At 45.8% G+C, this 72089-nt stretch overlaps 2 protein-coding genes across 2 annotated transcripts; both read left to right on the top strand.

Annotated features, from left to right (window-relative positions):
• The first annotated feature begins 36171 nt into the window (after positions 1-36171).
• LOC115639978 (olfactory receptor 14A16-like) lies at positions 36172-37092 on the top strand. Its single transcript, XM_030542871.1, has one exon. The coding sequence runs from the start codon at positions 36172-36174 to the stop codon at positions 37090-37092; it is 921 nt and encodes a 306-aa protein (XP_030398731.1).
• An 18775-nt stretch (positions 37093-55867) lies between these two features.
• Positions 55868-56435, top strand: LOC115639976 (olfactory receptor 14A2-like; the record flags this gene model as incomplete). The annotated part of the gene is made up of 1 exon (XM_030542869.1): positions 55868-56435. A coding segment is annotated over exon 1 (568 nt), but the record flags the coding sequence as incomplete, so codon positions are not given.
• Positions 56436-72089: the final 15654 nt, after the last annotated feature.

The raw sequence follows: 72089 nt of genomic DNA, 5'->3' as shown, positions 1-72089 counted from the left end.
AACAATGCCCCTCTGCCATGTACGTTGGCCAAACCTGACAGTCTATGCAACGAATAAATGGACACAAATCTGACATCAGGAATCATAACATTCAAAGACCAGTAGGAGAACATTTCAATCTCTTTGGTCACTCACTAACAGACTTAAAGGTGGCAATTTTGCAACAGAAAAGCTTCAAAAACAAACTCCGACAAGAAACTGCTGAACTTGAATTAATATTCAAACTAGATACCATCATGTTAGGTTTAAACAGAGACTGGGAATGGCTGAGCCATTAAACACATTGAATCTATTTCCCTATGTTAAGTATCCTCACACCTTCTTGTCAAACTGTCTCACGTGGGCTCTTGATTATCACTACAATTTTTTTTTCTCCTGTTGATAACAGCTCACCTTAATTAATTAACCTTTAGGGTGGGTAGGGCAACTGCCACCTTTTCCTGTTCTCTGTATGTATCTAGTTAGTCTCTAAGGCCTGGGCTATACTAGCAAAGAGGTTCGAACTAAGATACACAACTTTAGCTACGCTATTCATGTAGCTGAAGTCAAAGTATCTTAATTCGACTTACCTGGCCATTCTCACACCGGTAAGTCGACTCTTGTGGCTCCCCTGCTTACTCTGCTTACTCCTCCCACCAAGGTGGAGTACAGGCATTGATTCAGGGATCAATTTATCATGTCCAGACTAGATGTGAAAAATCGATCCCCAGTACATCAAACACTACCTACCAATCTTGCATTAACAGGTGTGTTGTAAACAAGACACGAGAAGTCATTCTTCCGCTTTACTCTGCGCTGGTTAGGCCTCAACTGGAGTATTGTGTCCAGTTCTGGGCACCGCATTTCAAGAAAGATGTGGAGAAATTGGAGAGGGTCCAGAGAAGAGCAACAAGAATGATTAAAGGTCTTGAGAACATGACCTATGAAGGAAGGCTGAAGGAATTGGGTTTGTTTAGTTTGGAAAAGAGAAGACTGAGAGGGGACCTGATAGCAGTTTTCAGGTATCTAAAAGGGTGTCATCAGGAGGAGGGAGAAAACTTGTTCACCTTGGCCTCCAATGGTAGAACAAGAAGCAATGGACTTAAACTGCAGCAAGGGAGATTTAGGTTGGACATTAGGAAAAAGTTCCTAACTGTCAGGGTAGTTAAACACTGGAATAGATTGCCTAGGGAAGTTGTGGAATCTCCATCGCTGGAGATATTTAAGAGTAGGTTAGATAAATGTCTATAAGGGATGGTCTAGACAGTATTTGGTCCTGCCATGAGGGCAGGGGACTGGACTCGATGACCTCTCGAGGTCCCTTCCAGTCCTAGAGTCTATGAGTCTATAATCTGGCAGGTAGTATAGACATACTCTAAGGTGCCACATGTACTCCTGGTATTTTTGCAGATACAGACTAACACAGCAGCTACTATGAAACTAATCATTTTTGTTGACCTCTGCTGTGCTCTTTCCAAATCCTTCTTGTAGTGTGGGGCCCAAAACTGGGCACAGTACTCCAGATGAGGCCTCATCAATGCAGAATAGAGGGGAATGATAACGTCTCTGAATCTGCTGACTGTGCTCCTACTTATATGAAAGGAATGTGTTATAAGTGAGATTTGAACCCAGGTCTCCATAGAAAGACCAAAACAGATGATTGGTGGAAGGACAAAGTCTTAGACCACTTAGCCAGCCTGACATTAACCATGTTAGGCAGGTTCCTTAAAAAGGAAAGGACAAATCCTCAGCTGGTGTAAATTGTTATATCTCCATTGAAGTCAACAGAGCTCTGAGAATTTAAACAACCTGAGGATCTATTCAGAACACTCATAGTTGTGAATTCGAAACTCCCCTCCATTGAATATTCTGCACTTAAGACCTTGATCCAGCAAACCACTTCAGGGCATGCTTAACTTTAAATACATGTGCAGTCCCATTGACAACTGGAAGTTAATCTCATGCTTGTGTTTTGTTGGATTAAGGATAGGGCCAACTGGTGTCAGACTTGCCACTGCCTCAGTTTCTCCCCTTTCCCAATTAAACAAACTGCTACAATTGGTGCATGTAAATTTATCTCTGCTTCTGGGATCTGGTCATTGACATAAAATAAATGTTTATCACAAAGCCAGTCTCTCCAGGCTGCTTTCTCCAGGCTCACCAAGCCATTACACTCCTCCTGTGCTCCTAAGTCCCTCTGCTGATTCTGTTCCTGCCCTGCAGTACAGGTCACTCCAGCCAATCTTCCCCTCTGGAGAGCTTCTTCCCAAGTCCTTTCTGACCCTGGATCCCCCCTGGGTCCCCTTCAAGAGACTCCCTGTGCCCTGAAATTTTTCTAGTCTTTAACCTTGGATTAGAGCATCAGGTCCAGCTCTTTCTGCTCCTCAGGCCCATTCCAGACTCTGGGCTTCTCCAGAGAGACATCTGCTGAGTCTGTCCTACCCACCAGTCCCCTTTGCTCTGAAAGATCAGGCTCCCTCCTGTGATTCCTGGTCACCCGACCCAGCCACAGCCACAAACTCAAACCTGTCACCTGGGATTGAATAACAGGGCAAAAGTGTGGATGAGCAGAGAGAGAAAAACACTGACAAGGGCTTCCACTGAGAAAGGATGTAGTGACACTCTCCACATCATCAGTGCTATGCGGTATTATCAGGAAAAGCTCCTTGTCAATAAATTACTACAGAGTCATTGGAGCAGGGGACTGGACCATGGGTTTGCCAACTCCCAGAGGATTCTGCTAATCACCAGGCTAGGGACTCACTCTGGTGCTTGCTTTCTTTCTGTCCCAATGACATCTTTATCCAAGATGGATCAGATCAAATTGAGGGCACTCATCTCAGAATATCCTACAGTGCAGTCAACTCACTTGAGAGATAGCAGATCCCTCTTCAAGTCCCTTTTCCTCATCAGGCAGAGGAGGGATTTGAACAAGGGCTCTCCCACAGACCAGCTGAGTATCCTAGCCACGAGTCTGACAGCTATGAGCTAGAGGCTCAGCCACATTGCAAAAACATACCATACGTGCCCAACTCTTGGATCACAAGCCAAGATGGATGCCTTCCACCAACCTGGACTGAGGCACCTAGTACTGCAACAGGGGTAAGGCTTAGCACAAACCCTGAGGGGAGGAATAGCTCAGTGATTAGAGTGTTTTTCCTGCTAAACTCAGGGTTCAATCCTTGAGGGGGCCATTTACAGAGATCTGGGGCAAAAATTGGGGATTGCTCCTGCTTTAAGTAGGAGGTTGAACTAGATGAATAGGAGTTTGGGGGTCTGAAAGTGTAGGGCTGCTCCCATCTCATCTGAGACAGGGACCTTCTCACCTCTAGCTCACACAGATCAATTTGCTCCCAGCTGGGTATCAGTTAAAGGTTATTCCATTTGCTAGATATCTGACAGTCCATAGTAGCTGGGCACCTTTGAAAATTAAGCCTCTTTGAAAATGCCAGCTGAAGGCTTTGGGAAGCGGAAATTTACCCAGCCTCATATTTACAGTTGGCCTATCCTCTATCTTTGGCCAAACAAAAACACCAGAAAGAATCAGGCCTGAGCTTTGGAGTGTTCAACACCCACCTTGCATTCATCACTGGGCACACAGGGACCATTCACCCCTCAAGTTTACTAGAGGCAATGTTATCACAAGCATTTAAGATGTATGAACTGGATTGGTGATCTGTGTACAGTTCATAAGAATGGTCAGGGCCGGCTTTAGACAGTGCGGGGCCCGATTCATGGGGCATGTACTCTCCCTGCGGCACTTCGGATTTCTGCACTCCAGCTGCGGAAGCAGGGCTGCAGGGCTCCGGCCACGGGAGCAGGGCAGACGCACTTGCCATTCTCGGGCCGGGGAACCAGGGCCAAGGGATTGCAGGGCTCTGGCTGGGGTAGGGGGGGATGCTGGGATGCGAGTCTCTGGACTGGAAAGCAGGGCCACGGGGATGCGGGGCTCTGGCAGGGGGAGTGGGGCTGCGGGGTTGAAGGTCTCCTGCCAGGGTAGCGAAGTCCTGGGACTTGCTGCGCTGTGGCCGAGGGAGTGGGACCAAGGGGTTGCGGGGCTCTGGCCGGGGTACCGGGGCAGCGGGACCTGCCGTGCTGCAACTGGGGTGGTGGGACTGCTGGGTTGCGGGGCTCTGGCTGGGGTAGTGGGGCTGCGGGATTGCAGGGCTCCAGCCGGGGAAGCGATACCGCAGGGTTGCGGGGCTCTGGCCGGGAGAGTGAGGCCACGGGTTTGCGGGGCTCCAGCAGGGGAGCAGGGCCAAAAGGCAAAAGGTGACATTAACATTGTTTCAGTCTGTGTTAGGGGCGGCTCCAGGCCTCAGCACGCCAAGCCCGTGCTTGGGGTGGCAAGCCGAGGGTGGCGCTCTGTCGGTCATTGAGATGGCAGCAGGCAGGCCTTCTTCTGTGGCTTGCCTGTGGAGGGTCCGCTGTTCCCGCGGCTATGGTGGACCTCTTGCAGGCGTGCCTGCAGAGGGTCCACTGGTCCCGCAGCTTAGTGGAGCCATAGGACCAGCGGACCCTCCGCAGGCACACCTGAAATGGCCTTGTCTTCCTTGTGTGCTCCTTTAGCACTTCAGTCATCCATTTGGTCATCCATTTGGTCCACTCACTGTTTGATAGGCTTCCTGCTTCCTGCTTCTGTTATTATTATTATTAATATTATTATTTATTATTATTTTGCTGTTAATTTTTGTTTCTTTTGCAAGTTCTTCAAAATCTCAACTTAGGCAAAGCAACAGAGCTCCTTAGCTCTATGCCAATTTACACAAACTGGGGATCAGGTCCCACTGACTTCAATAAAATTACGGCAGATATATACTAATGTCATGAATCATTGCACCTGCTGCTTAATGAGCTGTTGTCTGAGGTAAGAAAAAAATAGGAATTGCTGAGAAAGAAAGAAAGAAAGAAAGAAAGAAAGAAAGAAAGAAAGAAAGAAAACAAAGTTGGGTCATTCGTTCCAATAGAATAGGAAGACTAGATACAGAAAATCTTAGTAACACTGAATTCCTCCAAGTTCTATCCTGAGGACTGAATGAATCAATCCTTAACCATTAAAAGTTACACTTCTAAATAATCTCAAAGGCAATAAATTAAGGACGTGCAGAAGAGTTAGGAACTTGTGACTTGTCTTCAGTTCAGATTCACAGGCACAGAATATGGATTTGAAACTGTAATGGGACAGATCCCCAGCCGATGTAAATTGATATAGCTCCATTGGAGAGAGTGGGCCAGATCCCAGCCTGTGTAAATCAGCATAACTCAACTGAACACATGGAAACGACTGTGGGCTAATACATTGATGGGTGCATGACAGGTAGATAGACTAAACAATACTGATGGTTGAGAACTGAAGGAATCACAAGCTGATACAAACTCCACAAAGACCAGTACAGTAAATTTTCTATCTCAGTTAAATATATTTTGGGGGATTAATATGCAGGGGAAATTTAAGAACATAAATGTGAAATTACAATCTGATCTGTTTTTGACTTTTGGTATCAATGCAATGAAATATCTACTGCTGGTCAGAATTTTTATTCCCGTCTGCAAAATTCTGAATTTTCACTGAAACCCCAAAATATGAGTTTTATTTATGTATTTATTTTTTATTTTTTGTCTGTCAAAAAATTAGCTGAAAAATGTACATTTTAAGATTAAAACCATTTTTTTTAGTTTTCAGTTTTCAAAGAATAATCAATATCTCCAAGAAAATATTCTGAGAAAAAATTGTTTAGCTGAAAACTGAATTTTCCATAAAACAAACAAACAAACAAACAAACAAACAAACAAACAAACAAAATATATCAACACATAGCTTAACAAAGAGAAGGTTCACAGCACCTACCTAGAGAAAAAAAATTGTGGGTCAGACCGAAATTAAGGAATCACTATAAGTCCCATGTTAGGCCTGGAGACAGTGAGGCACAAAGAATTGAGCTAACCTAGTGTCTTGATCACCTTTCTAGCCACTGTTACCTGGCTGTACTTGTTATCATAGGCTGGGATGTTAAAAGGAGTCTAAGGGAGTTCATGTCTTACTCCCTTAGACTCCTTTGCAAAACTCAGGCTTAATGTTTCTGAAATTCAAGAGAAGCCCAGGCCTTGGAAGTTAATGAGATAGACACAGGACCAGGATTGCAAGGGGTTTAGGCACCTAAGAATGGAGATACAGACCTATTGGGATTTACAATAGCACCTAAGCACATTAGGCTCCTAAATCCCATTGAATGTCAATAAGACTTAGCCACCTCGCTCACTTAGGAGCTTTGATAGATCCCGCTAGGCATCTGTCTCCATCTTTAGGTGCCTAAATGCCTTTGTAATCCTGACCCACAGATAACATAGAAGTGGGCTGGAGTTGGGGAACTTTGGAGGAAATCCTAGGGCCTGTGCTATGCAGAGGGACAAACTATAGGATCATAATGGCTTCTTTTGGCTGTCTCTATGACTCTTTAAACTTTTGCCTCTGGGCCTCTGCTTTTGAGCTGTGCAGAGCTCCGGGGAGTGACTCCCATAAGCCTGAAAATAGACATGGATAAGTCACCTTCCACAGCATCAGTTCTTTAATAGCAGTGAAGCTCAAAGCCAGCTGCACACAGCCAGGGCAACAGGTCTGTGCCTAGCTCTGTCAGATCAGTCTAAGAGTGAGAGGAGAAATTACTCGTACATGGCTTAGCTTTTGACTTCTAGATACTCCAGTGGTGTTAACAATGGAGTTAGATAGCTAATGACCAAAGAATCCTGGCACTGGAGGATCGAATGCATCACAAGTTTGGGAAAAATCCACAATGACCTGCACAGTAAGTTCATTATTTCAATTTAAAATATTTGGGGATTAATATACAGAGTATACATAAGACCCAACATATAAATTACATTTTGAACTCTGTAAGGCTTTTGCTTTCTATTTAGCTGAAACCTTGAAAACTAAAAATTTTAATTTGAAAACTAAAGAAAACTGAGGTTTCCAATTTTTTTAAAAAATAATATCACAGACACTTTCCCTGATCATTTTTGTTTAGTTTAAAATCCTGTTTTTGAAAACAATAATTGGAACGAAAATTTCTGACTGCCCCTTATTGGAAATGGAGTTGTTAGCAAAAGTGGGAAACATCAATAGTTGTGAATAATACCATGATTTCCAACCCATTTGTGCTATTGCAACTGTGTTTATTTCAGTTTCAAAGGAATAGCGAGTAGACGATAAAAACTGAGTAACAAGCAAAGCTGTTAGCCACAGAATGTGTTTTACAACCACTATTACCTTTAACCTAGAGTAGGAGTTGAACTGGCCAGCTAAGGTCTGGCTATTATGATACAACCTAAGAAGAGAAAGGAGGTCAACAGAAAGAGAACCCAGCTCTTCTATTCTAGCATCAGAGCCTCTGCCCCACACTGGTGCCAGCCAAACACCAATGCTCTTGATAAGGGTACAGAAGATAGACATAGTAAGACAGACACTCCCCACGGGAGCTCACAGTGCAACTAGACAAGGCCAGGGCTGACGAGAGGGGGGGAAGCCGGTATAAATTACTGGGACCCGGTGGTCTGGAAGGGGGCCCGACTATGCTGCATATGTGATTTTAATGTACATTTTTTTAAAATGTTTAATTTTTTTAATACGTTCCTTAAGAATAAATGTTTTCTTTTCCTATTCTGTATTTCATTTGTATACCAGAGAGGGCATTTTTTTTCTGCACATCAATACAAATCCTGGGCAAAGATTTTTAGCTAGTCCACCCTTGCTGGGGGCAGTTGACCTTGGTTTTCTCACCATCATGGCATACGACCGCTACGTCGCCATCTGCAAACCATTACACTATGAGTCTCTGATGAACAGGAGAGCTTGTATTGAAATGGCAGCCAGTGCTTGGATCAGTGGTATTTTCTGCTCTGCACTGCACACTGGGAACACATTTGCATTAATCTTCTGTGGAGGCAACATGGTGGATCTATTCTTCTGTGAAATCCCACAGCTACTCAAGCTCACTTGCTTTGATTCATGTCTCAATGAAGTTGGGGTTATTGCATTTTTTGCATGTTTGACTATAAGCTGCTTTGTTTTAATAATTGTGTCATATGTTCAGATCTTCACCACGGTGCTGAGAATCTCCTCAGAGCAGCGCCGGCATAAAGCCACCTCCACCTGCCTCCCTCACCTCATTGTGGTCTCCTTGTTTATTTGCACTGGGATCTTTGCCTATGTGAAACCACCCTCCATCTGTCTATCAGGTCTGGATCTTGTGGTGGGTGTGCTCTATTCCGTGGTGCCACCGATCATGAATCCAATCATCTACAGCATGAGGAACAAGAAAATTAAAAGTGCTCTGAGGAAACTAACTCGGTGAACATTATTAACCATGAATAAAATTTCCAGATTTCTTCCAAGACCATGACTTCATTCTGTCTGACTTTTCATATAGAATTATTGTCTCCACAGGAATGTGATGTGCAATCTCCTTATGTAAAATGAGTTGTAATGATCAAAACTCAGTTAACTAAAGTGAATAGAGTTACTTTAGGCTTACACCGGTGTAAATTAGATAAGATCGAACTATCTATCTATTTCTCTCTCTCTATTGCAACAAACCAAAACAAAACTTTAGTTAACACTGTAGTTTAGTTAAGGTTGTCCCCCGGAGCTGGCAATAGCTAGTGGTAATCATCTGCTTGCACACTAGCATCATTGACTGTGTCCACTGCAGCTCTATTGAATGGTAAAGGCAGATATTGGCACACACACAGGAGGGAAATAGGGGCTGTCAGCCATACCTGTTCTGCATCTATTTTCCCCCAGTCCTCTGTCACTCACTATCACGTCCCCCTTTGCAGTGCCCCACCCTCCCCTCCACTCCACCTAGCTCCCATTCCTCTCCAACTGACCCACCACCCCATTTATCCTCCACTTTAATCACTCCTCTGTTGCTATCCCCAAACCCCTTCTTTGGTGAGCTTTTGACAACTAGCAAAATGCCTTGGCCACTGCCTGTAGCTGGAATCCTGATTATCTTGATCATTGCTAAAAGCAGCTCAGGGGTTGAGCGAACACAAGACGTGAGCATGAGCATGCATCCTTCCTGGTAAGCTCTCTTTTGAAATTGCTGAATTTTGCATCTTAGAAAAACAGGAAGTCTGGCTATAGTTTTGACTGCTGGTATGTGGAAATACAGCTGCAAGGCTAACAGCTCAAAATTGCTTGCTAATGTTTTTTTTTAAGTGACATGTTTTTTAACACCTGCTTCTTGCTTAATGGTTGGTTTTGATTGCCAAGCTATGTAACACTTGTAAGGATAAGAAGGGGACAAGACCTGGGTTAAGTGAACTCTGCTGTGAACCCATCTCAAGTTCCCCAGCAGCAGACAGAAGGCTGGCCACTGGAAATCTGTCACTGGACACTTGAGGACCACTCCAGATCTTGGGGTAACTACAGTTTGGGGTGCTACAACATAACCTGTTGCTTGTGTGTGTACTTGCTGGAGACTAAATAAAGTAAAAGCTTTAAGTGAAAGCACTCTTGTTTGCACTGTTTATATCAACCACTTATGATATGGGTGTGCTGTGTCCCCACTGAATTATTTCCTGACACTGCCTCATAAGGAGTAAAGTTAGTGAGAGCTTTGGGTTCAGAAAACTGGTGGGTAACACCCTCTCCCGTTGTTCCCTCCCATCCTCTCTACCCAGCAGTAATGTGTACGTGTAACCTATTTTCATTCCAAAAATAGTTTCAGCACCTTCCAAATTTTCTGCTGTGCTCAGGTGACATTTCCAAAAATTAAAAATCCTTGGACAGAGGCAGATGCCACCTTCTTTTAGTTTCAGACTTTGGCCCACTATTAGAGTCAAACTCACTGCCGGAGTAGGGCTCAGGTTTGATGGCCAGATCATTCCTCCTTCAGAAGCTTAGGTCTGTGATCCAGAGGTAGCATTCAACCAGGTCACGCTCTCTTCATGCACATACACTGTGTAATCTATTTAGCGCCACATCAACCACTTCAAAGGCTGATGTGCCTAACTGGAGAGCTACACACTATGGCTAATAGCATTGTAACTTGATTTCCCCCAAAGGGCTGGTACTGGCCTGCACTCTGGTGCAGTAACCATCAAGCACTGGAGAACCTGCTTCTGTGAGGATCTGAGCCCCAGTTTGATCTCTCTGTGTGTGAAAAAAAATCAGCACCAAAATACCCTAACTTTAAGAAAAGTTAAAAGTAACTCCATTGCAGCCAATGGGGCTGACACGACCCACATTTAGTCAGGAGTAATTCAATGGGGCTGACTCCCCTCTCACCTCAGGGTAACTTAATGGAGTTATGATGCAGTACAACTGGTCTAAGGAAGAGGAGATTCAGGCTTTTTTACTCCAGCCCCCACCATATCCTCCATCCACTGAACCCCTCTTACCCTAGTCCCTGACTATGTCCCTCCCTCTCTCTCACATAGCCCAGACACCCTAAACAAACACCCACAGCCCCTAATCCCCTCAATACCCACTCATAACCCTTCACCCCACAGACACTTCCAGCTCTTGTCTGTTGAGATTTCCCCCTCCCACTGGCCAGAGCCAATTTCCCCACCCAGAATTTGTGACTCAGCTTCCCCAGAGATCCCTACTTAACCCCTCTGCCCATCAGTCCCCTCCTCTGCTCAGCCCCATTGCCCTGATGTGGCCCCAGTCCCAGGGAATAGCCCTCAACCCCTGCTTCCTTTCACCTCCCTCCAAACACCAGTCCATTCTCTCCTCCATCTCCCCATTGGCAAACCCAGGCCACCACTTTCTTCCTTCCCCACTCTCCTCCTTCTTCTGCCTGGACCAGCTCCGCTTTTCTGAACAGTGGCTCCAGGGTGGGCTCCGCCCAGCCCTGCCCAATACACAGTTAAGCTGGGGAACAAGGTATCACTCAGACAAAGAGCCCAGCAAGGTGAATCATTGACAAGGATAACAAGATCCTCCACATTTACATCAGATCAGAGAATGAATTAAACCGCTATGATGCAAGTCTCCAGCCAGCCACTAACTCACAGGGAACCTCCCTGACATAGAGGTCAGTGAAGAATTGTTCATTGGGGGCACTGCCCCTCCCTCTACAGCAGCTGGTGCTGATACCTCCAGGAGTCACTGCTCTGAGCGGGGCTGTTCCCAAGAGAATGTGGAAAGAGGCACTTTTAGTCCCATAAAGCTCTGCTGACTCTCAGGGCTGGATTTATACACTTCAGGGCAATTCATGGGGCTCTGCCCCCTTGACCCTGAACCCCACATTGAGTGGCAGTGGTGGGGGCCCCTCAAAGAGAGGCTGAGACAGTGGCATGGGACCCTCTGCTCCCTCCCAGAAGATCATTAGGTCAGCCAGGGTCTGCAGCATTTGGGTTTGCTGCTCGAGACAGGGCCGGCCCTATGGCTTTTGCCACCCCAAGTGGCAAAAAAACTAAATAAATACAAAAATCTGTGATCACAATCACCAGCAGCTCCACTGCACCACTTTCTTCTTCAGTGGCAATTTGGTGGCTGGTCCTTTCCTCTGAGAGGGACCGAGGGACCCGCCGCCGAATTGCTGCCCAAGAGCCCAACATGCCGCCCCTTCCCCTCGGCCAACCCAAGCACTTGCTTGTTCAGCTGGGGCCTGGAGCCGTCCCTGGCCTGAGAAGGCCCATTGTGTCCTGGGGCATCTCCCTCTCCTTTTCCTGCTAGGATTCCAGGGCCATTTTCCTGTTCACTCTGCCTTTCTTCATGCCACCTGCCATGCTGGCACTCCAGGCCGTCTGTTTGTGCTCCAGTGCAGCACTGGCTTGCAGGATCTCACTGAACATGTCCTCCCTTGTCCTCTTCTTTCACCTCCTCATCAGGGTCAGGCCTTCTGTGGGTGCAGAGGGGGCACACCTCAAAGGCCACCATGCTAGAAGCTGCTGATAAAAGAGACAGATTTATCATTTACAGTCACTGTGGAAAGGGAAAGGAAAGTTTCAAAACTACCTTCCTTTATTCCCATCAACACTTTTAAGATGACCTGCTTCATGACTCTGGCAGCTTTGGAGCACTTTGGTACCACACCGCTCTCCAGCTCCAGCCATGTGGAGGAGTATGGCCTACTGGGGTGGTGGGAAGGAGGGAGGATTTTCCATTGCCTGAAGCTATAATATTTCAGGCCCCATTCCAAGGATATGATTCTAGGGCAATGGCACTGATTATTGGCATTATTTGCCACAGGCAGTAGTAGTGATCACCTTCTCAAAAGGCAAAAGTGGGACACATACATGAGCCCAGCCCCCTCCTTGGCCCCACACCTTCTTTTCCCCCTAGCCCCCATCCCTTGCTCCTCCTCTTCCTCGGAGGCCCGCAGCTGCACACAAGAAGGCAGAGCTCCTAGGTGGGCAATCAGGAAAAGGCATTTCAAAAATATGCAGGGATTTTAAAAGGGTGTATGACTTCTGGTCTCCACGAGCCCGAGGCAGTTGAGTTCAACATTGTAACTAGCAGAGTCATTGTTGCATGGAATGGGGCATTGTGGGACAACTGCTGGAGGACTGTTAAGGTTGACACAGGTCATGAACTATCTACACTCATGCAGCATCAACCTCTGTAGGTCGACCATGTCTCAATGCCACTCAGGGAGGTGGTTTTACTGCATCACCTTAACGAGATGCTTACATCAGCCAGAGTCAAAAGTGTAGATGCAGGCACAAATAGATTGATTCAAATTGACTTATGTTGACCTAACTTTCTAGTGTAGACCAGGCCTTAGACACACCCATGGTCTACAGAACCCTCCACTCAGGAGCGGCTCTGTCTATTTTGCTGCCCAAAGCATGCAATCAGGCTGACTTCGGTTGCATGCCTGCGGGAGGTCCGTTGGTAAGGCAGATTTGGATTACCCACTGCTGAATTGCCACTGAAGCCATGGGACCAGCACACCTCCCGCAGGCATGCTGCCGAAGGCAGCCTGACTGCCACCCTCACAGCGACCGGCAGGCCGTCTCTTGTGGCTCGCTGTCCCAGGCACGTGCTTGGTGTGCTGGTGTCTGGAGCCGCCCCTGACTCCGCTCAGCTGCTGAATAACCCTGCTGGCACCTAAGTTTCTGCCTCTGGCAGGCACCCAGATGTTTAGCTCACTGCTAAGCCCCAGTGTTAACCTCAAAGCAGGTGAAGTTGAACATTCCCCACCAAGCTCACCTGCAAGGCTCGATCTGGTAGGTGTCCTGAGAGCACACGTCACTCCACCCAACACAGCTGGTGGGGTGGGGAAGCAAAAATCGCCTTCAAGCCATTGGTTAAGGTACTCAGCTGGGATACGAGAGTAGCCACTTCAAGTCCCTCTCTGCCTGAGGCATTAACAGGGGGCATTAACAGGGATCTGCCCCCTCTCAGGGGAGCGCCCAAACCACTGGGCAATGGGATAGCCTGACATGAGGCTCCCTCCAGCTCTCCTGCTCCAGCTGTTTGACTCTGCATCCATGATTAAAATTGCCTTGGTCCGGAGAGAATGTGGGACCTGCTCCATAGCCCACTGGCAGGAGCACCCCGTTGAGGAGGGAACATCTGTTCAAACCCTGCTCCCTACCACACAGAGGGGGAGCTGAGCTGGGGTCTCCATGGGACGTCTCAAACTTCTGGCCTAGTCCTTTGTACTACTCCCATGGGTGCAGTCATTTCTCTCCCTTACCCCCCAACCCCTTGGCCATCTGTGATGCGGTTAGGTATGTGCCACCACCAGCCTTGCAAGAAACAACTTAGATGCCTGGCTCCAGAAGTAAATTGTTAGAAGAGCTAGGCACCTCCTTTCTGTCTGGACTTAAGAGCAAAACTTTCTGCTAGAACAAATCCCTCTCCTTGGCATCTGCTACTGGCTGTCTTAGGCAGCTCCCCATCTAGTGTGCTGGCTTTGTGCATGCCCCCTCAGGCATCTACCTCCTCCCAGGTATTGTATGGAGATTTGAGGCACCAAACAGAGGATCTGTGGTTTCCCCTGGGTGGCAGGTCACCTAAAAGTTAGGCACTGCAATACAGGGCATTGCAATGGCTAAGTGGATCCCACCCACTAGGCCATCCTTCCACCCCATGTGGTTATAAATCCTCTCCATTCTCATTCATGAATCTCCTCTGACTACTTCTGCCCCTGATAATACAGAAGGTGCAAGCAATAGGTAAGGCTTGACACGTGCTTGCCTGCACTCTCCGTATGCTGTCCCAGGCCTGGGCAGACAGATGGTTCAGCAGACCTCGACAGTACTACCCAGCAAGAAAGACCACAGGCACGGTTTGGTGACAAAGGCACTCAGCCAGTTTTTTGTTCTCAAGGCAGAGTTCTAGCATCCTGGTTCTGTGGTTACAGATACACTAACACGCTAGTGCCCAGTGCCAAGGAGCAGCTCAGTCAGCTGCGGGAATTTCTGCTGTCCCCTGGGCCACACAAAGGGTTAAAATGAGGTACCCCGACATTTATAGACTGAGAGAAACAACTTACGTCCCACCTCACATTTCATGACATCTGCTTGTTACCTCCTCTTGTACCTTGCTCCAGGTATCTCGGGCAAAACCTCCCTATTCATCCCCTTCTGTCAAACCCTCTTATCTGGTGTTAGGTCAGGATGTGCCTGAGCTAATCTCCTGGAGTGTGTTCACACACATAGCCAGTGTCTGTTGCTTCTTAGGAGTGCCTGTGTGTTAGCAATGCTAGTAATACCTTTGCCTAAGTCATGTATTGGACAGTGAACTTGTAAGCATCTGCTGTAATACATGGCCTGACTTTGGTTCACGGCATGGTTGGACTTTGCTGACTATGGTTCAGGCCTCACGTCTTACATCAGGGCCAGTGCCCCAAGCACTCTCTCTCACCTACGCAAACCAACCACCTCCATCACGCTCACACAGGCTGGATGTAATCCACTAGGCCCAGCAGTGATCCCTGGACACGTCACCAGGAAAAGCTTCAAAGCACTTATCTTGGCTAGGCCTGGCTGCGACCAGCTCCAGCAAAGCAATAGCTCCAGGTTCACTGGACCCTTGGAGGTGGGGAGGTTGGGAAAATAAAGAGGTAGAGTCACAAGCCAGAGCACAGGGACTGCCCAGACTCAAGGATAGTTAACGGAGGATAGGTCCATCAATGGGTATTAGCCAGGATGGGCAGGGATAATGTCCCTAGCCTATGACACAGGCTACTGTCAGAAGACAGTTGAACAGAGAGCACTGTGCTGCGTAATGAGCTGTGGCGAGTAGCAGATGTCATGGAGTAAGTTATGGGCTGTTAGTTATACTAAATAATGGCTACCAGGTGCCATGAGAGTCAAGAACGGGTAAGAGTCAGCTATAGCAAGAAGAATCTGTAGAGGAAAGGAGAGCAACAGGTTGTCATTCTGGGAAGCCTACACTAGATGGCAGCAGAGTAGAGGAAATGAGAGGGGGGTGTCAGAAATATTGGCTAGTGATCAAGATTTCGGTAGACAATACAATAATGGGAAAGTTATACTGTAAAATGGCCACTAGGTGGCAGCATGTTGTAAGCGTGAGATATGGGCAGCTGGTTTCAAAAATGCCCATTAGATGGCAGCATCTCTTGAATACTAAGGGGCAGTGCAAGTACATTGTAAGTAGTCATCACCTTGGACAGATATCTCTCAAAAATGTAAGCTGGTGTTTGTCCATGTGTAGCAGGATGACCACCCGCTCCAGACTGAAAGGGGCTGGAAGAGCCCTGCAGAGGGCTGGGCCTGGGCAAGGTAAAACATTGGCTGATTGGGGGAAGTGGCTGCAGCTGGGGCCACGCCCCAAACTGAGCAACAGGGCCTTCTAAGAAGGCCAGGGAAGCCAGAAGGGTCAGTCTCCCTCTTCCTGTAGAGGGAGATGGGCCTGGCTGCAGGGAGCTAGAGACAGGGTGCCTGAGTGGAGCAGGGCTGGGGAAGTCCAGCCTGGAGAGCCCCAGGCTGGAGCCTAGCACAAGGCCAACAGGTACTAGGGGTTGCAGGGGGCAGCCCAGGGGTAGGCAAAGCCAGCGAGTCCAAACCCAAGCTTGCCAGTGATGAGTAGGCTGATACTGCAGTCTGCCCTAGGGTGTAGGCGCTAGACGATGACTGGCAGTAGCCTGATACTGAGGCGAGGTGAGGATAGTGGGTTGGCGGTTCCCCTAGGAGGGGGAGACCCAGAACTGTGAGGGTACTGCCAGGGGGCAGCACATCAGTTAAAGGGGCACCGGGATCCAGGGAGGGACACGGGGACCAGAGAACAGGTGAATCACCGGCCTGCAGAGGGCGCTCCTGGCTAGTAATAGAGCTAATTCCCTGAGAGACCAGCAGGAGGTGCCGCATTGGTGAGTCCGCATTTCTACACCATGATCTAAAATATTTTCCTCAAAGAATCATTACACAAAAAATGATGTATAATGAGAGTTGTATAATTGCAAGTCACGCTGGGCATTGTGAGCTACAAAGCTTTGGAGGCACAAAATGAACCAAGTGGGAGAAAGGTTGAGGTGGGACCATATTGAAAAGCATGCAGAAAGAGTACAAATATGAGAGAGCATTTACACTGATTAAATCGAAGGGGAAGCCCATTTTCAAAACATAGATGACATGCACCAGTTTATCAATGTTCTAAGACAGATCACAGCAGTTGCTTATCCATTCAGGTAAATGCAGGTGTCTTTGCTGAGCAGATCCAGTTTCTACTGAATGATGAAACCCAGTTACCTCAGTGGAAGAAACTGAGTCCTGGCCACCAAACTCTGAGAAATAAGATGTCATCCCTCAAAACTTGAGCTTTCCTGTGGTTACAGGTGAGCACCCTCTTCCTGATTGCATTTCTACACCACCTTCTAAATAGGGCCATGAATATGCTTTGTGAATATTGTTAGCAGTGTTGTTGTAACCATGTTGGTCCCAGGATATTAGAGACACAAGGTGGGTAAGGTGATATCTTTTACTGGACCAACTTTGGTTGCAGAGAGAGGTGAAGCCCTGGAATAGAATAATGGAAATCAAAACTAAGTGAAGCTGATAACAATCCATTTTAATGTTCCTTTTTAAGTGGGTAAAGTGTAAGAACGAAATTAGGAGGATTTGAGGGAATTTGAAAAATAAATGGTTTTAGTTAAAAGTAAATAAACTGTTTCACTGTATCTGGGTCAGGCAGGTTGCAAGAAAATCCATGAGTCAGCTGAACCCAGGGAATAAACAAGACATAGACATCATTTAGGTGCTATGGTTGAGATTTTGAAGCCACCTAGGAATTGGGTGTCCTAATCTCCTATTAGAATTAATGCTGAAATCCTATAGACAGTTTGACAACCTCCTCTCAAATGATTTCTTTGTATCCATCTTCACCAAAAAGTGTTATGAAGTAATCTGCACCAGGTCAACTTTTTGTCAGGGAACAGCCTGTCAGAGGCTGAAATATCGAAAGAGCAGATTATTGAACTAACTGGAATTTGGATTTCTCTGTGTTGCTCTAGGAGAATGTAGTATTATAGGAATTGCAGATTAAATCAGACACAAGGGCCATCCTGGCCTGTATCGCTCTCCGAGGGCAGGCAGTACTATATGTTTCAGAGGCAAATGTAAGAACAACCCGTCAAATATTAAATTGCAATATAGAACAGACAATGCAGGCAGCAACTGACAAGCATTCAACAGAGTCCAAACATTAAACCCTTTTTTATAATTCTAGTACCATTTTATTAATATTAACACACAAGTGAGCCAGACTGATTCCACCTTTCTATCTGTTAGTGTCCTGCTGAAACAGAGGGACATTGGCATGAGCTAGCATTTGATCTGCCAGCATCACAGTGAGTTCGACAGTTTAATTACAATTAGGGTGAACACGTATTTCACTTTATAGATTTTAAGTTCCCCACTTGGGGCAGGGGGGCAGTGACTCACTGGCACAGTGCCTCCTGCTGGTTGTCTCGGGAATTAGCTCTTCCAGCCGAGAGCTCCTCTGCAGGCTGGTGTCTCGCCTGCTGCTAGCCCCCCGTGTCCCTCTCGGACTCCGGTGCCCCTTTATCTGGGGGTGCAGGCCCCTGGCAGTGACCCCACACTCTGGGTCTCCTCTTCCATGGGAATCCCCAACCTCTATCCCCACCTTGCCTCAGTGGCTACTGCCAGTCATTGTGTAGCGTCCACTCACTGGGGCAGGCTGCATTCTGTAAACCACTCATCATCAGCAAGGGGGTTAGGACCTGCTGCTTTTGGCTATCTCTGGGCTGCCTCTCTGCAGCCCCAGTACCTTGGCACTTTTAGCAAGGCCTGCAGCCTGGGGTTTTACCTGGCTGGAGTTCCCCAGCTCCCTCTGCCCTTCCCTGGCACTGCTCCACCACGGGTGCCCTTCTCAGCTCCCAGGCAGCCAAGTCCTTCTCTCTCAAGAAGCTGGAGAGAGTGAGTGTTGTGCTTCTGGCCCACAGCCCTCTTATAAGGGCCAGGTTGGCCGTGACTGAGCTGGCCACAGCTGTGGTCAGCTACTCACTCAGCTTCCCCAGCTCTTCTTAATCCTTTTTACCCAGGCGCAGCCCTCTCCAGGACTGCTTTTAACCCTTCCAGGGCAGGAATGGGGCAGCTGCCCCACTACACCCACCTTTTATTTTAGTTGTATGTTCCCCTTGTTCTTGCAGTAAGGGCCAGGGAAAACAGAAGTTTCCCATTCTATCTCCTCCCAGTTTATACAGAAAGAAGAGCATCAAGAATCTGAACTGAGAATCCTGAGTCCTGGCCGCTGAACCCTGAGAAACAAGAACTCATCACTTCAAGCTTGGGTTGTCTTGTAGTTACAGGTGAGCACTGTCTTCCTGACTGCATTTCTATACCACCTTCTAAACAGGGGCATAACTTTGATTTGTGAATATTAGAGGGACATGGCGGGTGAAGTAATATCTTTTCTTGTAAAAGCAGCAAAGAATCCTGTGGCACCTTATAGACTAACAGACGTTTTGGAGCATGAGCTTTCGTGGGTGAATACCCACTTCCTCAGATGCATGTAATGGAAATATCCAGGGGCAGGTATATATATGTGTGCTAGCACATATATATACCTGCCCCTGGATATTTCCATTACATGCATCTGAGGAAGTGGGTATTCACCCACGAAAGCTCATGCTCCAAAACGTCTGTTAGTCTATAAGGTGCCACAGGATTCTTTGCTGCTTTTACAGATCCAGACTAACACGGCTACCCTCTGATACTATCTTTTCTTGAACCAACTTTTGGTGGTCAACTAGAGATGCTTTTGAACTACACAGAGCTCTTCTTCAGGTGAACATTAACAGTTTTAGCCTCTCCTTCCCACCGCAGTGCCAGTCAGCGTTCATAGCACCATTTCACAGAGATGGAGTGTGAGAGCCATGTCTTGCGACAGGTCCTCAGTTGAGGATCTGCTCCACTGACACAAATGAAGCTACCTTGATTTACACTGGCTGCGGATCCGGCTTAGTGTGAGCCCCAATCATAGAATCAGAGTATTGGAAGGGGCCTCGAGAGGTCATGTAATCCAGTCCCCTGCACTCAAGGCAGGACTAAGTATTATCTAGACCAGTGATTCTTAACCTGGGGTGCATGCACCACCTGGGGGTGTGACATTTTCTTTCTGGGAATGCCAGATCTTTTTAGAAGGTAAATCATCGAAAACACAAATTAAGCACAGGCACATAAGTACAACTACTTTGTTTCATCAAACATATCTATTTATTAACATCATACATTTATTAATGATTACTGTAATTATATAAAAAAAAAATTTTCAAGTTTTTAAGCTAATTGTAGTAAAATTATTGAGACAATGAAGCCTGAGAATATCTTGTGTGTTCAGCTAGCACTGTTTCCACAACTGGCGAAGACAGAGCTGGAGATCCTTGTGCCATTTGCGACTTTCATCACTCTTACACATAAAAACAATGGCCAGAAACTGCCTAAATGCAAGTGATGATATATGTGGCTATGTCAAAAAAAGTTAATTGTTTCTTGAACATCATTGAACAAAAGCAACAGCAGAAGAGTCACTGAGCTTGTAAACTTAAAAAAAGTGTGTAATTTTTAATGTATTCTTAATTTTACTGCAAAATTAAAATAAATGTATAATTCTCTTTCATTCTATAGTTATGATTCATCTAGGTTTAAAGAACTGACCTACTTCAGTGATTTTTCATAAAAGGTGTGAGAATGTATTTTGAGAACCAAAGGGGTGCAGGCTGCAGTAAAGGTTAAGAACCGCTAATCTAAACAATCCCTGAGAGGTGTTTGTCCAATCTGCTCTTAAAAATCTCTAGTGATGGAGATTCCATAACCTCCCTTGGCAATTTATTCTAGTGCTTAACCACTCTGACTGTTAGGAAGTTTTTCCTGATGTCGAACCTAAACCGTAATTGCTGAAATTTAAGACCATTGCTTCTTGTCCCATCCTCAGAGGTTAAGGACAACAATTTTCTCCCTGCTCTTTGTGGCAACCTTTTAAATACTTGAAAACTGTTATATCCCCTTTCAGTCTTCTCTTCTCCAGACTAAACAAACCCAATTTTTTCAATCTTCCTTCATAAGTCATGTTTTCTAGACCTTTAATTATTTTTGTTGTTCTTCTCTAAACTTTCTCCAATCTGTCCACATCTTTCCTGAAATATGGTTCCTGGAACTGGATACAATACTTCAATTGAGGCCTAATCAGTGCAGAGTAGAGCAGAGGAATTCTTGTTTCTTGCTTACAACACTCTTGCTAATACATCCCAGAATGAGTTTTGCTTTTTTTTGCAACAATATTACACTGACTCATATTTAGCTTGTGATCCACTATGGCCCCCAGATCCCTTTCTGCAGTACTCTTTCCTAGGCAGTCATTTCCCATTTTGTATGTGTTCAACAGACTGTTCCTTCCTAGTGGAATACTTTGCATTTGTCCTTATTGAATTTCATCTGATTTACTTTTGACCATTTCTTCCATTTGTCCAGATCATTCTGAATTTTAACCCTATCCTCCAAAGCACTAGCAACCCCTCCCAGATTGGTATCATCTGTAAACTTCATAAGCATACTCTCTATGCCATTATCTAAATCATTGATGAAGATATTGAACAGACCCAGACCCAGAACCGATCGCTGCAGGAGCCCACTCATTATGCCCATCCAGCATGACTGTGAACCACTGATAAAAACTCTCTGGGAAAAGTTTTCCAATCAGTTATGCACCCACCTTATAGTAGCTCCATCTAGGTTGTATTTCCCTCATTTGTTTATGAGAAGGTCATGCCAGACAGTATCAAAAGCCTTACTAAAGTCAAGATATACCACATCTACCACTTCCCCCCATCAACAAGGCTTGTTACTCTGTCAAAGAAAGCTAACAGGTTGGTTTGAGTCAATTGGTTCTTGAAAAATCCACACTGAGTGTTACTTATCACCTCATTATCTTCTAGGCGTTTGCAAATGCATTGCTTAATTATTTACTCCATTATCTTGCTGGGTACAGAAGTTAACCTGACTGGTCTGTAATTCCATTTTTATAGATGGGCATTATATTTGCCCTTTTCCAGTCTTCTGGAATGTCTCCCATCTTCCATGACTTTTCAGTGGGGTGGTGAGTGGTGATCGAGTGTTACTAGCCTGGATCACACATGACAGATTGTATCTAGACTCTGAGTTCAGGGAAAGCATCCCTAGTGCCTTTCTTGCTCCTCTATTATCATCCCACATTTTTTATGGAGTGAGAAGTGTCACTCTCCAGTTAGGGTTGCACATCAGCCTGGTTCTGCCTCTTCCTAAGACCCACCATCCAAAGAGCTGTATTTTATTACTGCTACATAGCTAATGTCGGGAAACAGAAAAGGGATTGTCATTTCCTCCCCACATCACCATCACAGGAACTAAGGGAGAATTTACACCACTTCATAATTTATGGCATAAACTGATCTCTTGTGCGGGGTGAAAATTATTTTTTTACCTATGGGGCATTGAAATGCTGCATATACCAGAATATATTGTTAGAATTAATGGAAATAAATCTAACAGAAGGTCGGTGCCTAAGAACTCTAGACCACATTGAAAAATCTCAGTCCAAGATTTTAGTTGTTTGATTTTGACTCCTAAGACATAGAATGATTCTGGTCATTGCCAGAAATGAAATACAGCATTTAAGCATCATTTTTAAGCTCTAAGATGTCACTAAAGGGATATAATGATAGATAAAGAAACAGTCTTATCCATTATATCAGTACTCGGCTACCAGAGATATGGGCTGTTATAGTAGTAATTGCTCTGATCATGGCAGAGGCTGGTCTACATGGATACAAACGTTCTGTTCTCAATTGAGACTTCTGGCACTTTGCTCTGAACTCTATATTTAGGTTTCAAATTTCAGCCTGTAATCTGGACAGGAAGGGGAGTCTACGAATAGTTATGGAAGTAATTGAAACTTTACTAAAATGAAACTTGACTATTCTTCCAGTTCAATTGCACAGAGTGTGTTATTGTTCCTGGACTCAAACCATGGCAGACAGAGACTGGGGAAACCAAACGGCCGTCACAGAATTCATCATTCTCTGATTCGGGGTTCTCCCTGACCTGCAAATTCTTCTCATCCTGATGTTCCAAGTGATCTACATGGCAACTGTGGCTAGGAACACCCTCATCATGGTGTTCATTGTGGCTGACCAGCACCTTCACACCCCCATGTATTTCTTCCTGGGCAACTTGTCCTGCCTGGAGACCTGCTACACCTCAACCATCCTGCCCACGTTGCTGGCCAGTCTCCTGACTGGGGACAAAACCATCTGAGTCAGTGGCTGCTTCACACAACAGTATTTCTTTGGTTCTCTGGCGTGTGCAGAATGCTATCTCCTAGCAGCGATGTCTTATGATCGATATCTAGCGATATGTAAACCCCTGCACTATTCAACTCTTATGAATAGCAGGGTTTGCCTCCAGTTGGCTGATGGGTCATGGTTAAATGATTGTTTGGCTACTGCCATCTTTGTCTTATTCCTATCACAGTTAATATTCTGTGGTCCAAATGAAATTGACCATTTCTATTGTGATGTCATCCCACTGATGGAACTCTCCTGCATTGACAGCCACCTGGTCATATTGCTGGCTTTCATATTAGCCTCCATATTCACCCTGCCTCCATTCCTACTAACCCTGACATCCTACTTGTGCATCATCGCCACCATCCTGAGAATCCCTTTCACCATCAGGAAACATAAGGCCTTTTCCACCTGCTCCTCTCACCTCATTGTGGTGACAATTTTCTATGGATCCATAATGATTGTGTACGTGCTACCAAAACATGATACCCTGAGAGACCTGAACAAAGTGGTCTCTCTTTGCTACACGATCCTGACTCCCCTGGTAAACCCCCTCATCTACAGCCTGAGAAACAGAGAGGTCAAGGAAGCTCTGTGCAAAGCAGTCAGTAAATATGTGGCTTTCACCAAAACATACGGAGACTCCTAGAGAATAACTTAGCCTGAGGTTTTCAATGCTGCCTGGGTGATTTAAGCAATCAGCCCCCATTAAAATTAAGTTGAAAACTCCCATTGAAAATCTCAGCACTAATGTGAAAAAGAAAAGTAGATGATCTGCATGGACTTACTGAGATGGTCTTTATGGTCCCCCGCTGTGTCCATGTAACACATCTTCCAGGAAAGTGAGGATGTTGACAGCTCTGTCACTCTCTCATGTTCAGCACTGATACATACAGTAGGATGGTATTTTTCTCCAGGGTGTTGGCTAAATGTTCACCCTCTGTGAGGAGTGTGTACAGCTTCTGAAACCACATAGAGCTGACATTGTGTAAGGCACAAAATCCACTAACACTGAAAGTAAATCCCTGGGTATATCCCCTGTTCATTGTTTCTCTATGTAAGATAATAAAGTCTTGTAATCAAATTCAGACTGTCTAATACAAACAAAACACCATGGGTGACATCATCATATTTGTTGCTAGAGATCGTTTCTTATGTCCCTAAGGATACAACGAAGAATCCAGCCAGAGCTCAGGTCACTGTTGTCCATCTAAGTGGAAGGACCAGGGAGGGAGGTGGCCATAACTGTGGTACCATCATGGAATTTTTTATTGGGCACCAGGTGGAGTGGAGACCAATTTTTAACCAATTTTTTATATCCATAAAAAAGCCATTTTTGATCAAAATAAATGTTTGGATAATAAAAATAGTAACCCCTGGGGCAGCATAGGGGAAATCTGCCACCGCTGAAATTGTGCTATTTGCCATCATAGCCCTCTGCAAACTGTTGTCAGTTGGCGTGCTTGCCTGCTCTTTCCGTATGCTGTCCCAGGCCTGGGCAGACAGATGGTTCAGCAGACCTCGATAGTACTACCCAGCAAGAAAGACCACAGGCACGGTTTGGTGACAAAGGCACTCAGCCAGTTTTTTGTTCTCAAGGCAGAGTTCTAGCATCCTGGTTCTGTGGTTACAGATACACTAACACGCTAGTGCTCAGTGCCAAGGAGCAGCTCAGTCAGCTGCGGGAATTTCTACTGTCCCCTGGGCCACACAAAGGGTTAAATTGAGGTACTCCGACATTTATAGACTGAGACAAACAACTTACGTCCCACCTCACGTGTTTCATGACATCTGCTTGTTACCTCCTCTTGTACCTTGCTCCAGGTATCTCGGGCAAAACCTCCCTATTCATCCCTATTCATCCCTTCTGTCAAACCCTCTTATCTGGTGTTAGGTCAGGATGTGCCTGAGCTAATCTCCTGGAGTGTGTTCACACACATAGCCAGTGTCTGTTGCTTCTTAGGAGTGCCTGTGTGTTAGCAACGTTAGTAATACCTTTGCCTAGGTCATGTATCTGACAGTGAACTTGTAAGCATCTGCTGTAATACATGGCCTGACTTTGGTTCACAGCATGGCCAGTGACAACACAAAAAGCTCCCTCTCAGAATTCCCTACTGAGCATGCTCACCCGAACTGAGCAGGTACAGTAACATCTGCTGTTGCAGCTGCCCTCACTCCACCCTTACTTGGAGGCAGACTTTTCTGCCTGGTCTTTGGAGGTACACCTCTACCCCGATATAAAGCGACCCAATATAACACGAATTCAGATATAATGCGGTAAAGCAGTGCTCCAGGGAGGGGGGGCAGGGATGCACACTCCGGCAGACCAAAGGATGGATCCAGAAGGAGGGAGCAGCCGGGGGGAGGTTTGGCACCAGGCCTCCATGCGGGACAGAGGGCTGTCTACTTCCTGCGGGAAGTGGGATGACCTGACCCCAGCCTGCTTCATTCCCTTGGCTCCCAGGCTTGGGAGGAGGAGAGAATCGCCCCTCTTGCACTCGCCAGTGGCGTGCCTGGGAGCCAGGGTTGTGGACCAGGCTAGGGCTGGGTCACTCCACTTCCCAAAGGAAGTGGCCAGCCCCCATCCCCTATGCACACCTGGGGTGGGGCTCCACACAATGCCGCCACAGAGGCCTGGGGCCAGCCCCCCCCCCATTGGAGGCCTGGGGACCCACACAGCCCCCCCGCAGTAACTAGGGATGGCCGTGGCTGGGTGGGGGCTCAAGGTGGAAGTTTCACCTGGGGCGCGAATTATCCTTGCACCAGCCCTGAGTGTGGACAGACTGCAGCGCTTTCCCTACTCAGCTGTACGAAGGCGGATTTAACTCACAGTCCTGAACGGCAGCAAGTGTAGCCATACCTTTAGTGTCATCTGCAAACTTGCTGAGGGTGCAATCCCTCCCATCATCCAGATCATTCATTTTGTCAGATATTTCTTGTAAAAGTCAGGGACGGGTCACAGGCAATAGAATATTGTGACAATGTGGATGCATTGTGCAGCTGTTGAGCTGGTTCTGGGGCCTCCACCACTGTTGGGGGCTTGGAGGTCCAGAGACCACCCATGTCTGGCAGGTACCCCCTGCCACTCTGGCCCCTGCCTCCATCCCACAGTGTCAAGAAGCTCTGCAATCTGACTCACGAAGGCCTCATCCCCCAGCCTCTACTTGAACCAAAGCTGATCAGAAGAAAGACTTACAAAAAGCGATGAAAAGGCAGTGGGAGACACACCTAAGCCCCTCCAGACAAGGATGATATAATTAAGGAAACTCCTCAGCCTCATTTGCTACAAAGATGGGAAAGGGAGGCATCTCCATTAATATACAGAATGGAGAACAGAGATTCCAAGGCAAGAACCACAATGAACTCTGGGATCAGGAAAGCAGGGAAGCAATGCATGATGGGAAATCTCTGCTCCAGACGGAAATTAACCCATGCCTGCATACACCCAGCTCAGAAATTATCAGACCAATTCTAGTAATAAATCCTCTATTGATATCCAAAATACTGAAACGACCTAATTGCATTAGGAGCTCCCCCGAAGGAACACCGCACATAGCCAGGAATGATCAGTTCTTATTGTGTAGCCTGGACCAAACAACTTTGTTATACTCCCTTAAATCATCGGTTTACCCTTAAACAAATCTAGTGTTCATTGTTATTTCCCTACAAAAACCCCTTACCACCGCCCAAGTAAATGTCCTGATGCTTGGATCCAAACTCTGCATCAGTTCTATTGGCACTTCATCTTCCTGACATTGTGTTGTGGTCTCTCTACCTGTCTCCAGCACTCTGGACCCCACACGGCCAACATCACCTGGGAACCCTGAGATTCAAGCTTCAGAGAGTGGTGAGATCTCTCTCTCTCTCTGTATGGCCTCCTGACCATAGGCATGTGCAGCACATTTCTTTAAGGTGAGCACCCAGGGAATTTTTTTTTATTTTATTCTTTTTGAAGGTGAACATTTATTGAATATTCAATCATAAAGGACATTATTTTTATTCATCAAACAAATTAAAGAAACTAAAACTTACCTAAACTTATTTTTTTTTAAATTAACAACTAAACTTTAGTTAAAAAACACAAACTTAAAAAATGAGACACAAAATACCAAATTTTTGCTGTAGTGATAACCAGGTGTATACAAAGCTACAGTCAATTTTAATGATCTTTAACCAGATAATGAGCTAAACCAAATTGACAAAAACAAATTAAGGTTTCTTCATCTTCCAGTCCTAGAGAAGGAGGTGTCGCTCACCAAATGTTATGGACTTAAATTCCCCAATCACATCATTGTAATTAACTGACAAAGCCAATTCTTGTTCAATGTACAAAATCATGAGGGAGTTGAGGTGCTGTTGGGACACTGTACTTCTTAGTTTGTTTTTTTAGATGTTCTAGTTTCAAAAAGTCTCTTTCACATGAACGGCTTGTAACAGGTAAGACTGCAAAGCACTGAATAGATTTGTAAAAGGCCTGGAACATGGAAGACTGATCCTATTCCTTTAGCTCAGGGGTTGGCAACCTTTCAGAAGCGGTGTGACGAGTCTTCATTTATTCACTTTAATTTAAGGTTTCATGTGTTGGTAATACATTTTAATATTTTTTAGAAAGTCTCTCTCTATAAGCCTATATATATCTAAGTAAGCGATTGTTGTATTTTAAAATAAACAAGGTTTTCAAAATGTTTAAGAAGCTTCATTTAAAATTAAATTAAAATGTTGATCTTACGCCGTCGGCCCGCTCAGCCTGCTGCTGGTCTGGGATTCTGTTCACCTAGGCCGGCAGCGGGCTGAGCTGAGGGTGGGAATGCGCTGAGCACAGGGGTGAAGGAGAAGGCTGGGGCTTGAGGTGAAGGGTCTGGCCAGGAACTAGAATGAGGGAGGGGGCTCAGGGTTGGGGCAGGAGGTTTAGGTGTGGAGCGCTTACCTGGGCAGCTCCCATTTGGTACACATGGTGCAGGTGGGAATGTGGGGAAGGAGTGCAGGAGCTTCCGTTTGGTGCTCAGGGTGGGGGTGGGGATTTGCGGGGTGCAAGACTCAGGGTGTGGGGGGTGCATGTGAGGGGGTTGCAGGTGTCAGGGCATCGGGTATGGGGGGCCTAGGTATGTGTGGGGGTGCCAGAATCAGGGCTGGGGTCGTGGTGGGGGTTGAAGGAGTCAAGCAGAAGACTGGGTGTGTGTGAGGGGGGTATAGGGCTCAGAGCAGGGGTGTGGGGGGTGTGCAGGGTGCAGGGCTCAGGGCAGAGGGCTGGGTGTGTGAGAGGGGTCAGAGCAGAGGGCTGGGGGTGTGTGAGAGGGGGTCAGGGTAGAGGGAAGAGGCCTGGGATGTGTGCGGGGCTTCAGGGCTCAGGGCAGAGAGTTGGATGTGTGTGAGGGTGGGGTCAGGGCAGAGGGCTGGGTGTGTGGGGGGGGTCAGGGCAGAGGGCAGGGGCCTAGGGGGTTTTTGGGGCTGCAGGGCTCAGGGAAGAGGGCTGGGTGTGTGTGAGGGGGATCAGGTTAGAGGACTAGGCGTATGTGAGGGGGGGTAAAGGGCTCAGGGCGGGAGCCTGAGATGTAGAGGGAAGAGGCCTGGGATGTGTGCGGGGTTTCAGGGCTCAGGGCAGAGGGCTGTGTGTGTGGGGGGGGGTCAGGGCAGATGGCAGGGGCCTAGGGGGTTTGTGGGGCTGCAGGGCTCAGGGAAGAGGGCTGGGTATGTGTGAGGGGGATCAGGTTAGAGGACTAGGGCAGGAGCCTGAGATGTATGTGGTGTGCGGGGCTCCAAGGCTCAGGGCAGAGGGCTGTGTGTGTGGGGGGGTCAGGGCAGAGGGCTGGGGGTGTGGGCTTGGGATGTGAGGTGCTCAGAGCAGGGGGCTGGAGAGGATATGCTCCTATTCCACCCCCTGTTTCACCAATGCCCTCCCCCGCTTCTTCTCTGCTTCCGCCAGGAGCTCCTCCCCGACTCCCTCTCTCGCAATGGCCATCAGCTGATCAGCCAGCTGGGAGGGAGGGACGGAGAGGAGGAGAAGGAGGGGCAGGAACCCAGCATACTGCAGGAAGAGGCAGGGGAGCCGGCAGGACCAAGCGGAGGGCGGAGAAGAGGGGACCGGGCGGGGCCACCGAGTAGAAGTTTTAATGGCGTACTGCTGCCTGCTGGGACTCTGGAAGGCAGCAGCGTGCCATTAAATATCAGCTCTTGTGCTATCTTTGGCACTCGAGGCATAGGTTGCCACCCCCGTGCGTTAGCCAATAAAGCCACTCTCTGGTGGTGTTCGTTGTGCTACCTTTAGGAACAGATCCGTCATGACCCCAAAGCAATCTGACTTCAGCTTCCAACTCATCCAAAGACACTTTACATTTCTTAAGGATTCTCATATTGTCCCTGCCAATGTCTAAGCTCAGCAGTTTTCCCATTGCAGTCACAATTTTACAAGTCTCCTCTTCAAATCGCTGGTCAATGCCGGTAATCACTGAGTCTAGGAGTGGGTAAGATGAAGTTATTCTCTCCTGCTCCTCTTTTGTATCAAAGTGATGCTGGGACTCAAACGTGTCATCAATATGAGTGGATGTTTTTCGCATCTTAACTGGGAAATCGATATATCGTTCCTTTCACACTGTCATTGAAAATAGATTGAAAATATTCTGGGCCACTTCTCATCGCCGCCAAAGAGTTATGCAAGCTTTTCACCCCTCTCATTGCAGTAAGTAAGTTGTCATTGCAGGAAGGGAGTGTTGGAGCTCTGGAGCTTGAAGAGCCTTACTCACTTTTACCACCATCTGGAGAATAGGGTGTATCATGTGAAGGGCAAAGATGAACTTGAATGAGTTTAGTTCATGGATAAGGCCCCTGACTTTTATTTTAGCATCAGCAAGGTGAGTTGTTTCGATAATCTTTTGTAAAGCTTGTAAAATGAAGGAGTAGTTTTGTGTAACAGCAGCCACTGCTTCTGCTCTGCATGCCCATCTTGTGTTTGACAGTGACTTCAAAGTTTTCAGCTGGGATCCTACTTCTTGTGAAATCTTCTCCATTACCGCATGTTGCACAGAACTCCCCTCCATGAAGGCATAAAGAGTCTGAATAACACCAAAAAAATCAAAGACAGCCCTGTTTTGTTTACTTGAAGTGCGTGCATCTACCAGGACGAGGTTCAAACAATGTGCATAGCAATGTACCTAGAGTATTTCACTGTTTCTTTCTTTACATTTCATTTGAACTCCTGCAGGACATCAAGACATAGTAGATGCTCCATCAAAACAGACAGACATCACTGATGACCAATCAATTTTAAGAATGCCAAGGACGTCATTTAACTGGTCAAAAATAGACTGAGCATCAACTGTTAATAGTCTCTGAACAGACCCAAAATTTTCAACTGGACTATATTTTTCATTGTCAAAATAGCGCACCGCAACGGACATTTGTTCATGGTGTCCACAGTCAGTAGTTTCATCAGCAATTATTGAGACCATGTTTCCATTTAGTGAAGACACAGTCTTTTATTGCACAATGTTGTGTTGTTGTTGAATGCGATTACTCAGGTAGCGTTTTGAGGAGATTGTTGCACATGCTTTGCCATTACTGGATCCTATTTTTGGAGCATATTGACAAGATTTAGAAATAAACCTTTCTCAAAACTGTCAGCTTTTTCATTGTGACCCCTGAATGGTCTCCAACCTTTCGCCAAACACAGAACAATGTCAAATCAGTCGCTCCACTACACTTATGTTATGTCACCATTTTTCTTCTTTAGACAGATTAGCCTGCTTGCACTCATTCAACAATACGTCAATAGGTTTCCCTTCATTAAAACTTGACCATGAAGAACAGCTCAACACATGAGATTTTGACAGTTGATGGTTTTTAAAACATTCGTTAGCCCTATGCCAGTTTCTGAATCCCTTATCAATAAATGCTGGATCAGTGTGATCTTTGTTTGCTGCATCATTAGAGAGAAGAAATGTCAGCAAAAGCAAAATTTTGCATCCTTTGAGGCGCTGTATTCCAACCACCTATACTTTTCATACCATACTAATGATCTTTAACAATATGTTCTGACTAATCATACCAATCTTCTGGAGTGTGTTCACACACATATCCAGTGTCTGTTGCTTCTTAGGAGTGCCTGTGTGTTGGCAACGCTAGTAATACCTTTGCCAAGATCATGTATCGGACAGTGAACTTTTAAGTATCTGCTGTAATACATGGCCTGACTTTGGTTCATGGTGTGGCTGGACTTTGCTGACTATGGTTCAGGCGTCAGGTGTTACATCAGGCGCAGTGCCCCAAGCTCTCTCTCTCACCTACGCAAAGCAACCACCTCCATCACACTCACACAGGCTGGATGCAATCCGCTAGGCCCAGCAGTGAGCCCTGGACTCGTCACCAGGAACAGCTTCATAGCTCTTGTCTTGGCTATGCCTGGCTGTGACCAGCTCCAGCAAAGCAATAGCTCCAGGCTTACTGGCCTCTTGGAGGTGGGGAGGTTGGGCAAACAAAGAGATAGACTCACAAGCTGGGGCACAGGGACTGCCCAGACTCAAGGATAGTTTAATGGAGGATAGGTCCCTCAGTGGCTATTAGCCAGAATGGGCAGGGATAGTGTCCCTAGCCTATGGCACTGGCTACTATTGGAAGACAGGATACTGGGCTAGATGGACCATTGATCTGACCCAGAACTGCTATTCTTTTGACCCAGCTGTGGGTTTTGTCAGTGTAACTGAGGCTGTTCCTAGGGTCAGGTCTGTGAAACGTCATCAGGAGATGTTTTTTATGGTTATAAAAAAAAATGGTTAAAATTTTGTATTCACTCTGCCTGATACCCAGCTAAAAACTCCATTATGTGACCATGGTTATAGCCACTTCCGTCCCTCGTCCTTCCACTTAAACAGACAACACTGACCCAGTGGACACCAGCCAAAGTGGAAGGGCAAGAAAGGAGACACTATGTTGCCAAATGACCAACAGAGGAGGTGGAGGGATGGGAGGTGAAGCTGTATAATGGTGTATAAGTGTTGAGCAGAGAGCACTGAAGAGAAGAGGACCTTTGTGCTGCGTATGAACCGTGGCTAGTAGCAGATGTCATGGAGTGAGTTAGGGACTGTTAGTTATACTAAATAATGGCTACCAGGTGACATGAGAGTCAAGAACAGTTAAGAGTCAGCTATAGCAAGAAAAATCCGTAAAGGAAAGGAGAGCAACAGGCTGTCATTCTGGGAAATCAACCCTAGATGGCAGCAGAGTAGAGGAAATGAGAGGGGGGTGTCAGAAATACTGACCAGTGACCAAGATTTCGGTAGCCAATACAATAATGGGAAAGTTATACCGCAAAATGGCCACTAGATGGAAGCATGTTGTAAGCGTGGAATATGGGCAGCTAGTTTCAAAAATGTCCATTAGATGGCAGCATCTCTTGAATACTAATAAAGGGGCAGTGCAAGTACACTATAACTGGCCATCACCTTGGACAGATATCTCCCAAAAATGTAAGCTGGTGTTTGTCCATGTGTAGCAGGGTGACCACCCGCTCCAGCCTGAAAGGGGTTGGAAGAGCCCTGCAGAGGGCTGGGCCTGGGCAAGGTAAAATGCTGGCTGATTGGGGGAAGTGGCTGTAGCTGGGGCCACGCCCCAAACTGAGCAACAGGGCCTTCTAAGAAGGTCAGGGAAGCCGGAAGGATTAGTCTCCCTCTGCTTGTAGAGGGAGATGGGGAGCTAGAGACAGAGTACCTGAGTGGAGCAGGGCTGGGGAACTCCAGCCTGGAAAGCCCCAGGCTGCGGCCTAGCACAAGACCAATGGTCCCAATATTAGCTATGTAACAGTAATATATTACAGCTTACAGCATCAGCCTCTTCTTCTTACACAATGCGTCTGGCAAAGCCCCAAATGTTAGTGAAAGATTTTGGGCCAATTGAGTCACATTTTTTATGTAACTTCTCCCCAGGACATTGTCAATACTGAGAAGGTAGCAGCTTGTCACCTCCAAAAGCCACCTGCTGCTGTTTAATTTGCCTTGGTGTGAACAATGGTAAATAACTATGCTATTTTTGCTTTTAACTGCCGTAAGGGTGTACCCGTGAATTGGTAAATGAACCCAGGCCTGTTCGCCCATCCCAGTATCACTCTGCATTCTGCCTGAGAGAATCAGCTCTGTGATATCAACAGCACACAAAGCGCCCCTCCAGAAAAAAAACAAAAAAAAAGCTACCGTATTACAGCCAGAGAGACAATCACCCAAACAGAGCGGTGCCCATCGGTTGAATGTAAGGGACTTGGCAGGCTCTGCAAAAAGCTTTCCTCTGTCTACTTAGAGTCCTCTGTCTTGCAAGTGCTCCATCCGGGTCTACGCAGGGGCCCTGGTCTCAGTTAGGGTCTATGAATCGACTCTCACAAAAGGGGTATTTTGTATTGTACTGGTATTTTATGGTAAATATTTTCTAATTTGGAGAAAAGATTTCTGATATTGAACACTTTTCCCCATAAACCTGAAAAAATATACAAACATGTTATCCATCTTCAGGTTTTCATTAAACTAAAACCAAAAACATGAACAACTCACCCCTGCAAAAGAAAAAAAATAGAAAGTTGAGTCCAAAATGAATTTTTTCCACACTAAAATCATTTTCAATGGCAAGCAATTTTTCTTCAAAAAGCTGTTTTGACAGGAAGGTATTTTGAGCATCTCTACTCATTATGAATTATTCTCCAGGTAGTAACGATTAACCCCATTAGACAGATGACAAACTGAGTAATGGAGAGGTGAGGTGACTGAAAAAAACCAGAGGAATAGTTGGGATCAGCTCTCAGGACAGCTTGAACTTTAGCTTTGTAATAATGACTAATTAATTAATTATCTGATAGTTGAACCTGATAGGAGAGGCCCATTATATTAAGTAAGACACAGTCTCCACCCCAAGGAGCTTACAGCAGAAAAGACAGGCAAAGGGTGGGAGGGAAAAGGGAATGACTCTGCCCTATGTAACACAGAAGGTCAGAAGCAGGGCTAGGAATTGATACCAGATATCTGGAGTACAGACCTGTGTATCCCTAGTGTTTGCTTCACAACCTTTCTCTAGACCCTGCTGCCTCGTTGGAATTGTGATTATTTATTTTCTGGAAACTCTTCAGGGAAGTAGAGGGCAAGAGAAATGAACTTTTGCCACTGGGCTGTTGAGGGCTCCAGGCAATGAGTCCCACAAGCCCTTAGAAAACAGACAGGGATAAATCACCTTCCTGCAGCACCTGCGTTTTTGACACACAGCTCATCCGCAGACAGCACAGATCTCAGTGTATTTCCAGCAGCTCAGTCTCAGTGTGAGGGGGGAATGGCCTCTCATAGGTCAGTGATAAGGGCATTAGATAGAGAGATTGATTAATACAGGGGTGTGTAGGGGCTAGAGAGAGAGAGAGGAGGGTAGCCAATTGCAGTCTGTAGCTGGAGGAGAAAAGACATCTCGAACTGGGAGGATTCCACACAGACAGGTGCCACATGTTTGCTGTTGCAATGAAATATATTTGGGAGTTACAAAGTGTCACTTTCAGGATGAAATCGTAAGTGACAGATGTTTTTTTCAGAGTTAAAATCTTAGCTCAATTAGGGCATGGGAAACTGAGACAGACCAAAGCAGTTACCTTAGGAAAGAGAGGGCAGAATATCTGTGCCACAGTTTCCTCCTGTGGAGAATGGGGCGATTAATCAAATTGACGCACATATTTATTTTTTTTAGACTGGATTGAGGAGTTTACATTAAAATTGTCCAAAAATTGTGACAAAAACTATCAGCTCGTTATTACTTTTCTCTCTATATACATTAGCTTGTTGTTATTGCTCTCTATCTATTTGTACTTCTCTCTCTCTCTGTTAGTTTGTTTTTCTCTATTTATCTCTTAGTTTGTCTTAGTTCTGTGTTTCTCTCTCACTCTCAGTATCTATGGTTTTTCTTACTTGTGTCTCGCTGTTAGTTTGCTGTTACATGTCTCCCCCCCGCCTCAGTTTGTTCCACGTGCTTTTTCTGTCTCTGTGTTTATGGTTACTTCTGTCTATTCAATTGTTGCAAGGGCAATTGAGTCTAGTGGGTTAGAGTGATGTGGACTAGGAGCCAAGACTCCTGGGTTCTATCCCCAGCCCTGGAAAGGGATTGAGGTCTAGGCGGTAAGAGTAGCAGGGACTGAGAGCCAGGCCTCCTGAGTCTTATGTGTGGCTCTGGGAGGAAGTTCAGTCCAGGGTGGAGAGGAGAGGAGCCAGAACTGGGGATTCTATATCTGTCTCTAATAAGAACTGTGGGACAAGCACATCTCATAACATAAAACTGAGTGGTTAGGGCACTCGGCTGTTCTGTGACAGATTCAGGTTCAATTCCTCCCTCTGACTGATGATGAGAAGAGATTTGAATTCTCACTTTACAGGAGAGTGCCTGAGCTGTTTGGCAATGAGACTATCTCTGTCTCTCTTGTTGGAGCTGTTACCCTTTGTATCAATAATTAAATTGTCATTGGAGCAGGGACTTGAGCTTGGCTTTTCTGGTGACCAGGTGAGTGCCTCAACTACCATGCAGGAGAATCACTCTTATGCACGTTTGCTGGCCCAATGGCTTTCCATTATCACTCGCAGCAGTAGTTCCTGTTGGCAGTGGAGAATCACTGGGACAGAGGCTGAGATGCAGTCTGATGTAGTGGTTAGAGGAGGGGACTGGGAGTCGAGACACATCACTTGTGTTCCCAGCTCTGGGAGGAAGTTGAGTCCAATGAGTAGAGCCAGAACTCCTAGCTTCTATTTAGTGCATTAGAGCAGTGGGCAGACTGGGAGTCAGGACTCCTGGGTTCTCTTCCAAGCTTTGGAAGTGAGTTTAGTTGAGTGGATAGAGAAGCAGGAGGGGAACCGGAACGTCTATCTCTTGAAATGGGCATGAAACCCTGGCTAGGACAGGGGCTGGCGTGTCAGGGGTACTGTCTGTATTCCTGACTCGATTTCACTGTGTAATTGTGACAGGGTTTAGCATCTCCATGCAAAATTCTGCTTCCATTTAGAGAAGTATAAAGGAGTAATTCCATGGCATGCAGTGATATTAACCCACATTTGCAGCAGTGTGCCTGACATCAGAATCTGGCCAGCCAGATCCCCAATTCCCCTTGGTAAACTGAGGATAGTAACATTTATACACCGTTATCCAGAGTTCGCCCCTCTCTGGGTGATAGAGGTATTCAAATACCTCAAAAACAATTGTTCCTATTTCTCCTCTCCATCACCCTGGTGTAAATCAGGAGTAACTCCACTGGAGTCAGTGGGACTGTTTTCCACATCCTCATTCCCATATTACATCAGTCTTCACAATCTAAGGGTCTGACTCAAGGAAATTAAGATGGTTTTTAAAAAGGACAGTTATTTTACAGATCTAATGCTGGCCCTTTCTCTTTTCCCTCCCTCCGCAGACATCACACAATGTCCTGAGAAAGAAAATGTCAAATCGAACCATCATGACCGAGTTCCTTCTCCTGGGATTTTCTGAAGTTCGGGAGCTGCAGATTTTGCACTTTGTGGTGTTTCTAGTGATTTACCTTGCAGCCCTGATGGGGAATCTTCTTATCTTCATGGCCATAGCCTTCAACCACCACCTTCACACCCCCATGTACTTCTTCCTGATTAATCTGTCTGTCTTAGACCTTGGCTCCATCTCTGTCACTGTCCCCAAATCCATTGCCAATTCCCTCATTAACACCAAGTCCATTTCCTATGCTGGATGTGTTACCCAAGTCTTTTTCCTCCTCTTCTTGGTGGGAGCGGATTTTTCCCTTCTCACCATTATGGCATACGACCGATATGTCGCCATCTGCCAACCATTGCACTATGAGAGAATAATGAACATCAGAGCTTGTGTCAAAATGGCAGCCGGAGCCTGGATCAGTGGGATTCTCTACTCTGTGCTACACACCGGGAACACATTTGCATTGACCTTCTGTGGAGGCAACATGGTGCATCAGTTCTTTTGTGAGATCCCCCAGCTACTCAAGCTCGCCTGCTCTGACTCATATCTCAGTGAAGTTGGGGTTCTTGCATTTAGTGTGTGTTTAGTCTTAGGCTGCTTTGTTTTTATCATTGTGTCGTATGTTCAGATCTTCAAATCAGTGCTCAGAATCCCCTCTAAGCAGGGCCGGAAAAAAGCCCTCTCCACCTGCCTTCCTCACCTCACTGTGGTCTCCTTGTTCGTTTGCACTGGCGTCTTTGCCTGTCTGAAACCCACCTCTAGCTTCCCATCTGCTCTGGATCTTGTGGTGGCTGTTCTCTATTCTGTATTGCCACCAATCATGAATCCAATTATCTACAGCATGAGGAACAAGGAGATGAAAGCTGTCCTGAAGAGACTGACTGGGTGTAGGTAATTCACTAAGAATTAATTTTCTGTCTTTCTCTAATTAAAGTTTGCTTCTGTAGTATTTGTTCATTAATGTCCGTGATTTCCGTGACCCCACACCTTGCACACAGTAAGGTCTTATTCTGATATCAGTTGCACCAATGCAAATCCAGATGAACTCCGCTGATGTTACTGCCACTGGAGTGATTTACACCAGTAGAAAATATGGTCCAGTAGTGGAGTTAAATGGGTGTAAACTGTGTGCACGAGAGGAATCAGACTTTTATTCTGTGCTAAAACAATACCCGTTACACTGCTTGGCCACTTGTATCCATTTTATGGCTGCTGAACACAATGATGGGATTTGTCTTGCTTCTTTGTGTGTATAAATCAGGAGTGGCTTCATTGGAACTAAAGGACTCAGACTGGAGTAAGGCTGGGGTAGGTGAGAGAAGACATTTGGGCTAGATCCTCAACACATCCGTGTAATTCCATTGACTTTGGTTGCACTAAAGCAATTTGCAGCCTCTGTGGATCTGACCTACTGCCTCCAATGGAGCTGTATATCCATTGCCACCAGCTGGGGACTGGGCCCATTGTCTTATAAACCACCATTTGTGGCATAAGCACTGGAGGGGGACAAGGAGCCAGACTGTGTTAGTTTGGCTCACGTGTACATTCGGGTGTGTGAGAGATGGAGAGACTGGCTAGAAATTAAAGGGAGGTTTCTAACCACCTGTGGGGTGAGGTTTTGGAGCAGCCTCCCAATAGGAATTGTTGGGGGTGAATGACTGAATTAGTTTGAAGAGAGCTGGACAGGTCTGAGTGGGATTGTATGACGGAACTGCTTGTGATGGTGGAGGGCAGGGCTCAGCAGCACTGAGGCTAACATGCGGCATATGTCTTATGTTTCCAAATGCTTATGCTTCACGGTTTCATCTGGCCACTGGCAGATGTCAGGAAGGGATTACTCCCCGTGGCCCAGTGTATTTAGGGAGGTTTTTTTTTAATCTCTGAAGCATCGGGCAGCCTTGGCTTGAGTTGGGACATTGGGTGGAAGTGCCAGGGCTATGAGATGGCACTGAGCAATTCTCCGTCTCTCTCTCTCTCTCTCGGATGCCCACATGCTCAGGGTCTAATGATCACCATGCTGGAGTCAGGAAGGAATTTCCCCCCCAGTCAGATTGGCTGGGAACTTGGTGGGGGGGAGTTGCTTTCCCCTGCAGCGTGTGGTGTGGGCAACTTGCAAGCATTTTCTAGGTGTATCTCAATCATTTCCCTTCCATTGTGGGGGTCTCAGGCACTGGTGTCCCTCAATTTCTCCTATTCTCTGCCGGTGGCACAGAACTGTTTAGTTTCCTGAGGGCTGTGACACTTTATTCTAATTTCAGTTGTTGGGTTTGGTGTGCGGGTGGTTTTGGAGTACAGCAGGTCAGACCGGATGATCTGGTTGTTCCTTCTGGCCTAGAACTCTATGACTCTGTGACTTTACAGATGTGCATGGATGGGGGACAGGAGAGGGGACCACACAGAGAATAAACTCCAGTAGGGTCTATAGTGTTGCATTAGTACAACTGTCTGAGGCCCTATCCTCCTGGCTGAAGGAGGTGACTCCAACTCAGATGAAGCCCTTGACCCCTGCAGCTGTGCAAAGCTGCTGTATAAACCCCGCCCATGAGCAATGTGTGTTATGAGGCCCCTCTGTGCCCCACCTAGAGGATTGGAAGCTGTTCCAGTGGCTGTCAGGCAGCTTGGCTGTTCAGCTCAAGCTGTAGAAGCTCATGCTTTGGGCCCTAGATGTCTCTGGTTGAGTCCCCCGGGTGCCAGCCTAGATTAGATGGTGACCCTTGCATACGTGCAAGTGGCCTGATAACTTATTCCTGCACTAATCAGAGGCTGATGTTGTTTACTAAGCTACTGCACAACAGCAGCGGGAGTGAGACCTAAGAGGGGAAGAATTCTTTAGTGAGAGAAGGGGAAGGTTTATTCCCGGATCATCTCAGACATGCCCATTCCTAGTTTTTCTGCACACTGGAGACCGAAGATGCATGGCATGTGTGTGTTGCTCTCAGCTGAGGTTGGTAGAAATGGACAAAGTTTCTTGTCATTGGGAAATGGTTTCTTCAACCTATTTGTGACAGATGCTGAAATGTTTTTAGCTTAGTGTAGCAGAGTGGGTCTCTGCTTCGGCCCGGAAGGGGTTAAAACAGCCCTGGATAAGGGCTGGGGCTGGAGGAAGCAGCCTTTTAGGCTGGGCTGATTGGGGAAGTGGCAGCAGCTGAGGCCATGCCCCAAACTGAGCAACAGGCCCTTATATAAGGGCAGAGAAGCCAGGAGCCCAGACAGTTTCTCTCTGCATTCAAAGAGAGAAGGGCCTGGCTGCAGGGAACCAAATAAGGTACCTAGCGTGGAGCAGGGCTGGGGAAAGACAGAGGAGCTGGGGAGCTCCTGCCTGGAAAGCCCCAGGCTGCAGCCTAGCAGAAGGCTGAGAGGTACTGGGTGTTGCAGGGTGCAACCCAGGGGTAGGCCAAGGCAGCAGGTTCAACCCCCTTTGCCGATGATGAGAAGCTAATACTGCAGTCGGCTCCAGGGCGTGGGGCTAGCTAATGACTGGGCAGTTGCCAAGACACTGAGGCAAAGTGGGGATAGAAGGTGGGGTGTTCCCAGGGAGGGAAAACCCCTAAGAAAGAGGAAAGGGTTACTGCCAGGGGGCAGAACCCAATGTAAAAGGGGCACTGGGGTCCAGGGAGGGACACGGGTCCAGTAGCTGAAAGGCAGATCACCGGCCTGCAGAGGGTGCTCCGAGCTGGAATTTGAGCTAATTCCCAGGATGACCAGTAGGAGGCAAAGCAGGGGTGAGTCGTGCCTGATTACAGTGAGTTAAACAATCTGCCAAAGGCATAGCAAAATATTTCCCAGCTCTTCCCTCAACTAGGTTGGCCACTGACGCATTCCCAGAATACCAGATCTGATGGATTGGATCACCGAAATCCCCCTTGGGAACTGCCACCTATTGTGCCTGGACTACTTCTGAGCCCGTTTTCCCTGCCAGCTTGGGACTTCAGTGACTTGCCTGGTTTGAGCCAGACATGCTTGACTGCTACAAACACAGACCCATATCTGAATCACATCTGCCAAAAGCTGCAGGCTTAACTGAAAACAACTTAAGAAGGGTTCCTGTCTCCAACACTTAGACACCCAACTCCGAATGGGGTCCAAATCCCAAATAAATCCATTTTACCCTGTATAAAGTTTATAAAGGATAAACTCATAAATTGTTCACCCTTTATAACACTGAGAGACACATGCACAACTGTTTGCCCCTTCCCTCAGGTATTAATACATACTCTGCGTTAATTAATAAGTCAAAGTTTTATTAAAAACAAAAAAGTAAGATTTAAATGGTTCCAAGTAATAAGAGACACAACAAAGTGAATTACCAAACAAAATAAAACACAACAAACAAGTCTGAACGTAATACAGCAAGAAAGTAGTTCCAGATGAAATCTCACCCTCAGAGATGTTCCAGTAAGCTTCTTTTACAGATTAGCCTCCTTCTAGTCTGGGTCCAGCAATTACTCACACCCCTGTGGTTACTATCCATTGTTCCAGTTTCTTTCAGGTATCCTATGGGAGTGGAAAGGATATCTCTTGAGCCAGCTGAAGAGAGAATGGAGGGTTTCCAGGGGCTTAAATAGAATTTCTCTTGTGGATGGAAACCCCTTCTCCTCTCCTAGGCAGAGTCCAGCAGCAACATGAAGTTTTGGATTCACATGGGCAAGCCACCTGTCCATGCATGACTCAGAACTTTGCCGGATGATGCCACATTCCCAGGAAAGCTCAGATGTGGATTGGCATCTCCATTGATGATAGGGCAAGAAGTACTGGGCTCAATCTGCAGCAAAGGATATTTAGGTTAGAGATTAGGAAAAGTTTTCTAACTCTAAGGACAGTTAAACTCTGGAATAGGCTGCCAGCGAGGTTGTGGAATCCCCATCGCTGGAGGTTTTTTGAAGAACAGTTTGGACAAACACCTGTCAGGGCTGGTCTAGGTTTACTAGGTCTTGACTCCGCTTCTCGAGATCCTTTTCAGTCCCACATTTCCATGATTCTGTGATTCTATAATATTCCATACAAAAGACATGAGTTCACTTTTCTCTATTAGGTGGGCTGGCACCAGCCAGAGAGTCAGCAGAGATATGGGCATGTTCTTTAAAGGGGAGGATTATCTTTTCCAGGAATTTAAGATGGGATTTTAAAAGATCCAGGCACCTAACTCCTCTTGGCTTCCAGTCCCTCCCAGCCTGGCATTTCTGATCTCTCGTGGATATAGAAGACCATGAGTCAATGAACCACAGCTGTATACCAGGTTATCATTGTCTAGTATAGAACACTGTACTGCATCACCTAAGGTCCAGTTTTTGAAGATGTTAGGTGCCCGGTAGGTTTTTCTAGAGCATTTAGATGTCCAAAACCCATTGATTTCAATGGCAGTTAGATTCCTAGCTGCTTTCAAATAACCCTCTAGGTGCCTAAATACCCCCTGAGGCCTGGATATATAAAAAGACCCAGGCGTGGTGACCTGCAGTGTGGCAACACCTAACTTTTAGGCATGTAGAAAATCACTGGGACAACAATAGGGTCACACACAGCCTGAATCAGGAACCCGAGCTTCCTGTATGATGGATAAGGAGAGACAGACACTTAAGAATGGGAGTCACGAAATCCAGCATGCTAGGAGGGGAGGCGCATGAGTTAGCTGATGGGAGATGCCAGGGAGAGGAGTGTGTATTAGCTCAGAGAGACACCTAAGTCCAGTCAGGGAGGCCCCTGTGTCTGCTAGCGAACCACAAACCAGGGGAATACAGACGCATGCTCCTTTCGGGGCCCGATCTGGTAGTGCCCAATACTTAATGACCTCAAATGGATACTCCCATATAACCAAACACATCTCACCCGCCCAAACCCCCACCCACCAAAAACATCTGGAACAAAGAAACAAATCAACTAACTTATAAAATACAGTACATCCTCGCTATAACGAACCCCTGGGAATCCAAGCCATTTGTTTGTTAAAACCAAGGGTTCATTACAGAAAAAGAGCCCTGCCTCTGAGGGCAGCAGCTGACATCTTGATCCCCATGGCCATAGTGGAGGCTAACAGCTCTTCCAGCCCTAGGTCAGTAGTGGGGACAGAAAGCTCTTCCGACCCCGGGGCTGCGCTGGGGGGAGGGGCAGAATTTTTACTCCCTACCTTGAAAAAAGGAGAAGAGACAGAGACCCCATGAGTCCACTAGTGAATTCGATATGATAATTGATTTTATGTGGAAAGTGCTCTGATACCATGGTGATGGGTGGCAGTACAAAAGCAACAGACTGCTTGATCTATCAAGAGGGAGGTCGGTATGTATGGGGATGGATCGATAGCTAGACAGCAATAAGTTCATGGAGGATACGTCTGTCAATGCCTATGAACCAAGGGGGTCAGGAATGCAACCCCTTGTTGTAGGTGTCCCTAAGCCTCTGACTGCCAGATGCTGGGGTTGAACAACACAGGATGGGTTACTCAATAATTGCCCTGTTGTGTTCATTCTCTGTAGCATCTGGTAGAAAACTGTGTGAAGACAGGATAATGGGCTAGATGGACCTTTAGTCTGACCCAGTATGGCCATTCTTATGTTCTTAGCTAGACAGATAGATAGATTTTTATCTTATTTATATAGATGAAAATTTATAGCAACTCCATTGACCTGAGTGGAGTTTTTGTAGATATTTACCAGTGTAAATATGTCAGTGTATATAAATGGATCGCACGTTATGTTCTCATGGAAACAATAATGTCAACAGTTGATTATATTGATAAAGAAACACAGAATGAGATGATGGTCCTGGCAGAAAGATGGCCATTTTATTTTTTGGACAATAGCCTTGACCCAATCATTTTCCAAAGGGCAGCACTGATATCCTTGTTCCTCATGCTATAAATGATCAGATTCTTCATGGGAGGCACCATGGAATTAAAAAACAGCTACCATGAGATCCGGATGTGAGATTAAGCTGGAGGTGGGTTTAATAGAGGCAAAACTAGTAGTGCAAACAAACATGGAGACCACAATGAGATCAGGGAGGCAAGTTGAGAAGGCTTTATGACGGCCCTGCTCAAAGGGGATTCTCAACACTGTTTTGAAGATCAGAACATATGACACAATTATATGACACTGCAAAACTGGTACAGTGGATTGGACAGTTTTTACTCTGCCTTTACTCTGCCAAAACTCACAGTGGAGGAAATTCTGATCTCAGAGATTAAGCCAAAGTAATTCCAATGACTTCAGCTTTACTCTGGTGTTACTGAGAACCCAGGCTGGCCCAACCAAAGTCTTGATTGATTAAACACTTATAAATAACTCACAATTTGGCTACTAAATAGCCTTTTTCAGCAATTTATAACTATAGATCAGTACATCAGCTGCACATATTCCAAGCCCAATTGTCTTCTCTCACGTATCTTGGAGAAAGGCAAAAATGCTACCAAAAAATAAGTACCTGAAGCCAATTCACGGTGTGAATATTCCTATCATTCACAACATGCATATAGCCAGTGATTCCCAATTTTGTAGTTGTACATTTGATTTTTCCTTGGTAAGAGAAGAACTTTGCACTTGTCTTTATTGAATTTCCTCTTGTTGATTTTAGACCAATTCTCCAACTAGTCAAGGTCATTTTGAATTCTTATCGTGTCCTCCAAAGTCTTTGCAACCCCTCCCAGTTTAGTGTCATCTGCAAGATTTATGAACAGAATTTCTCCTCTGTTATCCAAGTTGTTAATAAAAATATTAAATCATGGCCTTAAAAATACCACCAGAAAAGAGTTGCATGTTTTGATTGTAAAACTATGGGAGGAGATTTTCACCTAGGGGACTGAGATTCGCAATTCCCATAAAAACTAATTGGAATTTTGGTGGCCAAATATCTTCTATAGGCAACCTTGAAAATCCCATCACTGATCAGATTGGCCAAACCATGAACGTAAAATAGCCTACATTGCCAAGAGAGAGATAGAGATGTGTTACTCTGAGGTGTTGCCTAATTCAGCTAAAATCTCCCAGAATTAATTGTAATAGATCTGGTCAATAAATGGGGCAGAGGATCAGAATCCTCTTACTCCCTTCAAATAATTCAAACTTTCTTTAAATAATTCATAGAAATTTAGAATTTTTTTTCAAAATCTACCATCCTGTGGCGTTTTTAGAGAAATGTTGTACTCCTTTTTGGTGGAGTACAAATTAGATTAATAGGCCATCAGGGACCAAAGTGACTGTCTAGTCTGACCTCCTATATAACCAAGTCCAGAAACCATCCCTAAAACAACACCTAGAGCGAATCCTTTAGAAAAACATTCAATCTTGATTTGAAAGTTGTCAGTGACAGAATCTACAAAATAAGTATTTAATAATAAACTAAATGAAATATTCAAAGGAGATTAATGGAGCTGGGCACTTGTCTCCTGTAGAAAGCCAATAGGATTTAGACACACAAATCCAGTAGGTTCCTTTGAATACTACAGCCTATCTGGATAATGAGGGCATGCAGTTACTTTGTAGCAGATAAAACTCTATGAGGGGTAGAAAATCATCTTCCTCATGCCATAGACTATTCACTAGCTGAGGATGATGAGACTCCACCATGGGCAGGTTATTCGAGAACTGTCCTCTATAGGGCCTCTCAGGACACGTCTGCAGTATGAAATTAATTTGAAATTTTTTTTTTGAATTTTCGGAAACAATTTTATACATTCGGAGTTGTGTGTCCCCACTAAAGTGCATGAATTCAGTGCAGTGCATCCACAGTACCGAGACTACCATCAAATGTCGGAGCGGTGCACTACGGGAAGCTCTCTCACAGTTCTCGCAGTCTCTGTTGCCATTGAAATTGTGGATTAAGCTCCTGGAGCATGATGGAGCAAAAATATTCTTGCAGGTGTTTCTGGGTATGTGCCGTCACTCGCTCCTCCCTCCTTGAAAGCTATGGCAGTCGCCGTACTGCCAGCAGATGGTGCAGCATGGTGCACTGCCTGTCTCCTGGTACTATGAATCCACCTCGCATGTTCTCTCGTCTTTCTATCCACTCTTTTATCTAAGCATTTCCCACCTTTTTTGGCTACCATGAACAGATCCACTCAGCTTCCGCTGCTTTTTCCATGTTGTCTGTCCTGGGCTCCTGTGGAAGCTACAGAAAGCAACAAATCCCTGCTGTTTTTCAGCCATCGTGAACAAAGCCTCACAGCTTCCGCCTCAAACTCTGCTCTCCCGCTCTTGCAGCTCTAACAAGCTTGCCAACTCCGTGAAAGCTACAGAAGACAACCATTTACCACCTTTTATCGGCCATCTTGAACCAAATAGCTCATTTCACGCCTTTTTCCAGGATTACTCTTGCAGGCGCCATATCCCAGCAAGCATGGAGCCCGCTCAGATCTCCGCTGCAGTTTTGACCATTGTAAATACCTCGCACATTATCCAGCAGTATGTGTAGTACCTGCAAAACTGAGCGAGGAAGTGACGACAACACAATTACTCTACTGATGAGGACATGGACAGAGACATTCCTAGCAACACGGCATGTGGCAATTGGGAGATCATGGTGGCGTTGGGCCAGGTTCATGCAGTGGAACACCAATTCTGGACCCAGGACACAAGCACAGACTGGTGGGACCACATAGTGTTGCAGGTCTGAGATGATTCCCAGTGACTGAGAAACTTTCGTATGCATAGGGCCACTTTCATGGAACTTTGGGACTTGCTGTCCCCTGCCCTGAAGTGCAAAGATATCAAAATGAGAGCAGCCCTCACAGTTGAGAAGCGAGCGGCCATAGCTCTGTGGAAGCTCATAACGCCCGACAGCTACCGGTCAGTCGGGAATTAGTTTGGAGCGGGCAAATCTACTGTGGGGGCTGCAGTGCTGCAAGTAGCCAACACAATCATTCATCAGCTGCTATCAAGGGTAGTGACTTTGGGAAATCTGCAGACCATTGTGGATGACTTTAATGCTTTGAGATTCTCTAACTGTGGCTGGGCAATAGACAGAACAGAGATCTCTATCTTGGCTCCGGCATACTGGAGTGGCCAGTAGGTAAACCACTAGGGGTACTTTTCCATGGTGCTGCAAGCACTGGTGGATCACAAGGGACATTTCACCAGTATCAGCGTGGGATGGCTGGGAAAGATGCATGATGCTCGCATCTTCGGATTTTCTGGTCTGTTTGAACAGCTGCAGGAAGGGACTTACTTTCCAAACCAGAAAATTACTGTTGGGAGTGTTGAAATGTCTATAGTTATCCTTGGGGACCTAGCCTACCCCTTAATGTCATGGGTCATGTAGCTGTACACAGGCACCCTGGACAGTAGTAAGGAGCAGTTCAGCTATAGGCTGAGCAAATGCAGAATGGTGGTAGAATGCGCTTTTGGACGTTTGAAAGGGCGCTGGCGCAGTTTACTGGTTCGGTTAGATCTCAGCACAACCCATATTCCAATTGTAATTGCTGCTTGTTGTGAGACATTTATGGAGGGGTGGGAGGTTGAGGCAACTCGGCTGACAGCCAGTTTCACACAGCCAGACAAGAGGGCAGAAGCACGCAGCAGGGTGTGCTGCGCATCAGAGAAGCTTTGAAAGTCAGTTTCATGACTGGCCAGGGTACTGTATGACAGTTGTGTTTGTTTCTCTTGAAGTTACTCACCTCCTATATATATGAAAGGAAATAAAGTCTAAATTGTTTAAAAACTGTTCTTTATTGTTTTTTACACAACACACTCAGAGAAATCAAAAGGCAGACTGGGCGGGGGAGTACTGGATTAGGGAAGTGGAGGAGGAGGGAAGGACGGGTCCAAAAACCAAATCAAAAGTTTGCATATGCCAGCTTTCTGGTGCTTGGGCGATCCTCTGGGGTTGAGTGAATAGATCCCCGTAGTCTCCCCCTCGTGTTCTTGGGCATCTGGATGAGGAGGCTGTGGAACTTGGGGAGGAGGGAGGGTGGTTATACAGGGGCTGCAGTGGCAGTCTGTGGTATTACTGCCTTTGTCGCATTACATCCACCATACAGCAGAGCATGTCAGTTTGTTCCCCCATGAGCTTTACCCATAGTGATCTGCCAGATCTCATCTGCACGTCCCTCCTCTCTTCATGTTCCTGTAATACTTTTTGGGACTCTGCAACTGTTTGCCTCCATGCATTCAGCTGGGCCCTATCAGTGCCAGAGGACTGCATGAGCTCAGCGAACATGTCTTCTGGAGTACGTTTTTTCCACCTTCTAATCTGGACCAGCTTCCAGGATGGAGTAGATAGGGGACACGTTGAAACATTTGCATCTTTGGGAGGAGAAAAAGAGAGGATAGTATATTAAAATATAACTTTCAGAGAACAAAGGGGACACTTTGGTATGAGTAAGCCATCACACACAGGCAGGCAACAGAATTCAGCTTGCAGGCAGCCTAGGGGCACGCGGGGTTCTATTTCTTCTACATTCATTTCAATGTTATCAAACTGCTGGGACCCCTTTCCTACAGCAAGCAATGCCTAGTGGGTTTGCCATAAAGGAGGGTCTGTGGGCTCTCTGGGATGATCACTTCACACAACACCCAACTCCCCTCCCCCTCTGCACCCACTACGTGGCTTCGATGAGGCTTTGAGCAGAGATGAGCGTTTTAAACTATATGCGAACAGTAAACTCGAGTCAGGAATACAGCTCAGGAGTTCCGATGCTCCTTCCTCTGTTTTAGCCTGATTTCCGTGTTTGCTGCATGTGGCTTCGATCAGGCTCTCACTCACCAGAAGTACCCTCTCCAGGGTCATGGTTTGGAAGCCAGCCTTGAGAGTCAGGGGAAGCTACTGGCTCCAGCGTTAAGCATAGTTCCTGGATGGGGGGGAACCGGATTCCCCACTTGCTGTCTGTGCACTGTTCTTCTCCTCCTCTTCCTTTTCCTCTTCTTCATCCTCCAATGACTCTTCATCCTCATTACATGCAACTCCCCCCTTGCAGGTGTCCACGGACACTGGTGGGGTATTGTTGGCGTCACCCCCCGTAGCTGCATGCAGCTCATGGTAGAAGCAGAATGTATGGGGCTGTGACCCAGAGCACCCATTTGCCTCCCTGGCTTTTTGGTATGCTTTCCTGAGCTCCTTGATTTTTGTACGACACTGCTCTTTGTCCCTGGTGTAGCCTCTTTCCATCATGGCCCTGGAAACTTTAGCGTACGCATTTGCATTCCTTTTTTTGGAACATAGTTCTACCGAAAGAGACTCATATCCCCAACATGCAATGAGATTCAGTACCTCCCGTTCGGACCATGCTGGAGCTTGTCTACTAATCCAGGACTGCGTGATCTTCTGTGATGGTGGACTCTGCATGGTCGCCTGTGATGGTGGACTGTGCTGACTGTCACCTGTGCTGCTAGTGACCAAACAGGAAATGAAATTCAAAAGTTCCCAGGTCTTTTCCTGCCCACCTGGCTAGTGCATTGGAGTTGAGAGTATTGTACAGAGCGGTCAGAAGGGAGCATTCTGGGATAGCTCCTGGAGGCCAATAACGTTGAATTGTGTCAACAATACCTTTAACCTGGGATTGCAATCTCGATTTAAGCGCTACTCCACTTCCAAGGTGGAGTACAGAAATTTATTTAAAGAACGCATTTAATTTAGTTTTATTTACTCATTATTAAATGAAATGGCCAAAAATAAAAATTATATTTTAGTGGGAAATGTCAAGGTTTTGTTTTCATAGAAACATCCATAATGCTTTTGGATGGGGTGCTGGGCAAAAAAATGAAACTGGAGACTGAAAAGTGTTTGCTTTTCAATAAACTTCTCTAGTAAAAATGCCAGTTTATGGTAAATATGTTCTAGTTTTGGGAAAAGATTGAAAACTTTCCCCCCAAAACCTGAAAAAGTACACCAAAGAGTTTTCCATTGCAGGTTTTCATAAAACCAAACCCCAAAACAACTTCCCACCACCAACAAACAAAAACCTGTAGAATAATGAATTCAAAATGAATTTTCTCCACACCAAGATTATTTTCAATGACAAGCAATTTTTCAAAAAGCTGTTTTGTCAGGAAGATAATTTTGAGTATCTCCACTCATTATGAATTATCCTTCATGTTATAATTATTATCCTCATTGGATGGATGACAAACTGAGGAGTGGAGCAGTAAAGGAACTGAACAAAGCGAGAGGAATAGTTGGGATCAGATCTCAGAACAGCTTGGACCTTAGTTTTTTAATTAATTATCTTATAGTTGAACCTGATATGAGAGGCCAATAATTTTAGGTAAGACACCCTCTCCGCTCCAAGGAGCTTACAGTAGAAAAGACAGGAGGGGAAAGACAGCCCGAGGAAATGACTTTCCCAAGGTAACACAGTAGGTCAGCGGCAGGGCTAGGAATTGATGCCAGATGTCTGGAGTACAGTCCTGTGTGCCCGCAGTGTTTGCCTCACAATCTTTCCTCTAGACCCTGCTGCCTCGTTGTAATTGTGATTATTTTAATTTCTGAAAACTCTTCAGGGAACTAGAGGGCAAGAGAAATGAACTGTTGTCGATGGGCTGTTTAGGGCACCAGGGAGTGAGTCCCACAAGCCCTTAGAAAACAGATATGGATAAATCACCTTCCTGCAGCACCAAAGTTTTGGACACACAGTTCATCTAGAGATCTCAGTGTATTTCCAGCAGCTCAGCCTCAGTGTGAGGGGGGAATGGCCTCTCATAGGACAGTGATAAGGGCATTAGATAGAGAGATTGGTGAATAGAGCAGTGTGTATGGGGCTAGAGAGAGAGGGGTAATCAATTGCAGTCTGTAGCTGGAGGAGAAAAGACATCTCAGTCTGGGAAGATTCCATACAGACCAGCACCGTAAGTTTGCTCTTGCAATTAAATATATTTGGGAATTACACAGTGGCACTTTAAGGATGAAATTATAAGTGACAACAGATTTTTTTCATAGTTTCACTCTTAGCTCAATTTGGGCCTGGGAAACTGAGGCAGTCCAACGAATAGAGGGCAGAATATCCGTGCCTCAGTTTCCTTCTATTGGGAGTGGGGAAATTGATGAAATTGACACACAGATATTTACTATGGATTGAGGAGTTTACATTAAAATTGTCCAAAAATTGTGACAAACACTATCAGCTCATTGCTATTTTTCTCTATGTATACATTAGTTTGTTGTTATTGCAGTCTATCTCTCTGTTTGTACTTTTCTCTCTATATTAGTTTGTTTTTACTTCTCTATCTACCTGTTTGTGTTAGTTCTGTGTTTCTCCTCCACTATCTGTATTTATTCTTATCTTACTTGTGCCGCTCTGTTAGTTTGTTGTTACATCTATCTATCTTACATCGTCTGTTTGTGTTTGGTTGTCACTTTATTGTTACTTCTGTCTATTAGATTATGGCAAGGGCACTTGAGTCAAATGTGTTAAAATAGTGGTGACTAGGAGCCAGGACTCTTTGGTACTATTCCCAGCCCTGGAAAAGCAAGTGAGTCTAATGGGTAAGAGTAGTGAGGACTGAGAGCCAGAACTCCTGAGTTTTATGTGTGGCTCTGGGAGGAAGTTGAGTCCAGTGTGTAGAGGAGAGGAGCCAGAATAGGGGGTTCTATTTCTGTCTCTCATAAGGACTGTGGGACAAGCACTCCTCATAACTTGAAGCTGAGTGGTTAGGGCACTCAGCTGGCCTGTGACAGACTCAGGTTCAATCCGTCTCTCTGACTGATTCATAGATTCATAGACTCTAGGACTGGAAGGGACCTCGAGAGGTCATCGAGTCCAGTCCCCTGCCCTCATGGCAGGACTAAATACTGTCTAGACCATCCCTGAGAGACATTTATCTAACCTACTCTTAAATATTTCCAAAGATGGAGATTCCACAACCTCCCTAGGCAATGTATTCCAGTGTTTAACTACCCTGACAGTTAGGAACTTTTTTCTAATGTCCAACCTAAATCTCCCTTGCTGCAGTTTAAGCCCATTGCTTCTTGTTCTATCATTAGAGGCTAAGGTGAACAAGTTTTCTCCCTCCTCCTGATGACACCCTTTTAGATACCTGAAAACTGCTATCATGTCCCCTCTCAGTCTTCTCTTTTCCAAACTAAATAAACCCAATCCTTACAGCCTTCCTTCATAAATCATGTTCTCAAGACCTTTAATCATTCTTGTTGCTCTTCTCTGGACCCTCTCCAATTTCTCCACATCTTTCTTGAAATGCGGTGCCCAGAACTGGACACAATACTCCAGTTGAGGCCTAACCAGTGCAGAGTAGAGAGGAAGAATGACTTCTCGTGCCTTGTTTACAACACATCTGTTAATGCATCCCAGAATCACGTTTGCTTTTTTTGCAACAGTATCACACTGTTGACTCATATTAAGCTTGTGGTCCACTATAACCCCCTAGATCTCTTTCTGCCATACTCCTTCCTAGACAGTCTCTTCTCATTCTGTATGTGTGAAACTGATTGTTCCTTCCTAAGTGGAGCACTTTGCGTTTGTCTTTATTGAACTTCATCCGGTTTACCTCAGACCATTTCTCCAATTTGTCCAGATCATTTTGAATTTTGACCCTGTCCTCCAAAGCAGTTGCAATCCCTCCCAGTTTGGTATTGTCTGCAAACTTAATAAGCGTACTTTCTATGCCAACATCTAAGTCGTTGATGAAGATATTGAACAAAGCTGGTCCCAAAACAGAGCCCTGTGGAACCCCACTTGTTATACTTTTCCAGCAGGATTGGGAGCCATTAATAACTACTCTCTGAGTACGGTTATCCAGCCAGTTATGCACCCACCTTATAGTAGCCCCATCTAAATTGTATTTGCCTAGTTTATCGATAAGGATATCATGCGAGACCATATCAAATGCCTTACTAAAGTCTAGGTATACCATATACACTGCTTCTCCCTTATCCACAAGGCTCATTATCCTATCAAAGAAAGCTATCAGATTGGTTTGACACAATTTGTTCTTTACAAATCCATGCTGGCTATTCCCTATCACCTTACCACCTTCCAAGTGTTTGAGGATGATTTCTTTAATTACTTTCTCCATTATCTTCCCTGGCACAGAAGTTAAACTAACTGGTCTGTAGTTTCCTGGGTTGCTTTTATTTCCCTTTTTATAGATGGGCACTATATTTGCCCTTTTCCAGTCTTCTGGAATCTCTCCCAACTCCCATGACTTTCCAAAGACAATAGCTAGAGGCTCAGATACCTCCTCTACTAACTCCATGAGTATTCTAGGATGCATTTCATCAGGCCCTGGTGACTTGCAGGCATCTAACTTTTATAAGTGATTTTTAACTTGCTCTTTTTTTATTTTGTCTTCTAAACCTACCCCCTTCCCATAAGCATTCACTATGTTAGACATTCCTTCAGACTTCTCAGTGAAGACCGAAACAAAGAGGTCATTAAGCATCTCTGCCATTTCCAGGTTTCCTGTTACTGTTTTTCCCTCCTCACTGAGCAGTGGGCCTACCCTGTCCTTGGTCGTCTTCTTCCTTCTAATGTATTGATAAAAAGTCTTCTTGTTTCTCTTTATTCCCATACCTAGTTTGAGCTCATTTTGTGCCTTTGCCTTTCTAATCTTGCCCCTGCATTCCTGTGTTGTTTGCATATATTCATCCTTTGTAATCTGACCTAGTTTCCATTTTTTATATGACTCCTTTTTATTTTGTAGGTCATGCAAGATCTCGTGGTTAAGCCAAGGTGATCTTTTGCCACATTTTCTATCTTTCCTACTCATCGGAATAGCTTGCTTTTGGGCCCTTAATAGTGTCCCTTTGAAAAACTGCCAACTCTCCTCAGTTGTTTCTCCCCTCAGTTTTGATTCCCATGGGACCTTACCTATCAGCTCTCTGAGCTTATCAAAATCCACCTTCCTGAAATCCATTGTCTCTATTTTGCTGTACTCCCTTCTACCCTTTCTTAGAATTGCAAACTCTATGATTTCATGATGACTTTCACCCAAGCTTCCTTCTACTTTCAAATTCTCAACGAGTTCCTCCCTATTTGTTAAAATCAAGTCTAGAACAGCTTCCCTCCTAGTAGCTTTTTCAACCTTCTGAAATAAAAAGTTGTCTGCAATGCAGTCCAGGAACTTATTGGATAGTCTGTGCCCTGCGGTGTTATTTTCCCAACATATATCTGGATAGTGGAAATCTCCCATCACCACCAAATCTTGGGCTTTGGATGATTTTGTTAGTTGTGTAAAAAAAACCTCATCCACCTCTTCCACCTGGTTAGTTGGCCTGTAGTAGACTCCTAGCACAACATCACTCTTGTTTTTTACCCCTTTTATCCTAACCCAGAGACTCTCAATACTTCCGTCTCCTATGTCCATCTCCACCTCAGTCCAAGTGTGTATATTTTTAAAATATAAAGCAACACCTCCTCCCTTTTTCCCCTGTCTCCCTTTTTCCCCTGTCTATCCTTCCTGAGCAAACTATACCCATCCACACCAACATTCTAATCATATGTATTATCCCACCAAGTTTCAGTGATGCCAACAATGTCATAGTTATATTTATTTATTAGCCCTTCCAGTTCTTCCTGCCTATTAACCATACTTCTCGCATTTGTATATAGGCATCTAAGATATTGGTTTGATCTTGCCTCCCAGTTTTGCCCTGACCCTCCTTTCTCTCTGCCATTATAGCCCATGCTCCCTCTTATTTCTGACCCATCTCCCAGGTCTTCATGTTCCCCACGTACCTGTGGGCTTTGCTCATCTGTCCCCGTCAAACCTAGTTTAAAGCCCTCCTCACTAGGTTAGCCAGTCTGTGGGCAAATAGGCATTTGTCTATTTGAATTTCCACTTTACAGGAGGGTGCCTGCGCCGCTGGGCTATGGGCTGTCTCAGTCTCTCCTGTTTCGGGTGACCAGACAAAAAGTGTGAAAAATCGGGACAGAGGGTTGGGGGTAATAGGAGCCTATATAAGATAAAGACCCAACAATTGGGACTATTCCTATAAAATTGGAATATCTGATCACCCTACTCCTGTTGCAATTGCTCCATTTTCTATCAATAATTAAATATTTGTTGGAGCAGGGTCTTGAATTTGGCTCTTCCAGGCCCAAGGTGAGTGCCCTAAGTACCACTCTGGAGAATCACGCTCATACATATTTGGTAGCCCAATGACTCGCCATTGTTAATCACAGAAGTCATTCCTGATGTCAGTAGAAAGTCACTGGGAGAGAGATTGAGATGCAGTCTGATGTAGTGGTTTGTGGAGGGGCCTGGGAGTCATGATACCTCACTTATGTTCCCAGTTCTGGAAGGGAGTTGAGTACAGTGGGCAGGGCTGGCTCCAGGCATCAGCATTCCAAGAGGTGGCAGTCCCTGTTGTTTTGCCCCAAGCAGCACGCTGAATTGTCACCACGGACGGCGGGGTCAGTCCATGTGCCCTTAGGGCGGCAGATGCTTTTCCGCAGTGAGGGCAATTCAGCAGCTGCTTCAATGTTTAGCTGTCCGAGGTGGCTTCAGCTAAACATAGAAGCTGCTGCCAAATTGCCGCCACCGTGGAAATGCGTATGCAGCCCTAAGGGCACATGGACTGACCCCGCCACCCACGGCGGCAATATGGCACACTCTTGTGGTGGCGAAAACTGTAGAGCCGGTCCTACCAGTGGGAAGAGTGAGAACACCTGGTCTGTATTTCCATCTCCAGGAGGCTTGTTGCATTTAGTGGATTACACCAGGGGGCAAACTGGAAGTCAGGACTCCTGGATTCTCTTCCAAGCTCTGGAAGGGTATTGAGTTGAGTGGTAAGAGTATAAGGAGGGGAACCGGAAGGTCTGTCTCCCACAGCAAGCATGGAAATCAGGCTAAAATGGGGGAAAGCATTGGAACTCCTGAACTGTATTCCTGACTCGAGTTTACTGCATAATTCTGACTGGGTTTGGTCTCCTCCATGTGAGATAGTGCTCCCATTAGAGCAGTTTAAATGGGGGGCAATTCCATGGTATGCAGTGAAATTACCCCACATTTGCAGCAGTGCCATGACAACAGAATTGGGCCAGCGAGACCCCCAGTTCCCCTCGGTAAACTGAGGATAGTAACATTTATACTCTGTTACCCAGAGATCGCGCACATCTGGCTGACAGAGGAATACAAATACCTCAAAAGCAGTTGTTCCTATTTCTCCTCTCCATAACTGTGGTGTAAATCAGGAGTAACTCCACTAGAATCCATTGAGCTGATTCTACTTTTTCTTACCCCAGTGTAAATCAGGAGAAACTCCATTAAAGTCAGTGAGGCTGTTTTCCCCATCCTCATTCCCATATTACACTAATCTTCACAAGCTAAAGGTCTAACTCAAGGAAATTAAGGTGTTTTTTATAAAGGAGAATTATTTTACTGATCTAATGCTGGTCCTTGCTCTTTTCTTTCCCTCCGCAGACATCACACGATGTCCTTGGAAAGAAAATGTCCAATCAAACCATCGCGACCAAGTTCCTTCTCCTAGGATTCTCTGATTTTCAGGAGCTGCAGATTATGCACTTTATGGTATTTCTAGTGATTTACCTTGCAGCCCTGATGGGGAACCTTCTTATCTTCATGGCCATAGCCTTCAACCACCACATTCACATCCCCATGTACTTCTTCCTGATGAATCTGTCCATCGTATACTTTGGCTCCATCTCTGTCATTGTTCCCAAATCTATGGCCAACTCCCTCATGAACATCAGGTCCATTTCCTATGCTGGATGTGTTGCCCAAGTCTTTTTCCTACTCTTCTTGGTGGGAGCGGATTTTTCCCTTCTCACCGTCATGGCGTATGACCGATATGTTGCCATCTGCCAACCACTGCGCTATGAGACAATAATGAACAGCAGAGCTTGTGTCTTACTAGCAGCTGGTGCCTGGATCAGTGGAATTCTCTACTCTGTACTACACACCGGGAACACATTTGCATTGACCTTCTGTGGAGGCAACATGATGGATCAGTTCTTCTGTGAAATCCCCCAGCTGCTGAAGCTCACCTGTTCTGACTCATATCTCAGTGCAGTTGGAGTTCTTGTCTTTAGTGTGTGTTTAGTCTTAGGCTGCTTTGTTTTTATCATTTTGTCGTATGTTCAGATCTTCAAATCAGTGCTCAGGATCCCCTCTGAGCAGGGACGACATAAAGCCCTCTCCACCTGCCTTCCTCACCTCACTGTGGTCTCCTTGTTTGTTTGCACTGGGGCCTTTTCCTACCTGAAACCCACCTCCAGCTCCCCATCTGCCCTGGATCTTGTGGTGGGAATTCTCTATTCTGTATTGCCACCAGTCATGAATCCAGTTATCTACAGCATGAGGAACAAAGAGATCAAAGCTGCCTTGAGGAGACTGACTGGGTGTAGGTAATTCACTAAGAATTAATATTCTGTCTTTCTCTAACTAAAGTTTGCTTACGTAATATCTGTTCACTAATGTCAGTTATTTCCATGACCACACAGCTTGCACACAACTACGTTTGATTTTGACCTCAGTTGCACCAATGCAAATCCAGATTTACTCCGCTGATGTCACTGCCACTGGAGTGATTTACACCAGTAGAAAATCTGGGCCAGTTGTGGAGTAAATGGGTGTAAATTGTGTGTGAGAGAGGAATCAGACTTTCATTCTGTGCCAAAACAATGCCTGTTACACTGCTTGGTCACTTGCACCCTGTCATAAACAGATAGCTAATGGTTAATGTCTCTTTCACCTGAAGCACCTGACCAGAGGACCAATCAGGAAACTGGATTTTTTCAACTTTGGGTGGAGGGAATTTTGTGTCTGAGGTCTTTGTTTTCTGCCTGCCTGTTTTCTCTGAGCTTTGGAGGAGTAGTTTCTACTTTCTAGTCTTCTGTTTCTAAGTGTAAGGACAAAGAGATCAGATAGTAAGTTATATGGTTTCTTTTCTTTGGTATTTGCATGAATATAAGTGCTGGAGTGCTTTGATTTGTATTCTTTTTGAATAAGGCTGTTTATTCAATATTCTTTTAAGCAATTGCCCTGTATTGTGTCACCTTAATACAGAGAGAACATTTGTATGTATTTTTTCTTTCTTTTTTTTATATAAAGCTTTCTTTTAAGACCTGTTGGAGTTTTTCTTTACTTCAGGGAAATTGAATCTGTACTCACCAGGGAATTGGTGGGAGGAAGAGATCGGGGAGATCTGTGTGTGTGTTGGATTTGCTAGCCTGATTTTGCATTCCCTCTGGGGAATAGGAAAGTTATTTTTGTTTCCAGGATTGGGAACAGAGAGGGGGAGTCACTCTGTGTAGTTTCACAGAGCTTGTGTCTGTGTATCTCTCCAGGAGCACCTGGAGGGGGGGGAAGGGAAAAAGGATTATTTCCCTTTGTTGTGAGACTCAAGGGATTTGGGTCTTGGGGTCCCCAGGGAAGGTTTTTCAGGGGGACCAGAGTGCCCCAAAACACTCTAATTTTTTGGGTGGTGGCAGCAAGTACCAGGTCCAAGCTGGTGACTAAGCTTGGAGGTTTTCATGCTAACCACCATATTTTGGACGCTAAGGTCCAAATCTGGGACTAAGGTTATGACACACCCATTCCATGGCCAGTGAAAACAATGATGGGAGTTGTCTTGCTTGTGTATATAAATCAGGAATGGCTTCGTTAGAACCAAAGGAGTCAGACTGATGTAAGACTGGGGTAAATGAGAGAAGATATTTTGAGTAGATCTTCAACATATCAGCGTAGTTCCATGGACTCTGAGGGCGCTAAAACAATTTGCGGCATCTGATCTACGGCCTTCAAAGGAGCTGTATATCCATTGCCACTATCTGGAGAGTGCGCCCATTGTCTTATAAACCATCATTCATGGCCGAAGCACATGAAGCGGACAAGGAGCCAGCCTATGTCAGTCTGGCTCATGTGTACATTCAGGCATGTGAGACATGGAGAGACTGGCTAGAAATTACAGGAAGGTTTCTAACCACCAGTGTGGTGAGGTTCTGGAGCAGCCTCCCAATGGGAATTGTGAGGGGTAAATCACAAAATTTGTTTTAAGAGAAACTGAACAGATATCTGAGTGGGATTGTATAATGGGGCTGCTTGTGATGGTGGGGGGCAGAGTTCTGCAACATTGGGGATTACTTGAAGGGCATGTCTTATGTTCCTAAAAGCTCATGCTTCAGGGATTCATCTGGCCACTCTCAGGGGTCATGAAGGGATTCCTGCCCCTGACCCAGTGTATTCTGGGAGGTTTTTTTTTTTAAATCCCCGAAGCATTGGGAAGCCCCGATTGGAAATGGGACATTGGGTGGGATGTGCCAGGGCTCTGACCTGACACCGAGCCATTCTCTCTAGGGTTCTTGGCTGGCTGGTTCTTGCCCACATGCTCAGGGTCTAACTGATCACCATGTGGACATCAGGAAGGAATTTCCTCCCTGGTCAAATTGGCAGGGACGATAGGGGTGGTGGTGTAAAGTGTTCACTTTCCTCGGCAGCATGTGGTGCTGGTTATTTGCCAGGATTTTCTGGGTGTATTTAAATCATTTCCCTGCCGTTAAGGGGGCCTCGGGCACAGAACCATCTAATCTCCAGTAGAGCCCATGGAGCTGTATTAGTACAACTGTCTGTGATGCCCTGTCCTGCTGGCTGGGGGAGATGACTCCTGCTCAGATGAAGCCCTTGACCTCTGCAGCCGCGCAGTGTCATTGTATAAACTGCTCCCATGGGGAGTGTGTGTTATGAGGCCCCTCTGTGCCACACCTAGGGGTTAGGAGGCTGTTCCAGTGGCTGTCAGACAGCCTCGCTGTTCAGCTCAAGCTGTAGAAGCTGGTACTTTGGGCCCTAGATGTCTCTGGTTGAGTCCCCCGGGTGCCAGCCTAGATTAGATGGTGACCCTCACAGACAGGCAAGTGACCTGAGAACTTTAGGGGAACTTATTCCTGCACTAATCAGAGGCTGATATTGCCTACCAAACTACTGCAGAACAGCAGTGGAAGTAAGACCTAAAAGAGGAGGGTCTCCTTAGTGAGAGGAGAGGGATTTTTATTCACGGATCATCTCAGACATGCCCATTCCTAGTCCCTCTGCACCCTGGAGACCAAAGATGCATGGCATGGGCAGGGGTGTGTGTGTTGCTCTCAGCTCAGGTTGGTAGAGATGGACAAAGTATCTTGTCAATGGGAAATGGTTTCCTCAGCCTTTTCATGGCAGATGCTGCTATGTCTTTTGCTTAGTTAAACAATCTGCCAAAGGCTTAGAAAAATGTTTCCCAGCTCATCCCTCAATTAGATTGGCCACTGAAGCATTCCCAGAATACCAGAACTGATGGGTTGGATCACAGAACCCCCTTTTGGAACTGCCACCTACTGGACTACTCATGACCCTGTCTTCCCTGCCAGCTTGGGACTTCAATGCCTTGCCTGGTTTGAGCCAGACACACTTGACTGCTACAAAAACAGACCCAGGTCTGAACCACATCCACTGAAAGCTACAGGCTTAACTGAAAACAGCCTAAGAAGTGCTCCTGTCTCCAGCACTCAGATCCTCAACTCTGAATGGGGTCCAAACCCCAAATAAATCCATTTTTCCCTGTATAAAGTTTATAGAGGATAAATTCATAAATTGCTCACCCTTTTTAACGCTGATAGAGAGATATGCACAGCTGTTTGCCCCTTCCCTCATACATACTCTGCATTAATTAATAAGTCAAAAGTGATTTAATTAAAAACAAAAGTAGGATTTAAGTGGTTCCAAATAATAACAGACAGAACAAAGTGAATTACCAAGCAAAATAAAGAAAACACGCAAGTCTAAGTCTAATACAAAAAGAAAGTGATTCCAGATGAAATCTCACCCTCAGAGATGTTCCAGTAAGCTTCTTTTACAGATTAGACTCCTTCTAATCTGGATCCATCAATTACTCACATCCCTGTGGTTACTATCCATTGTTTGAGTTTCTTTCAGGTACCCTATGGGGGTTAAGAGGCTATCTCTTGAGCTAGCTGAAGACAGAACGGAGGGTTTCCAGGGTTTACATGGAATTTCTCTTGTGAATGGAAACCCCTTCTCCTCTCCTGTGCAGGGGTCCAGCAGCAAGATGAAGTTTTGGATTCACATGGGCAAGTCACATGTCCATGAATGACTCAGAACTTTACCGGAGAATGCCACATTCCCAGGAAAGCTCAGATGTGGATTGGTGTCTCTCAGAGTTCATTGTTAGCTTAAGTGTTTCTTGACTGGGCACTTACTGAGAATAGTCTTTTCTCAAGAAGCTGACGAACTGCTTCAATGAAGCTTCTTAAAATCAAACAAGTACATAGCCAATATTCATAAATTCAAATACAAAATGATACATGCATGTAAATAAATGAATATATCCAGCAGATAATAACCTTTGCAGAGATGTTACATGGCACATTTAACATAAAACATATTCCAGTCCTGTCATATTTAAACTTATAAGCACATTTCTATAAAACATTATGGGGTTTATTATTTCTAGAAAGCAACATCACGCCTTATATTCTGGTACTTCTGGGAAAACTGTGGCCCTGCCTCTACCTCATGGCCCTTCCTGCCAGTATGACCTTGCATGTGTCCCTCATCCGTGATACTGGACAAAACCACGTCTGGTTTTTTCTCAGTACCAGACACGGGACAAACCACACAAAAAGAGTTTTATCCAGCTTAAAATCAAATGAATAGCCAGCTGCACGCCATGCCCACCACTCCCAAACAGCTTCTGTGCAGCTTCCTAGAAACCTCCTCTACCAGGAATAAATTCTAACACACTGGATCTCCTGCATTCTGCCCCAGAGGCACTGGTGGTGGGTATATTGTCCAACAGTGAACATTGTGGCTCCCTTCTGGAATAGGGCCTAAGGGAGTTAAAGGAGTCCTTGGGAACTTGACTCCTTAGGCCTCTTAGAAAATTACAGTTCTGGTCTTAGACCAACCTCCTGTCTTCTCCCTAGAAATGACGCCTTCAGTTTAGGTGTCTGTAACAGGGAGCTTACCCTGCTCCTGCCTTGAAGGGCTTAAAACAGCCCTGGGGGAAGGTTGTGGCTGGGAGCTACTAAGCTGGGCTGCTTGGGAAGTGACTGCAGCTGGGCCACGCCTCAATCAGGCCACAACTGGCCTGTGTAAAAAGGCTGTGAGCCAGGAGCCCAGGCAGTCTCCCTCTGTGTGTAGAGGGAGAAGGTCCTGGCTGCAGGGGGCTAGACACAAGGTACCTGAGTAAAGCAGGGCTGGGGAAAGGCAGAGGAAGTGGGGAGTCCCAGCCTGGAAAGACCCAGGCTGCCGCCTAGCATTGGGCTAAAAGGTACCAGCAGTTGCAGGGGGCAGCCCAGGAGAAGGCCAAGGCAGCAGGTCCAAATCCAACCTTGCCAGTGATAATGCAGTCTGCCCCAGGGTGTGGGGGCTAGACAATGCCTGGCAGTAGCTGTATACTGAGGCAAGGTGGGAATAGTGGGTGGGGGTTCCCTGGGGAGGGGAGACCCTAAGACTGAGGGGTTACTGCCAGGGGCAGCACCCCAGGTAAAAAGGCAACAGGTCCAGTGAGGGACTTGGGAGCCAGAGGACAGGTGGATCACCGGCCTGCAGAGGGTGCTCTTGAACTGGAACTGACCTAATTCCCAGGAGTCACCAGCAGGAGGCACCACAGGAGTGAGTCCGCACGTCTACATGTCAGATACACTGCCTGGAGAAGTGCACTTGCCTTATAGGTACAAAGAAGGATTTAGTTCTCCAGGGCTCTCAATTAATGACCAAACTAACAAGAGACTTCCAGTCCCTCCCAGCCCGGCATTTCTATGATTCTAGGTTCTCTGGCAGATGTCGAAGATCATGAGTCAATGGTCCCATAGCTGCATCCCAGGGTATCATTGCCCAGTATAGACACCTGCACTTCATCACCTAAGGCCTGGTTTTCAAAGGTGTTTAGGTGCATGGTAGTTTTTTCTAAAGGATATAGGTGTCCAAAACTTATTGATTTCAATGGGAGTTAGATGCCTAATTGCTTTTGAAAAAACCACTAGATGACTAAATACCCTCTGAGGCCTGGATCCATAAAGAGAACCAGGCTTGGTGGCCCACAGTGCAGCAACATCTAACTTTTAGGCACATAGAAAATCACTGGGACAACAATAGGGTCACACACAGCCTGAGTCAGGCCCCCAGGATCCCTATACAACAGATAGAGAGAGACAGACACTTAAGAATGGGAGTTACAAAAACCAGCACACTAGGAGAGAAGGCGCCTGAGCTAGCCAATGGGAGATGCTGAGGAGAGGAGTTTGTGGTAGCTTACAGAGGGATGCCTAAGTCCAGTCAGGGAGGCCCCTGTGTCTGCTAGTGAACCACAAACCAGTGGAAGATAACCAGTGTGCTCCGTCTAGGGCCTGATCTGGTAGTACCTGATACTTGATGACATCAAATGAACAATCAAACATACCTCGCCCTCCCAAACCCTCACCCACCAAAAACATCTGGAACAAAGAAACAAATCAACCAACCAACAAAATACTGTACATCTTCACTATAACCAGCCCCTGTCTAAGCCATTTGTTTGTTAAAGACACAGGTTCATTATAGCAAAAGAGCCCTGCTGCTGGGGGCAGCAGCTGACACTTTGAGCCCCCTGGCCATGGTGGAGACTGACAGCTCTTCCAGCCCTGGGTCAGTAGTGGGGGCAGAGAGCTCCTCTGGCCTTGGGGCTGCAGCAGGGGCAGAATTTTTACTCCCCATCCTGAAAAAAAGGAGAAGAGCCAGAGACCCCATGTGTGACTTTGATATGGTAACTGTTTTAATATGGAAAGCGCTCTGATACCATGGTGATGGGTGGCAGTACAAAATCCTCGGACTGATCGATTGATCAATAGATGGTGGGGTATCTATGGGGATGGATGGATAGCGAGACATGATAAATTCCTGGAGGATAGATCCTTCAATGGCTATTAACCGCGAGGGTCAGGGATGCAACCCTGAGCTCTGGGTGTCCCTGAGCCTCTGGATGCCAGATGCTGGAATTGGACAACACAGGATGGGTCACTCAATAATTGTCCTGTTCTGTTCATGCTCTCTGAAGCATCTGACATTGGCCACTGTGTGAACACAGGATATTTATATAGTTGTAAATTTATAGTAACTCTTTTGACCTGAGTGTAGTTTTTCTAGATGTTTACACCAGTGGAAATACCTTAGTGTGCATAAACGGATTGCACGTTATGTTCTCAGGGAGACAGTAATGTCAACAGTTGATTATATTTATAAAGAAACAGAATAAGACTATGGTCATGGGAGAAAGATGGCCATTTTATTATTTTGGAGAATAGCCTTGACCCAATTATTTCCCATAGGGCAGCTTTGATATCCTTGTTCCTCGTGCTATAAATGATCGGATTCATCATGGGAGGCACCACAGAATACAAAACGGCCACAATGAGATTCAGACCTGAAACTGAGCAGGAGGTGGGTTTAATATAGGTAAAACTAGCAGTGCAAACAAACACGAAGACCACAATGAGGTCAAGGATGCAGGTGGAGAAGGCTTTATGCCGGCCCTGCTCAAAGGGAATTCTCAGCACTGTTTTGAGGATCAGAATATAAGACACAATTTTATATATATTAAAAAAAGCAGTTTAAGGCAAAGTACTCGCTAAAGGCAATAGCCTCAATTTCTCTGAGATATGAGTAATAGGAGGCAAGTTTGATGAGCTGGATGGTTTCACAGAAGAGCTGCTCCATTTCATTTTCTCCACAGAAGATTATTGCAAACGTGTTCCCAGTGTGCAATGCAGAATTGAGAGCACCACTGATCCAGATACTGGCTGCCATTTGGACACAAGTTCTCCTGTTCATCATTGACTTGTAGTGCAGTGGTTGGCAGATGGCAATGTATCAGTGGTACGCCATGATGATTAGTAAGGGAGGCTCAGCTGTAGTGAAGAAAAGGAAGAAAAATACTTGGATGATGCATCCATACTATGAAATGACCTTGGTGCTCATGAGGGAATTGGCCATGGACTTGAGGTCGATAATGGAGATGGAGCCAAGGTCTGGGATGGACAGATTCATCAGGAAGAAATACATGGGGGTGTGAAGATGTTGGTCAAGGGCTATGGCTTTGATGAGAAGATTCCCAGTCAGGGCTATCAGGTAAATCCCTAGAAACACCATGAAATGCAAAATCTGCAGCTCCCGAATGTCAGAGAATCCCAGGGGAAGGAACTCGGTCACAGTGATTTGGTTGGACATTTTCTTCCTCAGTACATCATGTGATGTCTATGAAGGGAAGGACAAGGTCAATGGCTAAGGTTCAGCTGTAGTCAGTATAGACCTTGCTGGAGCCCTCGGCATAACTAACAGTATGAACCAATGGGTGCAAATAAAAAGAGATGAAATAGAATGTATGGCCTTGAAATTATCATATTATTGGACAATATTTGCATTCCCCAGGCTTTCTTGAAGCTCAATTTCCAGTTATGCGTGGTCAGAAATTTTCTACTTAAATTGTTTTCAAAGGAAAATTGTATTTACAATTAATCAAAATTTCATAGAAAGTCTCAGGTATCCTCAAATATATTTCGCGGATACTTCATATATGAAGTATCCGTGAAATATATTCTGGGCCGGTGCAACCATTTAGGCAAACTAGGCAGCTGTCTAGGGCGCCTAGTGGCTGGGGGTGCCTAAAAGTCCCCTGAGGCAAGGAGGTGGAGTGGAGATGAGCTGGGACGGTGCGGGGGGGGGAGCGCTCTGGGAGGACTGCCCGCAGTAATGAGGGGGGCACAGGGGAAATGCTCCCCTCGCCAGATCACCTCCACTCTGCCTCCTCCACTGAGCACACAGCCCAGATCTAAGTCTTCTCCAATCAGCGCCGCAAGCCTGGGCGGGGAGGAGAATTAGAGCAGAGCCAGCGTGCTCAGTAGAGGAGGCGGAGCCGAGGTGAGCTGAGACGGGCTATCCAGGCAGGGTTAGCTGCCGTGACGAGGCGGGAGAGGAGGGAAGTCTCCCCAGGTAGGGTTAGCTGCCGTGGGGGAAGAGAGTTTAGCTGTTATGGTGGTGGGGGGTAGCTGCTGCGGGGAGGGGCTCCCAGGGTTGGGGGCTGAGTTAGCTGTCGTGGGGTGAGGTTAGCTAGGTGGGGGGTGCAAGGTGGAAGTTTCACACCTAGACGAAACTTCCTTGCACCGGCCCTGAATATATTTGAGGATACCTGAGACTTTCTATATATACACATAGGAAAACTGAAAACTCATTTTTTGGGGTGAATCTAGGCAGAAAAAAATTAGTTTTGCTGAAAAAAATATTTGTTTCTCACTTGCCAAAACATGAAAAATTGGAGATTTTGGGGAGTCTATGAAAACCCAATTTTTTTTTTGATTAAAAAAAAAAACGCTGCTAGGCTCTAGGTGGTTGATTGACTTGATAGCAAAAGTCTTAAGGAGTTCCAAACATAATTCAAATTTATGTTCTTAAATTAGCTCTGTATATTAATGCTCTAACATATTTAATTGAAATGGTAAAATTACTGTGCTAGTCTTTGTGGAATTTTTCCCAGCTTGCCATGCATTTGAGCCTCCAGTGTTAGGAATCATCAGTCCTATCTATCTATCTATCTATCTATGCTCCCACTGCCAGGATTGTTTGGTTATCCCTCTCTCTCATGCCCCCATGACTGTATTATCCAGCAGCCACTGTCGTGCCCCTTCGCTGGATGTCCTGAGTTGCTGGGTCTCTGCAGTTCCTAGCAGACAGGGATCTACTCTGCAGATGAGAGCTCCCTGCTCCCTTCCTTAGTCAGGCTTGGCTGAGAGGTGATGGAATAAATGGGATGAGGGCAGGGCCGGTGCTTTGATTTAGGTGACCTAGGAGGTCACCTAAAGTGCCAGGATTTTGGGGGGGCTGCATTTTGCCGCTCTCGGCGGCAATTCGGCTGCAGGGGGTTCTTCTGCACTCCGGGTCTTCGGTGACAATTCTGTGGTGGGTCCTTCATTCACTCCGGGACCCACTGCTGAAGTATCACGAAGACCGGGAACGCAGAAGGCCCCCCCCCGCCGCAGAATTGCCACCAATGACCGGGAGCTCTGAAGGACCCCCGCCTAGGGCACCACTCCTGGATGAGGGACCGAATGCCCCACCCCACCTCAGCTCTAGAGAGGGCCAGGCAGAGGAAGGAGGAGAGTGATGTGGGAAGGAAGTGATGGCCAAAGCTGGCAAATGGAGAGAAGCAGGACAGAATGTCTGGTGTTCAGTGGCAGGACAGAAGGAAGCAGGGATGGAGGGCTGTTCCCTGGGGCTGGGGCCATGTCAGGGGAGTTGGGCTGAGCAGAGGAGGGGACTAGTGGGAAGAGGGGTTCAGCCAGTATCTCTGAGGAAGCTGGATCAGGAACTCTGGGTGGAGAATTGGTTCTGGCCATGGGAGGGGGAATCTCAAAGAACAGGGACTGAAAGTGTCAGTGAGTTGGAAGGTTGTAAGAGGGGAAGAAGGGGATTAAGGGCTGGGGGGATTGTTTGGAGGTCTGGGCTGTGTGAGGCAGAGGGAAGGAGACACTCAGGGACTAGAGTAAGAACATTCAGGGGGTGGAGGATGTGGCAGAGTTTGGAGTCAAAGGGCATGAATCTTCTCTCCTTGAAACCAGACCTACTCCAGTATGACACCAAGGACTTACCCTGAGATGAGTGACAGGGGAATCAGCACCATTGACTCAAGTGGGGTTACTCCTGATTTACACTAGGTTGAGTGAGAGGGAAATCAGTTGAGTGCAGTGGAGTATTTCTAACTTTTCTTATAACTGTTGCATTTTGGTGCTGATTTATTGCGCACAGCTAGAGATCAAACCCGGGCTCAGATCCTCACACAAGGGTCTCTAAAGCTCAAGGGCCACCCCAGCAGAGTGCAGTCCACCCACTGGGCCTCACAGGGAAATAAAGTGACTGCGTTATTAGCCATAGTGTTTAGTTCTCAGTTAGGTGCGTCAGCCTTTGCGGTGCTTGGAGTCGTGCTGAACGGATTGCACTGTGCATGTGCATGGCGAGAGCAGGAGCTGGATGAAAGCTGTTTCTAACTCGCAGCCCCATAGCTGCTGAAAGAAGAATGTTCTGGCCAACAAACCTAGGCCCTGTGACTTAAAATCTAACCCTGGGCTGAAATCTGTGACTAAAAACAGGAGGCATCTGCCTCTGCTAAAGAGTTTCTGATCTTGGGGAACTGTCGCTTTAGCACAGCTGAATATTGAGAAGGTGCCAACACTATTTTTTAAATGAAAATACAAACCCCCTGCACATGCTCACAGGGAGGGGGGATGATTGGGGGCAGAAGAGTTGATGGGAAAGGAAGAAAGGAGTTTTGGGGGCAGTGAGAGGAGGGGTGATTATTGGGAGAAGGATAAATGACGAGGGTGGATAGGAGATGAGTTGGGGGTCAGGAGACTGTTTTGGGGTCAGGAGATGGGGAGGGTAACATGAGGGTGAGTGACAGCAGCCTTGAGGAAAATAGGGACAGGAGTGCCTGACATCCCCACATTCCCCACCCATGTCTTTGCCAATATCTGAGGGCACACAGATATGGGGGTCCAACACTCCCTGCTCCCCTCACATAATCTTGGGATCATGTGTGCCGGGTCTAGGGAAGTGTCACACCTTGGGGTGTGAAGCTGAGAAGAGGCATATGTGGATCACGCACCAACAACACTGTGAAGACTCTGCTGGCACTGGGGTGCTGGTACAAGTGGAGCAGTTCACACCTCTCAATGTGATTGTTTCAGACTGCACAATCTCCTGGAGGGGTTCTCACTCAGCTCAGAATAGCTCATTAAGATAAATAGGCCACTTCACTGGCAGATAGATGTGTCCAGCTTTGTGCTGCACTTATGGAGAGGTTCTGGGGGTGGATGTGAGGTGCGCCCAGACAGGCACATAATATAGCTCCTGTCCAGAAAAACATGGTGGCTCTGAAAAGATCCTTTTGCTTCTTTCGTCATCCATATGTACTGCTATCTACAGCCACCACAAGTACCACTTACTCCTACTAACATTTTTCTTTCTCTTCAAACAGCTAGGAAATTAAATAGCCAAAAACTTCATTTAAACAGAGTTAAGGTCTCCCAGTGACAGCTCATGCCCATCCAAAAGGTCCAGTTCAGCAAAACTCAAGCTTCTGAAAACCTGGATGTACAGAATTAAGGTAATGTAAGGTAAATGCCCACATAACCTTAACTCTGCCCACTCAGGGCGAGGCCCCACAACACCCCTAACATCCACAGTCCCACTCTGCCTTGTACCTGCAATGGACAGGTGCTACCTGTGCTTGCCCTATGCTTGAATACTGGGCCTGCTCCCCCCACAGAATACCACATTGGTACAATTTAACTACATCCACTTTAACAGCCCCTTCACACTTGCACACAGGAGACCACCTAAATTATACTTCCCAGTACCCCTCATTAAACCCACAGCCTGCTCTCATATCCCCCCTCACCACTGAAAAGATGACCCCAGGCCCTGCTGCTGACATGACCTACACAATTCTGTATTGAAAGGATGCAGACGGGACCCTCAAGGGACAAATGCACCTCTTCCCTTTGGTTACACATGGGGTGCGGGGGTGAGACCAGATCTCCCCATATTACAAACACAGCTCTATGGTGCTCCTCAACTAATCCCCAGAGCTCCTCATATCACAAACACCATTCTTCTCCCTCCACCATTCAAGTCAGCTACAGCTAACATAATGAATGCAACTGGAGTTTAATGCAGAGAATTCCATGGGGCTATTATCAGCTCCTGGGGGCAGAATTAAGGTTGTATGAGCTTGTATCTTAACTCTCTATTTCTTGGCTTTCCAAAGTTTAAATTTTGCTGTACAACACAATATTCTGGACGGGTCACTGGGGAACCTTAACTCTATGTTAACGAAGTATTGTTTTTTGGCCATGTATAGCTAGATTGATCAATCAATTCTTGTCTGATTTACACTCTTGTAAACCTAGAGTAACTCCACTGACTTCAGTTAATTTAGTCTGGATTATTACCACTGTAAACACAACATTTTGTATAAAAAAGGTTGCATATCACGTTCCCATGGAGACAATAATGTCATAATTTGATTATATCTGTATGGAAACACAGAATGAAATCATAGTCATGGGAGAAATCTGGAAATTTTATTTTTGGTGAATAACCTCCATCCAGTTAGTTTCTTCAAGGTGCCTTTGATCTCCTTGTTCCTCATGCTGTAGATGATCAGATTCATCAGAGAAGGCACCACGGAATAAAGCATACCCCCACAAGATCCAGACCTGATGGAAAGAGGGAATTGGGCTTCACGTAATCAAAATAACTCCAAAAAGAGTGATGCAAAATAACAAGGAGACCACAATGAAGTGAGGAAGGCAGATGGAGAGGGCTTTATGATGACCATCCTCAGAGGGAATTCTCAGCACTGTTTTGAAGATCTGATCATATGACACAATTATAAAACCAAAGCAGTTTAAGCTTACGAATAAGTTAAAGGAAATAACCACATTTTCACCAAGGTAGAGGTCACAACAGGCCAGCTTGAGTATTTGTGGTAGGCTTGCCTTAGCTCCTTAATTTTCATGTGGCACTACTGTGTGTCCCTGTTATGGCCTTTGTCCTTCATGCCCTATAAGACTTTTTCTAGTGTGTGGCATTTTGTTTACTGCAACAGAGTTCAGCTAGCATGGATTCATCTCTCCATATGGCAAGCAGATCCCATACCTCCCGTTCGGTCCATGATGGAGCTCTTTTGCGATCCTGGGACTCCTTCTTGGTTACCTGTGCTGATGAGATCTGCACTCACATGCACCTTGACAGGCTGCCTAAACAGGAAATGAGATTCAAAAGTTCACAGGCCTTTTCCTGTCTACCTGGCCAGTGCATCTGAGTTGAGAGCACTGTCCAGAGTGGTCACAATGGAGTACTCTGGGATAGCTCCCAGAGGCCAATACCGTTGAATTGCATCCACACTACCCCAAACTCAACCTGGCAAAGCCGATTTCAGTGCTAATCCCCTCGTTGAAGGTGGAGCAAAGAAATCAATTTAAAGAGCCGTTTAAGTCAAAAAAAGGGCTTCGTTGTATGGATAGGTCCAGGCTTAAATCGAGGTAATGCTGCTAAATTCGACCTAAAATTGTAGTGTAGACCAGGCCTAAGGGTACATCCTATACTACCCGCCGGATCAGCAGGGAGTGTTCGATGTGGCAGGGATCGATTTATCACGTCTCGTCTAGATGCAATAAACTGATCCCCAAAAATGCTCTCCTTTGACTCCGGAACTCCAGCTCCACAAGAGGAGTAAGCGGAGTCGACGGGGGAGCCACCGTGGTCGACTCGCTGCCATGAGGACGGCCAGGTAAGTCAAATGAAGATACTTCGACTTCAGCTACGTGAATAGTGTAGCTGAAGTTGTGTATCTTAGTTTGAACCCCCACATCAGTGTAGCCCGGGCCTAAGCAAGCCCTTATTCCCTTCAGCCCATTTTTGAAAGTCCCTATTTTAGGGCTTATTGCAATGTAATTGATACTTTAAACTTCTGCCAGCTAAGGAAGTTGAATTTTACTCTGTCTCTCTGTGCCAAGTTCTTGTTTAATTTATACCACTGAATAACTGTAGAGTAAGTCCATTGAAGTCAATGGAGGTTCTCTAGCTTTAACTGAATGTGAGTGAGTGGTGTCTCTGACTTGAACTCTTTGTAATTAGTTCTTTATCTCTTTTCTTCTCTCTGCGTATTATACCTTCTTATTTTTAATATTTGGTACTAAATTCATCCCCAGTGTCTCTTTTTAGCTACACTGGTTAAACATCGGGATGAATTTGTTCCATTTAGGCTCTGATGCAGCAAAATATTTATTTTAAATGGGATTATTATTAATATTGGTAACACCAGTTATGGATCAGGAACCTATTGCACCAAGTTCTATACAAACACAAAACAAACAGATGGTCACTGCTTCAAACAGCTTAGAGTCTAATTAAAAGGTATGAGACACCAGGTGGAGACATACAGACAGACAGACAGGGTAGGACAAGGAAGCAATGAGACAATGCTCGTCAGCATGATGGGCAGTTTTTCCAGCACACCTGCTCCCTGACCGCGATTGAGTATTTTGTAGGTATCATGGCAAAGGGGAGTTTTAAAGAGGGATTTGAAAGAGGTAACTTTGTGGATGTTTACATTTGGCTCTTCCCAGGCAATAGGGGCAAATTGGGAGAAAGCAAGAAGGTGCATTACTTCAAAAGCGTAAAGGTGGGTTTGTGTTTAAGCACCTTCTGAACTCAGCCTGACATTTATTCCTTTAAATTAAAAAAAAAAAACACGTTAGATACTTTTCAAAATAAAATGCAAATAGGACTCCTGACCATAGACAATAGTATCTTATACATTGGCTTGGCGGTATTTAATTTATATATATATAAATTTGACTGATAATGTTGATGTTTATAATTAAGCATTTTTTTTTATTTTTATCAGTTTAAATGTTCATATTTAACTGCAGGAAATTATGGAAGGGTGAGACAATAGTTATTTAATGACAGTACATATTGAGATTCAAAAAGTTAAATTTGAAACTGTGAAAGCACAACATTTCAACATGACGACAAAATATACAAACTCAATATCCTTAAATCAAACATTAGTAAGTTCTCACGCAACATTTTTCTTAACTTTGTCTCACTGGAAATGTTGATTGTTGAAGGAAATATTTTTTTATTGATTTGTTTGTGCAAGGTGAAATCAACATTTGCCACTATTTACTAATAAAAATCTAATCCTTCCAAGATTACTTATAGACGTAGCAATGGACAAGACCATAACAATGAACTATTAGTATAGTTTTCAGAATAGATTAAAGCTGTTGTCTGCATTGTGCATAATTCTCATTCAAATGTTGTACATGAACAAGAAAAAATGAGCTATATTGTCCTATCCATTATACCAGATTTATGCCACTGTAATTCCCCTGATTTCAGTGAGGTTTCACCACTGCAAAAATGGTACAATGGGATGGACAGCTTTTACTCTGTCTTTAGTCAG

This window comes from Gopherus evgoodei, unplaced genomic scaffold (genome assembly GCF_007399415.2).
Source record: "Gopherus evgoodei ecotype Sinaloan lineage unplaced genomic scaffold, rGopEvg1_v1.p scaffold_167_arrow_ctg1, whole genome shotgun sequence".
NCBI classification, from domain to species: Eukaryota; Metazoa; Chordata; order Testudines; family Testudinidae; genus Gopherus; species Gopherus evgoodei.
Note: the sequence above shows the minus strand (reverse complement) of the source record. Positions and strands in the feature narration are given on the sequence as shown.

What these genes read in the sequence shown, in the direction of transcription:
- LOC115639978 (XM_030542871.1), top strand. Translation starts at nt 36,172, where the DNA reads ATGTCAAATCGAACCATCATGACCGAGTTCCTTCTCCTGGGATTTTCT.